The sequence below is a fragment of the Apium graveolens genome, chromosome 10 (assembly GCF_009905375.1).
Source record: "Apium graveolens cultivar Ventura chromosome 10, ASM990537v1, whole genome shotgun sequence".
NCBI lineage: Eukaryota > Viridiplantae > Streptophyta > Magnoliopsida > Apiales > Apiaceae > Apium > Apium graveolens.
Genome location: NC_133656.1, coordinates 204906396 through 204978484, shown reverse-complemented (window position 1 = coordinate 204978484; position 72089 = coordinate 204906396). Strand labels below are relative to the sequence as shown.

Sequence of the window (72089 nt, the reverse complement as noted above, 5' to 3'; positions counted from 1 at the left end):
ACAAGCTTGGCAGCATAAAAAAATGTATTCATCTAAAATCACACCAATTACCAAATCGTTTCACCTAAACTAAAAAAACTAATCAAATAACTTATCTAAACTAATCAAATTATCAAATCCAACACAACCCACATTACCAAACAAAAACACTTATTCATCCAAAATCACACTAATTAACCAAATCATTTCATCTAAACTTACAGAAACTGATCAAATCACTTACTTAAACAAAACCCACATAAAAAATCTCGAAACCAAACAAAACCCATATCCCAAAATCACAAAAAACACCAAAAATCAAAAAAAGATCTGACCTTTAAAATCAAGAAGCACCAGCGGGATTGGGAATAAGAGGAACCCCACCAGACTTCTTCAGCTCCTGATTCTGTTTAATCTTTTGCATCTGAAGCATCCTCTCCATAACAAGCTCATACTCACACTTCTCATAAGAATGACGCTCATTCTCACATTTCCAAGGAAGATAAAACTCAGATTGACGACACTTGTTGAGAGGAATGAGAAGATGGGCACACTGGTCTCTGTAAGGGATTGGGACTTTTGCATCAACCATTTCTTGTTGGGTTGCTATCATCTTCTTTGATGATCCCAGTTTTACTTCCTCCATTGTGTGTGTAGACTTTTTGTTTCTTGGGTTTGCAATGTGCCCTCAAATTGATTTTTGCCCCAAGTTGTTGGCTGATGGGTTGTGAAATGGAGTGGGGGTGCTGGTCACGAGCAAGGCACGTGATATAGATTTTTATAGTTCGATTTTATTTTTATTTTTGAGAAAGATAGTTCGGTTTTTTTGGCCTATAATGAATTTTAAACATGAAAATATAGATTTGGAATTTATTTTGTTCTTGCAATTTATTTCATTAAATTTTGGATCTAAGTTATATTATTTGGCATATTAAAGAAGAACTAGCTTAATATTTTCTAAATACACGTATTAATTAATTACTAACTTAAATCCCATGCGATGCACGGGTTCCGTTAATATTTAATTTTTTTATATATTCCATCATATTATAATTTTAAAATTATTATTTATATAATAATAAATTTATAAAAAATAATAGGATAACATGTGATCGTAATTTAGTAGGATAAATATACTACATCTAGTAGTTTAACAATTTAGTAGTTTAGCGGATATATAACACTATTTTTTTTTAATAATATGATAAGGCGTAGTTGTAATTTAGTAGGATAAGTATATATTTTAATAATTTAGTAGTACAGTGGATATATTGTTATTCCCAGTGGACTAACAATGAGATTTACAGAAGGGGGGTTGAATGTAAATCTCAAAACTTTTTCAAGTTTTGAGCAGTTTCTAAGGCTAAGTGTTTTTGAGAGCAAGTGTGTGTGAATTGCTTGAAGCTAATGCAGACAGATATATATTCAAACATAAATGTAAAGAACACAGAGAACTTAAAAACTTTTCTGGTGGATTTGTTGTTCCACCAGAGATGTGTTATTTCAGAAAATCTGTGATTCAAAGAATTAAATCACAGCTGCTTCCTAGTACAAACTAGATGATTTTCTCTCTAGATTTTTCTAAACAGCTCTGGAAAATTCATATCTAATTATCAGCCGCTACTTGGTTTATATATCACCAAGTTTACAAGTGAAGACAAAACTGTAAAATACAATTAAAAAGGCTCTTCACACGTTTCTTCTTCATTTCTCTATCCGATACAATTTAGGCTTAGCTGTTAATCTTTGAATACTTCCTTGTTTGCACCAGAATGGAAATGCTGCATTTTCTTGATTCCTCCTAGAGGCTTCCACATTCCAGTTTGTCTCTGTCAACCTATGTGCCTCTGTCAGCTTATGAATTGTCACTATCAACTGCTAATGAACTAAGCATCCGTTGAAGCTTTCATCCGTTGATGCCTTATCCGTTGAGGCTTTATCCGTTGAAGCTTTATCCGTTGATGCATTATCAGTTGAAGTCTTTATCCGTTGAAGCACTTATCCGTTGATGGATATTATCCGTTGAAGCATTAGAGACATCCGTTGAAGCTTTGTTTCTTATCCGTTGAAGGTCTTCAATATCAGTTGATACTTCTTCACTTATACAAAATTACAAGGCATGAAATATTTACAATTAGCCCTCCTATTTGCATATCCACTAGTAGTCAACATGACTGATACTTTCCTACAACATCTAAGAATTACAACTTGAATCCAGAGAATGAAATGTGCTACAATACTAAACTTATTGCTAAGTAAAGCTACTCCTTCAACGGATAGCCAAGATGGTCTTATCCGTTGAGGCTACAAACACTAGATTTCTACTTAAGTGTTTTGTTTAACTTATCATCAAACTAATACACATATTCCTAACAATCTCCCCCTATTTATGTCTACTAGAACTGTAGGCATAAATTTGGGTTTAGCTTGATGATAACAAAATACTTGACAAATATATTAACTGTAATAAAGCAGAAATTTAAAAGTGCTGCAAAAATGTGTATGCTGAGATGGAATTGAAGAATTACATTATTTCCAAGGGTGCTCCTTTAGCCTGAGCATATTAATTTCTTTTCCTTTGATCCCTTGTTTTCTTTCCTAGCCTCCTGTCATTCTCCTCTATTTGAAGTTGAAGTTGTCTGTAGAACTCAGCTTCATCTTCTTCATTGATGTCCAACTTAGATTGCATATCCTTGAGAGTTTCATTAATGGCAATCTTGAGCTGATCTTCAAGTCTGAAAAATCTTCTGACTCCTTTGTTGTCTCTGAACTCCATCAACCAATGAGGTGATTTGTGAACTGTAATTCCTCTTTCTTGAATGAGTAATGTTCTAGGCAAGGCATTGGGCTCCCACCAAGTTTTCCTTATGTTGGCAATCTTGTTGAGAATCTCAGTCTTGGCAGTCCTGGTAAAGCCAGAATCCCTTTGTATGGCTGAGTAGACTCTAACCAAGGTAGAGTAGCCTTCATTCAGAATCCTGTAGAGAGGCCAAGTTCTTTCTCCACTTCCTTTGTATTTGAACACTAGTATTTCTGGTAGCTGTCTGTAGGCAGCTATTCCCCTTACTTCCTCAAGCTCATCCAGATAGAGTTCAATGTCTGAAAATTCTTTTATGTCACAAATGTGAACATAATCATCCTTAGAGGCTTGTGGCTTAGGCTTAGGCTTCTGAGTGCATTTGATTGAGTTTTTTGAGGGTGTTGATTTGATTCTTCTTTTCTGCTTCTTTGATGGCGGAGAAGAGGTTAAGAAGGTGGGCAATTTGATGGTGTCCCAATCAATTGGTTCCTCCTTAGGAATGATTGTTTCACATTGAATGTTTATGAAGGGGTCAGGCACAATGGGTTCAGGAATAGAAGGTAGTGGTTTGGATTTTGATTGGGTTTCTTCAGTCTCATCTACCATCTTTCTCTTTGTATTGGCCTTCTTTCTGTTCCCTTTCTGCCATTCCTCTCTTTCCTTACTTCTTTCTTCCATATCATTATCAACCACGTCCCCCATACCTTCATCTTCACTTTGGTCTTCAATTTCTTTCTTTTCTTCAGCTTGACTTGACTTTAGCTGTTTTACAAGCTTTGCTTGTGCTCTTTTGTCAGCCTTTAGCTTTTTGGCTTCTTCCTTCAACCTTCTGGTTTCTTCCCTCTTGGCTATTGAGAATTTGGGATGTCCTTGCATCACACAGATGCTCTTTCCCTCTCTAAAGATAATAGCCATATTCCTCCTTACAGCCACATCCATGGTCTCTTTGTGCTTTATGATACTTCCACCCAAAACTTTGTCTTCATCAGGCTTTGGAAGAGGAAAATCCACTTCTTTAATCTGAGCAAGGCTTAGAGGATTCTTTGTAGAGTCCTTATTGGATCTGTTGTTGGGCTTGAGAACCATAGGTTTCAGATTCTTGGAAGAAGTCTCTCCTGTTGGATTTTAAACGCAGCGGGGGCATGGCAAAACACTTTTACACATATAAAATCCAAATAAAAGCATATAAATCGTGAATAAAAATTCGAGGGATCGAATCTAACCTTTTAAAATAATTCGGAGACAACGATCAGAGATCCTTAGCAGTTGCTCCTCAAGTGTGAAGCACTCCACCGGTATCCACCAAGAAAACGATGTTAAGGAGGAGGAAGGAGGTGGAGAGAATTGGGTTTTCCAAACTTTTTTGGGTTTTCGGGTTTGATGTGGGGTTAGAATAAAATTAGGGTCAATAATAGTGTATTTATAGGCAAAATTTTCAGCTGAAATTTTCCCATAAATATTATTATTATTATCCCATTTATTATTGTAATTAATAATTAAAACACCTTTTAATCATTAATTCTTTTTCTAAACACTTTAGAAATAATTTTTTCTCTTGATTTAATTTCCCAAAAATTAAATCCTTAATTAATAATATTAAGAACTTTTCTTAATTAATTTATAATCAATTAAATCTCATTTAATCAATTATTAAATTTGCCAATTAAATATTTATTTCATAAATAAATAATTATTAGCCATTATTAATTAATTCCTCCACCATTAAATCATTCTCTTTTTATGGTGTGACCCTGTAGGTTCAATATTAAGCCGGTAGTAGAAATAAATAATAATAAAACTATTTTATCATTATTTATATAAATTCTCTAATTTATTAAATATGATTAATTAATTAATCACATTTATTCTACATCGTGAGGGATACTTCTCAGCATATCGCGACTATCCGGATAATATGAATTCACTGCTTAGAATACCAAGAACCTATTCAGTGAATAGTTACCGTACAATAAACTCCTTCTACCCTACAATGTTCCGATTAAATACAAGGCATGGATCTCATGTCAAGCCTATCTAATTTAATCACTTGCTTACCATTTACTATGCGTAGTTCTATGCAAATTAGAAACTCCTTTCTAATTTCATTCACTCTGGCCAGAGATTCCTGAACTAGATAAGTGGATCAGCCTTGAACATTCACTTCCTTCACTGGAAGGGGTAGATCCTTTATTGATCATACACTATCTTCGTGTACAAATTTCTATACCCAGAAGAGCCCTAATAATTGTCCCTGGAGACTAAGAACTAAACCAAAGCATAGTTCAGTGTACACAAGATATCTATGATGACCTCAAGTCTAAGGATACTTGTACAACTATCACTATGTGAACAACTGCTAACACGTGAGTGAACTCCATCAGTTGTTCAGCTGTGCGAGTTATGTTCAGTGAACTTATTCCATAATAAGCACCTACATACTAGCTATAGTGTCACCACACAAATGTCTATGAGAACAGACATCCTTCATAATGAAGCAAACATAGTATGTACCGATCTTTGCGGATTATTAATTACCAGTTAGTAATCCTATGACCATGAACTATTTAAGTTTAGAGTTATCATCTTTTTAGGTCTCACTATTATGATCTCATCATAATCCATAAAAAGCTTTACTCTAAACTATGGTATATCTTATTTAAACACTTAAATAGATAAAGCCCGTAATAAAAACAAAACAAGTCTTTTATTAATATCAATGAAATCAAAACAGATTACATAAAGAGTTATTCCTAAATCCTAATTAATGATTGGACTTAGGACATATTCCTTTCAATCTCCCACTTGTACTAAAGCCAATCACTCTGGTATCTAATACCCATCTTGACGATCAAAGTGACTTTCATAAAGTAGCTTTGTGAGTGGATCTGCTATGTTGTTATGTGTGTCAACTCTAATTCAATACAATATAAGAAATGTTACCGCGCTCCCACTAACCCTTTTGTAGACGCATGGTTCATCTGCGTTTTTGATAAAATCAAACTCTTTGATTGTCTCATCAAAACGAATGTTCCATCTTTTGAGAAGCTCGCTTTAAACCACATATGGTTCGCAGCAGCTTACACACTAGGTTTTCATTTCCCTTGGAAAGAAAACCATCTGGCCATCTGCCAGATTTCATAGTCGTAGTAAGCAGCATTCGCAAGCAAAATTCGAACAGATTTTAACAGGGCTACAGGTAAAAGGTTTCATCAAAGTCAATCCATTGCCTTTGTTTGAATCCTTTTGCCACAAGCCTGGCCTTAAAGGTCTCCACCTGGCCATCTGCTATAATCATTCTTTTGTATCCCGTATACATAGATTTCTTTCCGGATTTCATGGCACTATGCCATTTCTCTGAGTCAACACTACTCATAGCCTCATTATAGGTCACAGGGTCGTCATCATCAATGATCGACAACTCATTGTCATTCTCAATGACAAGGCCATAATACCTCTCAGGTTGGCGAGACATTCTCCCTGATCTATGAATGGGCTGTTCCACAAAAGGTTGTTCAGTCAGAACAAGTGTTTCCACTTGATCCGTAGTAGTTTGTGCTTCTTGAACTTCATCAAGTTCAATTTTGCTCCCACTGTTTCCTTCAAGGATAAACTCCTTTTCCAAAAAGGTAGCATGTCTGGAGACAAACACCCGATGATCGGTGCAAAAGTAATACCCTAAAGTCTCTTTAGGATATCCCACAAAACTACATTTTACGGATCGATATTCCAGCTTATCTGGGTCAACTTACTTGACATAAGCTGGACATCCCCAAATCTTAACGTGTTTAAGACTCGGTTTCCTTTCTTTCCATATCTCATACGAAGTTTGAGGAACAGATTTTGGAAGGCACCTTATTTAGTAAATATGTTGAGGTTTCCGATGCATAACCCCATAGGAATACTGAAAGATTTGCATAGCTCATCATGGACCGAACTATGTCTAACAAAGTTCGATTTCTCCTTTCAGATACTAATCTGGAGGAGTCCACTGGGAGACTATACCATTTACTTTGAGATAATCCAGAAACTCTCTGTTCAAGTATTCACCACCTCGATCTAATCGAAGAGTTATAATACTATGTTTGGTTGTTTCTCCACTTCATACTTATATTCTTTGAACTTTTCAAAGGCCTCGGACTTGTGTTTCATCAAACACATATCCGAATCCAGATCTATCATCTATGAAAGTAATGAAGTATGAAAATCCACCCATGGCTTGCGTAGACATTGGTCCACATACATCTGTGTGTACCATTCCTAGCAAATTTGCAGTCCTCTCTCCATGTCTACTAAATGGAGACTGCAATGCCACTATAAAGTGAGATTTTCATCATCCCTTTTCTTTTATTAGTTTGTTCAATCTGAAATAAATTATGTCACATACATACAGACCATTATTTAAAGCACCACGTCCATAAAGAATATTATCTCTAAGAATAGAACATTCATTATTCTCAATAATAAATGAAAATTCAGCAAAGTCTAACATGGGAATAATATTCCTCACAATCGAGGGAACAAAATAACAATTAGTTCAAACAATAGTCTTGCCTGTAGGCCTATGTAAATGAAATGATTCTACATCTTCAGCAGCAACTCTTGCTCCATTTCCATCAGTAGAATCACCTCATCTTCCTCAAGAGTCCTACTTCTCCTTGGTCCCTGCAACAAATTGCAGATATGAGAACCACAGGCGGTATCGAATACCCAAGTAGAAATGACATATTCACTTCTATCATGAACATACCTGAATCAGAAGCGGTAGTCTCACTACCCTTCTTCTTCAATTCTACAAGGTAAACCTTGCAGTTCCTCTTCCAGTGCCCCGCCTTGTTACAATGAAAGCAAACAACTTTGCTCTTGGGGTCTTCAGCTTTTGGTGGAACCGGCATTTTCTCACTTACTTTCTTCTTCTTGGAAGGGTTCTTCTTCCTTTTCTTAGGATTGGAACCTTCACCAATTAGAAGAACAGAACTCTTCTTAGGGGGAAAATTTGATTCCGCAGTTTTCAACATGTGATGGAGTTCAGGCAGGCTGACATCCAACTTATTCATGTGAAAGTTCACAACAAACTGCGAGAACGAACTCAGAAGCGATTGCAAGACCAGGTCTTGGCTCAGCTCCCCATCCATGACAAAACCAAGTTGTCCAAGACGTTCAATCAAATTGATCATCTTAAGTACATGGTCATTCACAGATGATCCCTCAGACATCCTACAACCGAACAGCTCCTTCGATATCTCATATCGAGCTGTCCTCCCCGCCACATCATACAACTCTTGTAGATGCATGAGGATAGTGTGAGCATCCATATGCTCATGTTGCTTCTGTAGCTCAATGTTCATGGAAGCTAGCATGATGCATTGAGCAACATTTGCATCATCTATCCACTTACGATACACAACATGTTCATCATTATGTGCATCACTAGCAGGTTCAGTAGGCTTAGGTGAGTCAATCACGTATTCCAGCTTCTCAATCCTGAGAACAATTCTCAAGTTTCGAAGCCAGTCAGCATAATTAGGACCAGTCAATTTGTGAGCATCTAGTATGCTCCTGAGTGATAGTGCAGAAGACATAACGTACAAAGTAAATCTGTAAATGATAAACACATAACAACACTTAGCAAATATTCGATTTCATTTCAAAACACTATATGAATCGGGTCTTTATTCATAAGTGGCTCCCACTAGTTTTCCTAATTTATTCAACCCCCTACATGAAAAATTAGGCATTCATAATGCTAGTGGGAATAGGGATCCTACATTCCATTACACAACCCCGGTTGTGGCACAAAACGCCATGTAATGTTCAATAGGCAGACAACTCTTGTCAATTACATCTAATGTTATTCCCTAATCAAACTTTAGCCTCTTAAATAATTGAGTCACGGCTGTGGCACGACAAACTCAATATTCTAAGTCAAGTCTAACCCAACATTCCGTACAATTGAATCAGTCCCCAAAGGCCCACGGCTGTGGCACGTAACGACCTTTAGATTCTTATTCAATGTACACATCTCTATGTAATAAACAAGTATTTCTTATTTCGAAATCAAAGCCCTCGGCTGTGGCACGAAACGACAATGATTCAAAAATAAGAACTACTTTCTACCATGTTGGAAGGCTATGACCGACACAAGCCCGTTGTGTCATTGGCCAATTACTACTTGATATTATTTAATTTTAGAGGGATTATATTACGTTATAATCATAATCATATTATAAAGAGATTCTTCCTTTTAAATTAAATATTTCAAATCAATAATCAATAATCAGATGATTCCCAGATCGGGTGGAGCATTGTCAATAGGCGTCACTTAATAACCCTTTCTTACAGATAGAAATCTGTTGTTGACAGAATCATCCATTCTCTCATATCGAAAATTCATATTCAATTACGTGTTTCATAAACACAAGAATCTCATGATTGTATTCATAATATTATTATTAAGGTTATGAAACAATTTCACTATACTAGGTTGTCTAACAAACGCCTTATGTTTATTTAAGTTCACCTAAATCTATCATCGCATGATAAACTAAGCATGTATCACATATATTAACATGAATAAACATCAAGGTAGGCATGTTACATCATCTAGCACATTATAACAAGCAATATGCATCTCTATATATCACAAGAAGCATTTAAAATCAATTCAAACGATCAAAAACAGCTTTAAAACACTTCATGGAATATAAACAGTTCAAAACTTTTATATAAACTAAAATTGATCACTCCATTAGATTCGTCTCGGAAAAACGAATCCAACGGTATATTGCACGCCCAAAACGGAGTTACGAAACTCCCAGAAAATCAATTTTAAAATCAACAGACGGGTTGTAACGCATTACAGGAACGCGTTACAAGCCCTGTAAGGCATTCCGGTGATGCGTTACACCCCTTTTAAGCCATTAAAGGGTGTAACGCATTCCTTGAATGCGCCACAGGTGTGTAACACATTCCCGGAATGCGTTACACCCCTACCTTTTTTTTTTCAGCAGCCGCCGCCGCCTTTTCTCGGACTCCGTGCGTGTCAGACTGTACCATGTACCTTGTCTTCTTTCTCCGTGCCAACATCATCAATAGACAACACAGCAAACCACAACAGTGCAGATACATACTTATAATTCATATATATATAAGATTTATTTAATTACGAATTTTAATCGCAACAACTTCAAAAATTCATAATAAAAAATCTATACATCCTAAAATTATGAAAAAAATACCCAGACGATCTACAACACTTGTAGAACCCAGATCAACATTCAAAATTATTCTGAGAAATGATTTCTCATCAGACAATATTAATCCATAATATAACTTGTAAAAATCATAATTAATTCATACAAGCACATAAAATTCTGAAATTTTTACCACAGATCTATATGCATACAACCTATGCTCTGATACCACTGTTGGATTTTAAACGCAGCGGGGGCATGACAAAATACTTTTACACATATAAAATCCAAATAAAAGCATATAAATCGTGAATAAAAATTCGAGGGATCGAATCTAACCTTTTAAAATAATTCGGAGACAACGATCAGAGATCCTTAGCAGTTGCTCCTCAAGTGTGAAGCACTCCACCGGTATCCACCAAGAAAACGATGTTAAGGAGGAGGAAGGAGGTGGAGAGAATTGGGTTTTCCAAACTTTTTTGGGTTTTCGGGTTTGATGTGGGGTTAGAATAAAATTAGGGTCTATAATAGTGTACTTATAGGCAAAATTTTTAGCTGAAATTTTCCCATAAATATTATTATTATTATCCCATTTATTATTCTAATTAATAATTAAAACACCTTTTAATCATTAATTCTTTTTCTAAACACTTTAGAAATAATTCTCTCTCTTGATTTAATTTCCCAAAAATTAAATCCTTAATTAATAATATTAAGAACTTTTCTTAATTAATTTATAATCAATTAAATCTCATTTAATCAATTATTAAATTTGCCAATTAATTATTTATTTCATAAATAAATAATTATTAGCCATTATTAATTAATTCCTCCACCATTAAATCATTCTCTTTTTATGGTGTGACACTGTAGGTTCAATATTAAGCCGGTAGTAGAAATAAATAATAATAAAACTATTTTATCATTATTTATATAAATTCTCTAATTTATTAAATATGATTAATTAATTAATCACATTTATTCTACATCGTGAGGGATACTTCTCAGCATATCGCGACTATCCGGATAATATGAATTCACTGCTTAGAATACCAAGAACCTATTCAGTGAATAGTTACCGTACAATAAACTCCTTCTACCCTACAATGTCCCGATTAAATACAAGGCATGGATCTCATGTCAAGCCTATCTAATTTAATCACTTGCTTACCATTTACTATGTGTAGTTCTATGCAAATTAGAAACTCCTTTCTAATTTCATTCACTCTGGCCAGAGATTCCTGAACTAGCATAAGTGGATCAGCCTTGAACATTCACTTCCTTCACTGGAAGGGGTAGATCCTTTATTGATCATACACTCTCTTCGTGTACAAATTTCTATACCCAGAAGAGCCCTAATAATTGTCCCTGGAGACTAAGAACTAAACCAAAGCATAGTTCAGTGTACACAAGATGACTATGATGACCTCAAGTCTAAGGATACTTGTACAACTATCACTATGTGAACAACTGCTGACACGTGAGTGAACTCCATCAGCTGTTCAGCTGTACGAGTCATGTTCAGTGAACTTATTCCATAATAAGCACCTACATACTAGCTATAGTGTCACCACACAAATGTCTATGAGAACAGACATCCTTCATAATGAAGCAAGCATAGTATGTACCGATCTTTGCGGATTATTAATTACCAGTTAGTAATCCTATGACCAGGAACTATTTAAGTTTAGAGTTATCATCTTTTTAGGTCTCACTATTATGATCTCATCATAATCCATAAAAAGCTTTACTCTAAACTATGGTATATCTTATTTAAACACTTAAATAGATAAAGCCCGTAATAAAAACAAAACAAGTCTTTTATTAATATCAATGAAATCAAAACAGATTATATAAAGAGTTATTCCTAAATCCTAATTAATGATTGGACTTAGGACATATTCCTTTCATCTCCAACATTATTCCTCCTTACTGGCTTGAGCTCCATAATAATTGGTTCCACCTTTGTGCTATGCTTCACAGATTGTGATTTAGAAGTTGTAGAACCAAAAATTTGTTGCATCTTTTCATCAATTTTCCTCATTTGCTCTTTGACTTGCAATTGAGCTGCTGCTATCTGGATTAGATTAATTCCATCAAGCTTTCCTTTGATTTGAATAGTTGGAGAAGTGGTGATGGCAGGAACTAAAACTGGAGATATTTGAACTGTTGTTGATGGCTCTCCTTCCCCTTCCCCTTTATTCTCCCCCTTTTTGTTATCATCAAGGGTAGGGGTCAAGCCTTGTGCTTTTGCCAGCTGCATTAGTAGATTTGTCTGAGTTTGTTGATTCTGAAGAATGGTGACCATAGAGTCTTCAATGATCTGAACTCTGTCTTTCAACCTGGCCAGCCTCTTGTCAGCATCAGATGCTTTCCTCAGTCTCCCCAACAAATCTTATATAGTACCATAAGGCATGACTGAATCCATCTTCTCAGCATTGTAGGATTTCAGATCAACAATGTCCTGCTTGAGTTCATCCACACTTAGATTCTGTTTGAAATGATGCAACTGCAAGAGATGCAGAGAGTCCAGATGAGCTTGAAGAATTGCCTTGGTACCAGCATCTGTAGTCTCCTGAAGGGCCTTCTGAATAGTCATTACTTGCCTGACCAAAGTGACACCAAACTCTCCTGGTGTAGATGCCTTTGCCCATGCCCAATCAGGGAGATCTGGAACAGAACTTGGGCCTGCTTCTCCCCCTAAGTTCATGCTCTCATCCAAAGAATCAGAGTCATCATCATTAGAATTTACTCCAAATTCTTCAGATGGCTCACCAGCTTGAGAAGGCAGCCTGTTGACAGCAGCTTTGTCTCTGAGAAGAGATTCTGAAGTGTGTACAATATGCAAAGTTTGTTCTGCCTCCACATTGCCCTGAGCAGCCAATAATTGATAGGCTGGAACAGGATGAGTAAAAGTGTCAGCATCCAAGGAAATGTTATCAATTACAGCTTTGTAATGTTGCTGAAATTATCTTTCCTTTTCTGCATCATTCACTATCATTGACTCACTAGCAATGGATGGATCCACCCTTATAGCTTCTGTACCTGCCTTTCTCTCATTTTCTCTATTTTCTTGCATCAGGGGCTCCCCCTGGCTCACACACACCCTCACACCCTCACCCTCACCTTCTAAGGTGGCACTCCCCTTACTCACTTTTGCCATGCTGGAAGAAATAGCATGCATATGGTGACTCTCAACCTCTCCTTTTGCCTGGGAGCAACCCAGCCTCTCACTCAAATTATCACTCCCTTCCCTCAAACCTAAAAGTGATTGTACAGTAACCATGTCCTCTACAGTTGGAATTGTTTCTGTTATATGTGTAGAGACCATCAACGGATAGGGAGTATTCGTTGAAGTGGAAACTGATGGTATCAACGGATAACTGCTGTTAAGCTTATCCGTCGAAGAACAACCACTTGTCAACGGATGAGAGATATCCGTTGAAGAAGGAAAAGATGTAGATATAGAAAGTGACATAATTGTTGAATCTGTGTGAATTGATTTTAAGTGAGGTGACACAGATTCTTCAACTATATCTGAAAGAATTGGCTGATGATCCAACAAATCATCTAAAAGATGATGATCATCAGGTTTTGAGTGGGGCTCCTCCCTAAGTTTTAATGAGGGAGAATCAGGAATTGATGTGAATATCATATCCACATCCAGAGAGGGTGATGGAGAGTTTGATGATTGATGTGTTTTTATTATGAGAGAATGGGGCTGTGACTCCACATTTGCTGGAATCACATCAAGCTAAATTTGAGAAGGCAAAGATACAGGTGGATGTATCTGTGCTGTGTGTGCCCCTTGTGTGGAAACTAGGGTCTTGGCCTTCTTCTTTCTTGAAAAGGCTTTGATTGGTGAATGTGTGGTTTCAGTGTCCTTCCCTCTTTTGTTCTGTGTCCCTGGTTGGGGACTATTTTCAATAGTTGCACCCTTTTGGGAGGATGAAACTAGGGATGTGTTTGACTCCTTTTGAACCACTACAGTCTTTTGAGAGACTGTGGCTTGGCTGGCTGGGGTACCACTCACCTCTCCCACCTTATCCTGGGGGTTTCTTGATGTTCACCCCTCCCCTCACCACTCACACCCTGTTCACTCCCTTCAGGGTTTATGGTAGTTGTTACAACTGTTGTCTTTTGAGAGACAACAGAGGTGGTTTTCTTTGACTTGTGTTTTGAAATTTTAGTTTTGGTGGCTTTGGTAGAAACCTGTTTGGACAAAGACACAGATTCCATTGCCACACTGGAAGGCAAAGAAATAATGGGGTTGGACACAGTAGGAGTTATAGAAGTGTTTACCTCACTTACCTGTGGTGCATTCATGATTGGCAAATATACCAATGGCACCTGGCTATTGAGGTTCATTCTCAAAAGGTCTGCAAGGACCCTTTTCTCTTGTGCCCAGAATTTGGGTTTATTGTTCTCATTTGATATAACCAATCCTTCAGCAACATGGTTAGCCAATAACATAAAGAATCTAGCATAGTAGATGTTATGTGGTCTATTAGCTTTGTTACCTAATCTGGAACCTAATTCTAGCATGACACAGTTGCTAAAATTAAAGTACCTATCAGAAACTAGCATATAGAGCATATTAACAAGAGATGAAGTTATGGCATCAAAATTGCTAATCTTCCCAGAGAAAACCTTGATAAAGGCATCTCCAAGAAAACTCCATTCTTTCCTAAGGCCCTTCCTTCTAATACTACCTAAACTAGCAGAATCAAAAGTATAGGCTATGGAATCTAACATAGCAGATACATCTTTATCAGTGTGTGGTGTTATGGCATTATTCTCAGGTAACTTAAAGCAAGACTGTATATCATCACAGTTAATGCAATAATCCTTACCTTTGAGAGAGAAGGCAATAGTCATATCTGTGGAGTTGAACTCTGCAGTTGTCCAAATCTCCTCAATCACCTCACAGTAGATGGTTGGGGCTTCCAGCATTGCATAGCTTAGTTTACAGTTTTTGATAAAGTCCATCATCTTCTGATAATCAGAATGGGCTTCATTCTTTTTAACCAAGGCTACGAAATTATTCTTTTCATAAACAAATCCAGATTGAGACATAATTTTGACTACTGGTGCCATTGTTGTGAGTAGAGGTTGCAGAGAAAAACTTGAGAATTTTGGGAGAGAAGGAGAATAAAAATTGCAAGAAAGCGTAAAGTGAAAATTAGAATTCAATGGGATTTTATACTTTCTTGAATTAAAACGCAAATAAAATGATTAAATGATACTTTTAAATAAATTACAGCCATTTAAGAATAAAGAAAACTGCAGAAATTCTGAAAACTGCCTTTAATACAAATATATACAACAATGTATATCTGTATCAACGGTTAAGTAAAAGAATCAACGGCTGTGACTCACTTAAAGTAACTAATGTGACACTTCAACGGATAAGGTAAATAGTTATCCGTTGATGATCAACACTATTTTATCCGTTGAGGGATAAAATTACCAGAAATGTATTTATCTTTCAACGGATAATGAACATCCGTTGATAGAACAATTTTGGCTTTCAACGGATAGGGAATATCCGTTGATAGAATAAGTCTTACTTAAAGCCAACTTTGTTCTTGCAGCAAATTCATTTCAGGCTTCAATGCAGATTATATAGAAGACATAAATTTATAAATAATTAAGCATACCTAGCTCACTTACTAATCTTGTGAATGTTGATTCATCAAGTGGCTTGGTAAATATGTCTGCAATCTGCTTTTCACTTGGAATAAAATGAAGTTTCACTGTACCTTTCATCACATGTTCCCTAATGAAGTGGTACTTGATGTCAATGTGCTTGGTTCTTGAGTGCTGCACTGGATTTTCAGTAATGGCAATGGCACTTGTGTTGTCATAGAATATAGGTATTTTGTCAACAGTTAGTCCAAAGTCAAATAGTTGATTCCTCATCCATAATATCTGTGCACAGCAACTACCAGCAGCAATGTACTCAGCTTCAGCTGTTGATGTAGAAACAGAATTTTGCTTCTTGCTGAACCATGACACAAGCTTGTTCCCTAGAAATTGACAGGTGCCAGTTGTGCTTTTCCTGTCTATTTTGCAGCCTGCATAATCTGCATCTGAGTAGCCAATTAGATCAAAACCAGACTCTCTAGGGTACCAAATTCCTAGATTTGGAGTCCCTTTGAGATATCTGAAGATTCTTTTAATAGCCACTAAGTGAGATTCTTTAGGGTCAGCTTGAAATCTAGCACAGAGACATGTAGAAAACATTATATCAGGTCTACTAGCAGTTAAATATAAAAGTGAGCCAACCATGCCTCTATAACTTGAAATGTCCACAGACTTTTCAGCCTTGTTTAATTCAAGCTTGGTGGCAGTGGCCATGGGAGTTTTTGCAGATGAACAGTCCATTAAGTCAAACTTCTTTAAAAGATCATAAGTATATTTAGTTTGACTAATGAAAATTCCACCACTAACTTGTTTAACTTGTAAACCAAGAAAATAAGTTAGCTCTCCCATCATGCTCATTTCATATTTACTTTGCATTAACTTAGCAAACTTTTTACAAAGCTTATCATCTGTAGATCCAAATATAATATCATCTACATAAATTTGAACAAGTATTGTAGAGCCATTAACATTTCTAAAGAAAAGAGTTTTGTCAACAGTACCTCTTGTGAAGTGATTATCTAGAAGGAATTTTGACAAAGTCTCATACCAGGCTCCAGGTGCTTGCTTTAGTCCATAGAGTGCTTTTAACAGATAATACACATAGTCTGGAAAGTTTGGATCTTCAAACCCTGGAGGTTGGCTTACATAAACTTCTTCCTCCAATTCCCCATTTAGAAATGCACTCTTGACATCCATTTGATAGACTTTGAAATTGGCATGGGCTGCATAGGCTAGAAAGATTCTGATGGCCTCAAGTCTGGCAACTAGAGCAAATGTTTCATCAAAATCTATTCCCTCTTGTTGAGAATAGCCTTTAGCAACCAATCTGGCTTTATTCCTTATGACAATGCCATTTTCATCCATCTTCTTTCTGAATACCCATTTTGTGTCAATAGAACTCTTGTTCTTTGGCTTGGGTACCGGCGTCCATACTTTGTTCCTCTCAAATTGGTTTAGCTCCTCTTGCATTGCTAAAATCCAATCTGGATCCAATAGAGCTTCTTCTACTCTCTTAGGTTCCTCCTGTGATAGAAAGTTACCATACAGACATTCATCTTGAGTAGCCCTTCTAGTTTGCACTTTAGATGTAGCATCACCAATGATCAGTTCAAAAGGGTGATTCTTGGTCCATTTCCTTTGAGGTGGTAGATTAGCTCTAGATGAGGTTGCCTCAGTATTGTCATGATGTGAGATAGAATGTTGATTGGTTGACACTCCCCCTGAGTTGTTGATCCTTTGAAAGGAGTTGGGAGCTCTATCAACTGATGAAGTGAATTGATTATCCGTTGACAGACTGTGATCAACGGATGCTTCATTATGAACTTCAACGGATGATGCACTTTGTCTTTCAACGGATGCTGCATTGCCTCTTTCAACGGAAGCTGAATTATGACTTTCAACGGATGCAGCATTATGTGCATTATCCAAAGGCAGATTTTGAATTCTTCTTGAGATGCCTTCTTCATCATTCTCATCTTCACTATCATCACAATATATCTCAATATTGTCAAATTTGAGTCCTTCATGATGTCCCTCATCTATTAGTCCATCAATCTTTTTATCATCAAACACAACATGCACAGATTCCATGACAATGTTGGTTCTTAGATTGTAGACCCTATATGATTTTCCAGCAGAATAACCAACAAATATTCCTTCATCAGCCTTTGCATCAAACTTCCCTTTGTGATCAGATTGATTCCTTAAGATGTAACATTTGCAACCAAAGACATGCAGAAAGTTTAAAGTTGGTTTTCTTCTCTTAAATAATTGATAGGGAGTCATGCCTTTTGCCTGATTGATTAGAGAAATATTATGAGTGTAACATGCACAGTTAACAGCCTCAGCCCAAAAGTAAGTTGGGAGTTTTGACTCTTCAAGCATTGTCCTTGCAGCTTCAATTAGTGATCTGTTCTTCCTTTCCACTACACCATTTTGTTGTGGGGTCCTTGGAGCTGAGAACTCATGCATGATCCCTTTTTCTTCACAGAACAACTTCATGGTTGAATTCTTGAACTCAGTTCCATTGTCACTCCTAATATTCCTTACTTTGAAATCAGGATGATTGTTGACTTGCTTGATATGATTGATAATGATTTCACTAGCTTCATCCTTTGATCCAAGAAAATAAACCCATCAAAACTTTGAGAAATCATCTACAATCACTAGGCAATATCTTTTCCTTGAAATTGACAATACATTGACTGGTTCAAAAAGATCCATGTGTAGCAGTTGTAATGGTTCATCAATTGCAGATTCAAGCTTCTTACTGAATGATAATTTCTTTTGCTTTTCTTTCTGACAAGCATCACACAGTCCATCCCTTGTGAATTCTACTAGAGGCATTCCTCTAACTAAGTCCTTTTTGACTAGATCATTCATTGTCTTGAAATTCAAATGGGACAGTTTCTTGTGCCATAGCCAACTTTCAACTGGACTTGCTTTGCTGAGAAGACAAGTAATGGATTCTGCATGTGTAGAGTTGAAGTCAGCTAAGTACACATTCCCTTTTCTAACTCCAGTTAGAACCACTTTATTGTCCTTCTTACTTGTGACAATACAGGCTTCAGAATTGAAGGAAACAGTATTCCCTCTGTCACATAGTTGACTGATGCTCAATAAGTTGTGTTTGAGACCATCAACCAATGCAACTTCATCAATGATGACATTTTCTTTTGAAATCAAGTCATATCCCATAGTGAATCCTTTGCTGTCATCTCCAAAGGTTATGCTAGGGCCAGCTCTCTCCTTAAACTCTGTGAGCAGGGTGAAATCTCCTGTCATGTGCCTTGAACAGCCACTGTCCAAGTACCATAGATTCCCTCTTTTTCCCTGCACACAACAAAATCAATCAAGTTGATTTTGGTACCCAAGTTTCCTTGGGTCCAACCTTGTTAGTCTTTTTCCTAGACTTCATTCCTCCTGCATCTTGTGACTTAGGTAACTTTGGGTCAACCTTGATCTCAGATGTGGTTGGTTGAAGTGTAGGGTTAGTCACAGAATTATTTAGCACATTTGATTGAATTTGATAAGGCATAGATTGTGCAAACATGTTATTCCACATAGGCATATTATATGGCATTTGAGGCATACTAAATACAGTAAAATAAGGATTATTAATATATGGCATGTTTGCAAAATGTGCATGGGGATTCTGATGAGACATAATAGGCATGGCATGCAGAGGTGACATAGACATGTTAGGCATGGAGGGATCTGAAGCCATGGGAGCAATTTTAACAGATTTGCAATTATCAGATAGGTGATTAACACTTTTACAATGCACACAGCTTTTTCTAGGAGCATACCTATCAGGTGTGTAATTGTTATGTTTATTAATCCCTACCTTCCCATTTCTTTTAGATTTTCTTTTAGTTTCCTTCTTATCCTCAACCAACTTAAGCCTATTTTTCAGCTGATCCAAAGTCATGTGTACTATATTCACCTTACTGGCATCTTTGGATGTGCTAGCTCCTTCTTTGACAAAGTTCTTGAAAGTTGAATCATCCTTCTTATTGAGATTTTTATTTTTAAAATTACTTGCCTGTTTTAATTGATGAGCCTTCAACGGATGCTCTTTTTCTTCCTTCAACGGATAACTTTCATCATCCATTGATTCCACATCCGTTGACAATCCATCAATTAATTCTAACTCCTTTTTGTTTTTCTTCCAGGCATCCTCACAGAATGATTCAATTCCCTGAACCTTGGCAATCTGAACACTAATATCCCTAGATGTTTTCCAGGCCTTGATTACCTCTTGCTCACTTTCTAACTGTTTAGAAAGAATTTCTACTTTCTTAACAGCTTCTTCTAGTTCACTCTCAACAATCAAGCATTTAAGTTTAATCTTTTCAAGCTCAATTACCTGATCCTCTAACACAACATTCCTATCACTTAAAAACACATTATTCTCTTTGATCCTAGTGTTTTCCTTGGCTAGTGATTTAAGGGAAACTCGCAAATGATATAATTCATTTGACATATCATTTATGGCTTCATTGCATTCATTTTTAGAAAGCTGAGAGAGATCAGTAGTAATTACCTGGTTGCTTGATGAACTAGTTTCATTTTCATCAGAATTAGCCATCAGGGCTAGGTTGACATATTCCATATCATCATCTTCATTGACTCCATCTGCTGCCCAATCATCTTGAGTGAGAAAAGCTCTTTCCTTTTGTTTGAGCAAATCAAAGTACTTCTTTTTGTAATCAACTTGCTCAAATTTCTTCTTATCAGAGGTTGGCTTCCTACACTCACTTGCAAAGTGTCCACTAATGCCACAGTTATAACATTTGAACTTGGATTTGTCCACCATGTTTTTGTTTGGCTTAGTGAATTTTGTATTTTTCCTGAACTTCATCTTTGCAAACCTCCTGGACAGAAAAGCCAGATGTTCATCAACATCATCAGAGTCATTCTGACTGGAATTGTTTTCATCCTCAGCTACTTGCTCTTTACCCTTGCTTGATTCTGATTTGCTTGTGCCAATTTTGAGACTTGGCATTGTCTTCTCCTCATTCCTGGCTTCAACCTTCTCACTATCAGCTACAAGTGCAACTGATCCTCCTTTTCTCTTCCCCTTTTCCAACAGCTCATCTTGCTCCATCTCAAGTTCATATGTCTTCAAAATTCCATATAATCTTTCAAGTGTGAAGTCCTTATAATCTTGAGAATTTCTTAGAGAAATAGTCATAGGCTTCCATTCCTTTGGTAGAGACCTTAGAAATTTTAAATTGGATTCCTTGACTTGGTACACTCTCCCATACAGCTTCAATCCATTCAACAGTTTCTGAAATCTGTTGAAGGTATCATTCAATGATTCTCCTTCTTCAAAATGAAAATATTCATACTGTTGAATGAGAAGCTGCATTTTATTTTCTCTAACTTGCTCAGTGCCTTCACAGATAAGCTGCACAGTATCCCAAATTTCCTTAGCAGTTTGGCTGTTAATGACATTATCAAACATATCTTGATCTAGGCCATTAAACAGAATGTTCATGGCTTTCTTGTCCTTGTGAACCTCTTCAATATCTTCAACAGTCCATTCTGCCTTTGGCTTGGGAATAGACTGTCCAACAGCAACTGTTACAGTAGCAGGTGTGGCCACCTTGTGAGGGATGTGAGGACCATTTTCAATGCAGTTGATGTAGCTTTCATCTTGAGAGAGAAGATGTAAATGCATCTTCACTTTCCAGTGATGATAGTTATCTCTTTCCAAGATTGGAATCTTTACACCAATATCCTTCTTACTCATGATATTAGTAGAATAGATCTTTAAACTCTTTGTATGTTAAGAGCTTGCTCTGATACCAATTGTTATTCCCAGTGGACTAACAATGAGATTTACAGAAGGGGGGTTGAATGTAAATCTCAAAACTTTTTCAAGTTTTGAGCAGTTTCTAAGGCTAAGTGTTTTTGAGAGCAAGTGTGTGTGAATTGCTTAAAGCTAATGCAGATAGATATATATTCAAACACAAATGTAAAGAACACAGAGAACTTAAAAACTTTTCTGGTGGATTTGTTGTTCCACCAGAGATGTGTTATTTCAGAAAATCTGTGTTTCAAAGAATTAAATCACAGCTGCTTCCTAGTACAAACTAGATGACTTTCTCTCTGTATTTTTCTAAACAGCTCTGGAAAATTCATATCTAATTACCAACTGCTACTTGGTTTATATATCACCAAGTTTACAAGTGAAGACAAAACTGTAAAATACAATTAAAAAGGCTCTTCACATGTTTCTTCTTCATTTCTCTATCCCATGCAATTTAGGCTTAGCTGTTAATCTTTGATTACTTCCTTGTTTGCACCAGAATGGAAATGCTGCATTTTCTTGATTCCTCCTAGAGGCTTCCACATTCCAGGTTGTCTCTGTCAACCCATGTGCCTCTGTCAGCTTATGAATTGTCACTATCAACTGCTAATGAACTAAGCATCCGTTGAAGCTTTCATCCGTTGATGCCTTATCCGTTGAGGCTTTATCCGTTGAAGCTTTATCCGTTGATGCATTATCAGTTGAAGTCTTTATCCGTTGAAGCACTTATCCGTTGATGGATATTATCCGTTGAAGTATTAGAGACATCCGTTGAAGCTTTATTTCTTATCCGTTGAAGGTCTTCAATATCAGTTGATACTTCTTCACTTATACAAAATTACAAGGCATGAAATATTTACAATTAGCCCTCCTATTTGCATATCCACTAGTAGTCAACATGACTGATACTTTCCTACAATATCTGAGAATTACAACTTGAATCCAGAGAATGAAATGTGATACAATACTAAACTTATTGCTAATTAAAGCTACTCCTTCAACGGATAGCCAAGATGGTCTTATCCGTTGAGGCTACAAACACTAGATTTCTACTTAAGTGTTTTGTTTAACTTATCATCAAACTAATACACATATTCCTAACATATATAACACTATTTATTTATTTTTTAATAACCAAAATTAGGGAATAACCGTTTAACCAAATTATACCTCATTCCGGTTATTATAATATAATATAAATATATGTTGTTGCACGGTGAGATCTAATTTTGATTCGATTTTTTATTAGAAAATTGATAGATGTTGTTAATAAAAAATGTAATCAGAAGTTTTTTAATTTTTTGAATTTTATGATTGTTGAATCGTTGTCATAGAAGCATGGACATTAATTATATTTACATATTTGATCATATTTACGTCCTTTTGCATAAGTTGCTTTTATAGTCGCGTGACTAACTACAAACACTATTGTAGGGGGGAATTTCTGTAAGATCAACACAAATATGTTTTCTTATATTATAATCGTAATCGTAAACTAACAAATTCATTTAACCTAAGAGTTGATTTGACTTCGCCTAAAGAGTAAGAGAGTTAACATGTGCCTTTTTTAGCTGAAATGTCCGGTCTTCGTAAGACATCATATAACACATAATTTACCATGTCATGTCGATATTTGAAATATGGTTATTTTTAGCAATGAACGGCGTACTTTTCAAATACATCCATTTGACTTGCGCACCGGGGACATTGAGTTTCAATTGAAAATAAAGGAATAGAGAGCCTGTAACGCAAAATCATCTGATACTCTATTGGCGTCATACATTGTCCTAATCCCGTTATATAAGTGGCCAATATGAAATCCTAAGTATGTGTGGCTCTCAAGTACTGAAAAACTGTAGTTTGTCTATCCGAAGAATTAGATTATTAAATAGATCTCGCAAATACCACTAAAGTAAAAGTCTGTCAAATAGTGCATTAGTTTTGGGGAAACATGCCTTTTACGGGATAATTTAGCCAAATTTTCACCTGGAGTACATTTTGTAGCTTATGCTACAGTAAAATAATCTCTAATTGAAATCACCTCACATCCTCGTAAAATATGATCCTTCAAGTCAGTATTGGATTTGAGAAACCACAAATACAAACAGCCTAACGTTATTTGAAATGTACACACCCAGATCACCTAAACGAATAGACAAAGTCTCCAAACTCCATTGAAGGTCATCAAATCCAGACCCTTCTGAAGTTACAATATTGCCTAATGTCTATTTTAGTATGGTATCAAACTAACTGAGAGCATCTACAAAAAATTATGGTGAACAGGTGCACAAAACATTAGAGTTTACTTAGCCCCATACAAATTCTAAGTAACACAATATTACATTGAGAATCATTAAGTTATTCCAATGCCTCTACAAACTCCCGGTTCATGCATATAGAACCACCAAAAAGTATAACCCTTATTTGACTCCTATATATGAGGAGCGAAAAGTCCATCTCGAGAAATATATGGGCCAGGTACGGGCCAAAAAACCTCTGACTTCCTTATATTTAACTCTAAACCCAATTTCGGCTCTCTAACTAAATAAGAGTCAAGGCCTTAGAAACCTCAACTGCATCCTTCATTCTAGTACTGTCATCCAAGTTTTTATATTTGAACAGAAATAGTGCATACCTCATGTAATCTAAGAACTAGTGGGTGTAATATCAGTACAAATAGGAGAGGTACCAATAAATATCCTTGTTGTATATCACATGCTGAACATATAAATCCAGACCTCGAAAATAACCTAGATGGTTTCCCGTAAAGAAACTCCACTCAAGAAAATATAGACGAACACCTAGTTATGATTTTTTCGAGCATTTGTTTTCCTATCAATCATATTAAAAACATTCTTGAAGTCCACCAAAAGTATAGATAGATTAGACTTTGACACGTTTACCTCAACAAACCGACTAACGATATGTAAAATAGCCTCATCACATATTGAAATTTCTACACCAAATTGAAAATTCCCAAATAAATTGACATCTCATGACCGACCTTATCCGTGGCCACTTTGGGAACTGAACGTATTAATATGGTGCCTACTTTAATTGGCCTGACTATAACATCAGGCTTTAGTAGGGGCGTCAAGGGAGCGCTCGCGATAAACTATACTAAAGAAACATGATATATTTACCTTTTTACCACAAATTCACAACCGGTGTTAGGCTTACAAGAATCTCTTTAGCCATGACATACTAGAAATTACAAAAAAATATCAAATAAATGTTGAGCCCTTAAACCATCTTGTCTGCAAGAAGTCCCTTTAGGAAAATATTTAATACAACAAAGAACGACTTCATCATTAATCAAAAGAGAATCTTCGGTATATGGAGGGGTAGGCAATGTCGGAGTAGATGTATATGAATGCTTCTCTTCAAGTAAAAGCCTAGTTTGAAGTGTATCGGGTACAATTTTAGATGATGTCAAAACCTTAACCGCTACCGGATAATGATTATCGATTTTTTTCTCAAACAGTATTTCACATTGTCTCTTAAAAGGAGACTCATCTAATTTGAGACTAGAAGGACATGGTGTCTGTTCAAATAAAGTGTCAAATAACAAGCTCACTATAATGTCAACTTAATAAGAGTAACTCCAAAACAACACTATAACACGTAATAGGGCAAGTTTTGGTATAAAATAACTCCAAGCCAACACTATAATAGTGTATAATAGTGTAAAGTTAGGCCAAATGAATAGCATGACACTAAATTTGGTGTAATTGTTACACCAATTTGGTGTAATTCATAATGTCTATTATATCATTATTTTTATTAACAAAAATAAATTTATTGTCACCATATTCCAATTATATCCTATATTATATTCAGACAAATTATTTTCTTTTGGAAAAAAGAAGAATATCATATCCTTAATTAGACATTTAGTGTAAAATATAGTATAAATGACTTGAAATTGATTTTATAAATGGTGTAATTTTGACATTAAAATAATGTAAAGTTATATTATTTTAATTTTATGGATTGGAGATCGTCTAAGTATGCACTTCTGTTGCAAGACTTTTTTACTTTTTCAGATTTTTTTCCTTAACATCCATTTTTAATGAAAACTCGAAGTGTACGTGCCGATAGAAGGCGTATGCAAGAATCAGAATCAGGAGAGGAAAAATTGCTTACAATCGTCACCAAAACGTTATACTAGAATAATACTTTGTTTCAAAATAAAGCTTGCGGAATAGAAAAAAAATCAAAATTTTACCTTGATCACCTAAAACATCACATAGAACATAGAAAATCTTCTTTGAACTGCAAAATATTTTTCAACAAAATAATACCGAAACTCCATTTATGGCCTCCTCCTCAATAATTAAAGTGCGGAGTAATTTTTTTCAACATAGTAACACTAGAACTACACTATGTGGCCTCCTCTTTGATAAATTTTAACTAACAAAAATGTAGTTTGTATGTATCAAAACGGAAGTAGCCAAATCCTTGCCGGATCACTTCTTCCCTCAAACTTATTAAGGCGAAGTCTTCCTTACTGACCTTTTTTTAGCAAACTAATTATATACGCATATACTTGAAGTCGAATTATTGACCTTCTACCAGAGTGACAAAAACTCAATAACTACATTAACTCTATGTTAGCGGCCATTAAAACATGACTTGAAGTCTAATTATATTAGTTGTATTTTTCAGTTGAATAATTTTAAATTTGATCCTTTTTGTTAATTTTTTTCACTTTCACAAACGAGTTTATGATTAATTTTGTTTTACAGGTTCATTTATGATCTAAAAATGATATGACCGGTATCTAGGACACAGATGCATTTTTAATGACAAATATAGAATCAACTTACAGTTATGTTGTATGCGTACTTTTATGCATATTTTCATCCATATACATTAGTTGAGCTCGTGTCCCCTCACAGTAGGTCACGAGCTCGACTTTTTTCATCCAATACAAATAGCAACTATTCTAAAATTGTGCTTTTTTATTTTTGGTTTCAAACTATTATTGATAAAAACTTAGCACTGCATTAAACCAACCCAAATCAAGTCATTTCCGGTTGTTCCATTTTACATATGTACACACAACACCCAACTGTTTTCTTGGCCAGTAGCAGTTTCCAGGCAAATGAAGTAGGTTAGCTGTCAATTCAATACAGGAGATTACTAGGTTCAATTTAGACGGGACATGAAAATTTAACTCCAATATGGAGCTCACCGTTTAGAAGTGGTTGACAAAAAAATTAAAAAAGTGTGTTTTATAAAATATTAAGATAAAAAATTGCACCTTGCAAATGGCACATTCCAAAACTACCCAGCATCTTTATATTTCCCTCGTCTTTCTGATCAAGTATTCTGCCTATATATGCTAGCATACATTTATACATATAAACTTGAGATTTCAACCAGTCGAATGGATAACAAAGCACAGTGCTCATCCTGCAAAAGGTTTTTAACTTGCCTTTTATTATCTTGTCTATGATGATTGAGTTTATTGTTGCAGCCAAACATTAAACTCTATCTTTTCTAGTCCATCATTTAAACTTTTTACTGATTTTGTTTTATTAGGGTAGATGGCAAAGTTGCTATAGTAACCGGAGCTGCAAGAGGGATTGGTGGTGCAACTGCGAAGCTCTTAGCTGAACATGGAGCTCATGTAGTAATTGCAGATATACTTGATGAACTTGGATCAAGTCTAGCTAATTCTATTGGAGGTCGCTATATACATTGTGATGTCTCGAAAGAATCTGATGTTGAAGCTGCTGTCCAGTTCGCGCTAACCTGGAAAGGAAAACTAGATATTATGTTTAACAATGCAGGTATTCCGGGATATGGAGGGAGCATCGCCAACCTTAAAATGGATGAAATGGCTGCTCTGTTATCGATCAATCTGAATGGGGTCGTTCACGGAATAAAGCACGCTGCAAGAGCTATGATCGCAGGAGGGAAAGGGGGTTCCATAATATGCACTTCAAGCACAGCCGCATTTATGGGAGGGCTGGGGTCACATCCATACACAATGTCAAAAGAGGCTATTATTGGAGTAGTCAGGAGCAGTGCTTGTGACTTAGGGGTGCATGGAATTCGAGTAAACTGTATTGTGCCACATGGGGTTCCCTCGGAGATGCTGGTGAATGCATATAGATTAGCGCTGAATAGGACTGATGTTGATGCTGAGGAAGTGAGCAAGATTGTAGCAGAAAGGGCAAGCCTACTGCGCGGTAGAGGCGGAAGACTAGAGGATGCTGCATATGCTGCTCTGTTTTTGGCTAGTGATGAGTCTGGATTTATAACAGGCCACAATCTTATCATGGATGGAGGGTATACCGCTGCGAACAACCTAATGGCTTTCATATACCAAGAGTAAACTTCAATCCATAAAAAGATGACAAGCAATAAGTAAAGCAACTATATTTCTTATTTCCACAGCAATGTAAAATTTTCAAATGAATTTTATGTTTCAAGGATCCAACACTTTATAACCAATTTTCTTTCTGATTATCAATTTATCATATGCAAGTTCCTTAAATTTAAAATATATACAAAAAAAAAGAGAAGCAAATTCAAGAGCCGTCAGCTGTGCCTCGGGTTTTCAGGGGAGACCAACTTGTACACACTTGTAAGCTGTCCTTCAACCGTTTGTGATAGATACAAACAGTCTTCCCTTGGATTTGAACAATTATCTCGCCTTGGACTTGTACATTTTGGCACAGAAAATATAAATCACCATATTGGCTAAGCTGAGTCCAGCCAACAGCCAAAAGAAATAATCAAGATGTCCTTTGTTTAAGTTGTCTGGTATCCAACCTGCATTTCCCCCTTGAGTAGTTAAAGAGATTACCACAGTCAATATAAAAGAACTCAAATAATTTCCCAAGGATGTCGTCAAAAGGGACAAGGCACTGCATAGACTTCGCATTGCATCAGGGGACTGATCGTAGAAAAATTCAAGCTGCCCGATGAAAGTGAATATCTCTGCAGCCCCTAACAAGAAATACTGGGGTATCTGCCAGAAGACACTAAGAGGTACTGGAACAGCGTTGTCAACCAAGTCAAGGTCCCTTGCAATTTGAAGTCGCTTAATCTCCACCAGAGCAGCAGCTGACATGCATAACACTGAGATAAAAAGGCCAATTCCCATCCTTTGAAGTTCCGAGAAGCCTCTACCGTTACCAGTGAATTTCTTAGCAATAGGGACAAGGAAAGCATCATAAACTGGCACCCAGAAGATAACACTGATGACATCAAAACTTGAAAGAGAAGCAGCCGGGATTTCAAATGATCCAATCCTTGTGTCCATCATGAGCCCTTGTTCCACAAACATTGTAGACATTTGTGCATATACAGCGGAAAAGACGATTCCGGTAGCCCAGATAGGAAACATACGGATCAAAATCTTTAATTCTTCGACCTGTGTCACTGTGCAGAGCCTCCAAGGATTGGAATAGTCCCCTGTTTTGTTTTCGTCATCAGAGATTACAGCAGCTTTGTCAAGGCAGCTGCAGAAGGAACATTAAATTGATAATTAACAGGTGTTCTAACTGAGGATTTAGAAAATAAGAGTCGACGGTTTCCGGCGAAAGGGGTCATGATTTTAAAATTATTACTGTAACAATATACACTTCAGATAATATACCGAGGAAGGGGGGGGTGGATTTCGTGAAATGGTAAAATTATAAAAAAAATAAAAAAACTACCCCAAAAAAACACTTGTATTGACACTACAATTTAACCTACCAAACACACTTGCATTTTCAAAATAAAAAAAAATATATAAGTTGGTAAAACTGCTGCTGAGATGCCAAAGGGATACTAGTAAACAGCTTTAGATAGTATTTCAAGGAAGAGTCAAGATGATTACGTCAGCTCATCAGTATGGCAAATTTTTCTACTTCCTTCAATTGCGGATGTTTTGTCTTGTGTTTCAAACAGTAGTCTACTGTTATTGGGGACCGCTAAATCCCATTTGCGGAATGAAGCAACCAAAACTTGACACATTCTAGTAATTGGGCTTCCCCCAGGTTTCTGAAATCTATAGAGAGGCGTTCCGGCAAAAAAGCTTATAATAGCGATGCCCATGAACAGTGCAGGAATGCCAAAGCCTAAGCCCCAACCAGCATTGTCTTGGATATACACTATCACACTACTTGACACTAAAGCGCCTATATTGATAGAGAAATAAAACCAATTGAAAAAGGATCCCTTCTTTATGCTCTCATTTTCATCTGTATCATCAAACTGATCTGCACCAAAGGACGAAACACAAGGTTTGATCCCGCCGGTTCCTAGAGCAATCAGATATAGACCAAAGAACAACACTACGTACTGAATAGGAGTAGCTGGAGGACATATGCCATCAATACACTCAGCAGGCATAAAAACAGGAATTGATGCAGAGAGAGTTAGTGTGCACATTCCCTATTCAACATGGCAAAAAATGCAAGGGATTAACAAATTGATATAAGTGACAAATATAAGCTTCAACTTTGAACATATTAATTTAAAATAAGAAATAGAGTATACACTATACAACAAACGCGAGTCAATCACTTTACGCGATTGAAATTCAAGGTATCTAGAAAATATATTTTAAGATTATAAAGCCTGACTTGATTACAGCTTAGTGGAAGAACCAAGGATACCCATAAGCTTTCCTGTAAATACAATAAAACCTACTTTATGGAATATCAAATATGTGATCTGATCTGTGTAACGTATAAAAAATTTCCAAAAAATCTGGAGAAGAATAATGAATTATCAAGAAAAATTTGGTTCCTGTTGCTTAAATTCTTCTTCATGATAGCAGCAATTGAACCGTAAAAGGGTCGTGAGTACTAGTCCGAGACTATTGGGTTGACCAACTTATAAGAGTACCTATTAGTAGAAAGAGCAGTTAAGCTTAGTTTCACAGGACAGAGTGATGAAAAAACATTCGTCGTCTGTAAAAAGCGATTATATGCTTAATAATTTACCACGCAGTATCTAATTTAATCAACCACCTTACAAAGTGCTATGAGCTTTATGGCATATCTGAGGTGTATGTGAAATTTATATTATTGCACAACGACATGCAGCTACCTATTTACCGCAGTATTCTATTCTGTTGTACAGTTACATGATATACAAAATACTAACCTCAATCTTAATGGACAGCAAAACCCACCAGAACCATTAAGGTATTAAAGCAGTTTTCACAGTCACAGCATCAAAAAATGAACTTAGGTCTAGTATAAGTTTCAAACATAGTAACGGACTCGTATTTGATGAAGTATAATTAAAGCTTTACTTGCATTCCTAAGTCTTGCAGCAGCCAGCAGGGGATTGTGGTTGTGGAGTAATTTCATTACATTGTCACTAATAAAAAGTTCCAGAAAGCCAGTGAATCAGAAAAATATAACTATCTGCTGATGTAATGAACCGAAGAAACAAAGAGAAACCAACAATAATGCAGTAGACCTATATAAACATTAAACGCAGAGTCCCTACCAAGAGAACCCCAACAGATACTTTTTCTATATTAAAGTAACAAATGTATTAATATTAGTTGTTCGATGATAAATGTAATTCTCCCTAGTCAAGGAGAAGAGGTCAACAGTACCAGCATACACCAGTAGAACCTCCACAAGTATTAAGTACAATAGCAATATCCTTTATGTAATACTTACAATCAAATAGATAACAGAGAAGATAGCAATCGTCCAGTATCTTCCCCAGCATGTATCTGCTAAGATTGCTCCTACCAAGGGTGCCAAATAACAGGTTCCTTGCCAAGTAGTAACATTTCTCGCAGCAGAAGCATTTCCTTGGTGCAACTCTTTTGTTAGATAACTGACAAGATTCGTAGCAATACCATAATATGCTAACCGCTCGCAACATTCGGTACCTATTGGCCAAATCGAAATTTATTTGAAAGTAAATCGCATAGCGATAAGGTGAACTAATTACATGAGTGATGCCAACATACCAAGAATGAAAGGGCAAGCTCTCCAATTTCCAGTGTTACTTTTCAACACCGGGTTGCCTTTGATATCGACGGACCCATCACCAGTATAAAGTCCGTTGTTTTCATCCTAAGGACATTATATTTCAGGTAAATAATCATAACACAATAAATAATTTATAACACACAGACACTGATCATACGGACATATCCTCATCCAAAGATAAATCATATGTAACATAAATACAACATTTTAGAACTTTTCGCATTAAATAAGTGCTAGATCAGTTTAGAATTGTTTTATAAGGCACATCAACTGGCCACACAAGACTATGAGAAGAATAGTATAACAATCCAAGCTCCTTTCCCATCATTCAGAACGATAATTGATAACATCTCCTTAGGAGTAAAGCCCTAAAACTTGTCCCAACGAGTAATATCCTAATAATAAGAAACTAGTGGTTACAAAGAAAATCAACCTCATCTTATAACGATAATCCAGAATAATCTACTTATCTAACATAATCAAATTTTAATATATAACAATAAACTAAAGTCCTAAATAATAACACAAAAATATTCAATCTAATATTTACTCAAATTCGGCAATGTGATCTACTCCACAGTCCACAAGATGAACTTGTATATTACTCATTGATGCGAAATCAGGTCAACACTCCCGACTAATTCTGATGCACGGTTACTAATTTGTCTTTCCAGGGCTCTGCACCCTGGATTCCATATGCTTCATAAATTATCCTCCAAATCCATACACTTCAACTAGAACTATTACATGCCCATCTTAACTATATAAAACCATAATCATAAAGATAAAATTCACTAAACTAAATCAATCAACAAACTAACAAATACCCAAGATTCAAAACCAAGAAAAGAACAACAATCCAAACCCAATTCACATTCTTACACAAAAAAAGAATCTTGAACTTGATCATCTTGATCTACTAATAAAGATCATAACTTTAATACAAAACATATAAAAACACCACACGGGGTTCCAAGAAATCTCAAAATAGATACAATTATATGAGAATTAACCTGAGGAATTCCATCTTCTAAGAGCAGTCTCTCTTCTTCTTGGGTACCCATCACAGAACTAATGGATCTTACTCTATGCTATGTAGATACAGATGATGTATGTAAGTGTAGTAACGTGCAAGTATTTTATAAAGTGAAGGATAGATAGAGATGCAGATAGATACGCCAAGTCTGATGAAATACCAAGACACCCCGTCCAACCGCCGAAGACTACTGAGTTGTACCGAAAAGTGATAATTCTATACAATTTATAATTTTAGATCAATTTAATCGGTGGGGTTTTCGTAAATGTGGGGTTTGATTATTATATTTTCTTTTTATTTTTTTAATTTTAATATATAATATTAGTTAATTAAAATTATTATTTATAATTTTTTTAAACAAAAATAAATAATTTATATTTTAATTTATAAAAAAAAATAAAATTATATTTCTAACTAATAGGTCAAAACATATTAAAATATATGTAACATTAAAAATGACGAATAAAAAAATAGAGTAAGTATTATAAAAAAAACTAATTAAAATGTATTAATTAAAATATAATAAATTTATAAATTTTCGCGTTTATTATATATCTACATAATAAAAAATATATATTTTTATATTGATAATTTTTATTTTGAATTCCGTATTTTGATGAATTTATTTATTTAATATTTAATTATCTTATCTAATGCTACGAATGATAATTAAAATGAATACTAGCATAATGCATGTAAAAACAATTGTTTATGATATCAAGTTTTTTTTACTATTATGAAATCAATTATTTGTTTTAAACCTTATGATATCAAGGTATTAAAGTGCTTATTTTATTAAAAGAGGATGAGGATCCCTTAATGTACATGTTTTTTTTCTTATAATCTTATTTAGGAGTTGGGACTACACCTCTTGGTATACGACACGTAAATACGGTACGAAATAATACGAATAATTAGTGTTTGAGTTTGAAAATTTGTTACACGAACATGAAAGTACACGAATACGAAAAACCACGAATATAATTAGTGTTGAGTTTGGATTTCCAATATAGGTACACGACACGGAACGAAAATATACTGAATAAATAAATTTTTAAAAATATATAATATACATATATATAATAAATACAAATGTTAATTTTACCTATATAAATAACATATATATAATTGTAAATGCTAATATATATTTTATTGCTACTTGACTACGTGAGTGAGCACTTCACCATTTAATTATCTATTACATTATTTAACAATTAATGTTTTTCGTATATAATCCGTGTACTTTAGTGTACTAAAACGGGTAAACACGAATATATCAGTTCTGGGTTAGTGTCACCAAATTGGTACACGAATGCAAATCCGGGTCGGGTTCGGGTTTAAGGTTTGGTACACGAAAAAATAGAATTATACACGACACACAACGTTGCAAGGTCTACTTAGGAAACGTTAAAAGTATGTATATTAACATCGCTGATATTGTAATTGTTACAATACTGATATTGATAAAAAAAACACACATGTTTTGTCCTAAATAAACAGTGCAGGAGCAATAATTTTACAAAATTGATACATTATCGGTGTATTGAATTGAGATTTTTTTTAAAAAAATATTCATGAAATTTACGTGTATTTAATTAGAATTTTAAAAAATATATCACAATTTTATGGTCTTCATGGACTTGAACTTCTTCAGTGTGTAACCTAATTGTTCATCATGACTTGATTTCTGATCCTTCAGGATCTCCTACATTTGTAGTTTGATTTCATATTCGTCTTTATTTTCGGTACTCTGGTCCTTCAGGAATTTTATTCATTGGATGCTCCCTCCATTTACTACTAAGTACTAGGAACATGTCTTTCATGTCCTATACATATTAAACCTTCAGCTTCGAAACGCGCCAGGTATGAGGCACTTTGTCACCGCTCAGGGTTTCCGACTTGTAGGATCCTTGTCCTCATATTTTCTTGACCTTATACGGCCTTTCCCAGTTAGGGGTTATATTTTCTTTCTCTAACTCATGAAGCCTCAATCTTTCTTAAGATCAAGCCTCCTTGGTAAAAGAACCTTTCTTTAACCCTTTTATTAAAATAGAGGGAGGCTCTTCGTTGATGCTCTGCATTGCGGGCGCTGGCCTCATCTCTGACCTCGCCAATGGGATCGAGAGCGAGCCTCATGCCTTCTTCATTGGTTTTCGATTCATAATCTTCGATCCTAGGGGATCCATGTGTGATTTCAAGGGGCACCACTGCCTCGGCTCCGTAAGCTAGCATGAATGGGTTAGCTTCAGTTGTAACTTTGTAGGTGGTATAATATGCCCATAGTATAGGCATCAACTAATCCACCCAAGTGTTTCACGAGCATTCAACCCTCTTCTTAAGTCCATCAAGGATGATTCTATTAGCAACTTCCGCTTGCCCGTTTGCCTGAGGATATGCAACCGAGGTGAAGCGAAGTTCTATGCTGTTATCGTCTCAGTACTCTCTGAACTCTGTATTATCAAATTATTTCACATTATCCGTGACAAGGATGCGTGGGATTCCATATCGACATATCACATTCTCCCAGAAGAATTGGGCAATTTGCTTCGTGGTTATCTTGGCTAGTGCCTTAGCCTCAATCCCTTTGTAAAGTAGTCTATGGCTACCACAATGAACTTCCTTTGTCCCTATGCTACAGAAAATGGTCCAAGTATGTCAATTCCCCATATTGCGAAAGGGATGGGTGTGCTGATCGATGTAAGCCTCTCTGGGGGCTGTCGTACTATTGGAGCGTGCCTATGGCATCCGTCACATTTCATCACATAAGCCTTTGCATCGGCTAGCATAGTTGGCCAGTAGAATCCCAACCGAGTTATCTTGTGAGCGAGGGCCCTGCCCCCCAAGTGTTATCCATAAATCCCTTCATGGGCTTCTTTAAGTGTCTCATCTACTTCAAGAGATCTTAAGAACTTCAAGTACGAAATAACAAATTAACTTTTATAAATAAGGCCTTCAATCAATGAATATCTCAATGCTCTAACCGACAGCTTGCGTGCCTCCTAGGCATTGTCGGGGAGCCACCCAGTTTCTAAGTGGGTCTTGATTGGGTCTATCCGACAGCTTTCCACACCAACCGGTGCTATCAGATTTATGACATGAACAGTAGGGGTCTTCAAGACCTGGAAGTAAATAGTTCTCGGATAATTCTCGATTTCAGATGAGGCGAACTGAGACAAGGCATCCGCCGTAGTGTTCTCCTCTCTCGGAACATGTTCGCGTACCATTCATCGAACTGAGTCAGTATTCCCTTTATGACTCTCAGTTACTTGGCTATAGTATCATCCTTGGCCTCAAGCTCCCCATTAACTTGAGCAACTACATGTCTTGAGTCTCCGCAGACCTTCAGGTTTTTGGCCCTCACGGCTCTAGCTAAGCCTAAGCCAGCTATCAACGCTTCATATTCTGCTTCGTTGTTCGTAGTTGGAAAATCCAACTTCAACGCATACTCAATAATAAACCCATTAGGGCTTTACAATACTAGGCCTGCGCCACTAGATTTTGTTTTGGACGCTCCATCAAAATGGAGAACCCAGTATTCTTTCAGTATCGTTCCTTCATCCTTGTCCCCTTCTTCTGGGGTTACTATCTCTTGTCCCCCGACTTCTTGGTCATACCGACTTCTTGGTCGTTAATAGTACATTCGACCACGAAGTCTGCTAAGGCCTGAGCCTTGATGGTCGTTCGAGGCTTGTACTTGATATCAAATTCCCCTAGCTCAACTGCCCACTTGATGAGCCTTTCACTGGCCTTCGGGCTATGAAGAATGTTCCTCAGGGGTTGGTCCGTCAGGACTTCAATCTTGTGAGCCTGTAAGTATGGTCTCAACTTCCTTGAGGTTGTGATGAGAGCAAGCACGAACTTCTCCGTGGTGGAGTAATTCAACTCTGCTCCATGGAGCACCTTGCTTATATAGTATACTGGCTTCTGGAGCTTCTGCTCTTCCTTCACAAGGATTGCACTCACGGCTTTTTCAGATACCGTGAGGTACAAATAAAGAGTGTCCTTCGGACTTGGTTTAGCCAATAACGGGGCTTCAGTCATGTACTTCTTCAGCTATTCAAAGGCCTTTTGGCTCTCAACTGTCCATTCAAAGTCCTTCACCTTCTTAAGGGTTTTGAAAAATGGCAGGCATTTGTATCCTGACTTGGAGATGAACCTCCTTAGAGCTGCGATTCTTCCCGTCAGCTTCTGAACGTCCTTGATGGAGCGTGGGGGCTCCATGTCTAGGATGGCTTTGATCTTGTCGGGGTTGGCCTCTATTCCTCTCTTAGAGACCATATGACATAAAAATTTTCCAGACCCAACGCCAAAAGCACACTTGGCTGGGTTTAACATCATCGTGTGGTGCCTCAGCACTTTAAATGCCTCTCTGAGATGACTAATATGATCGGCCTTGCTTAGGCTTTTGACTAACATGTCATCAACATAGACCTCCATGGTCTTCCCAATTAGATGGGCAAATATCTTGTTTACCAGTCTTTCGTAAGTAGCTCCTGCATTCTTAAGTCCAAAAGCCATAACAAGATAACAGAATACACCAAAGTCAGTTATGAAAGATACCTTGAGGGTGTCATCCTTATGCATTCTAATCTGATTGTAACCACTGAAGCCATCCATGAAGCTTAGCTTCTCATGTCTAGCAGTGGCATCGATCAGGGTATCAATCCTTGGTAGGAGTAACAGTCCTTGGGACACTGTTAGTCCCAAAGTATCGTAGAAGGGGGGGTTGAATATGATACCTACAATCTTTTCGATTCGTTTCAAGTTCTTCGTTAAAAGTACGGAATCAAAAACAACACAAAACTATTCGAGGAATATATTGTTTTATTAATATAAACCTTGAGGTTGCTACAATCTAATCAATGTATTGATTAGCTACAATAAATTCAGCAGCATAACAGTATATTTACAAAGATATAAATGTGAAGCTTTAATGGAGCTCTCGTAAATTTTCTGTGTTTGCTGAAGAAAATAACTAACTGAATGAATTACATTCAATTGCTGCTTTGTAGTCTTTTCAAATTCAATGGACAGGTGGTCAATTCTTGTCCACTCATTTCATTAAATTTGCTGCACATTAAATCAGTGAACAACACCTCTATGGCGACAGCTCTTTGGCGACAGCATCACTTGAACCTTCTCTGTGGCGACAACTCTGTGGTGACAGAGCTGCCTTAAGCATATCCCTGTGGTGACACCTTCTGTGGTGACAGCTCTATGGCGACAGGGTTGCCTTGAGCATATCCCTGTGGTGACACCTTCTGTGACGACAGCTCTATGGTGACAAGGTTGCCTTGAGCATATCCCTGTGGTGACACCTTCTGTGGCGACAACTCTATGTTGACAGGGTTGCCTTGAGCATATCCCTTATGGTGACACCTTCTGTGGCGACAGCTCTATGGCGACAGGTAGAGATAGCTGTCAAGACTTAGAGTATTTTAGATCTGTTTCAAACCATTCTTCACTATATCAATCATTTTTCTTCTGTTAATTGAATCAAAATACTTTCTTGAATGCTGATGTTTGGTGCACTGGTCTGGTTCACAAACAGCTAGCATTGTGAGGATCTTAATTCAATTTGACTTATGTTTCTGAGTTGATACATACTGATGTTTATCCATTACTTCTTTCACTGAACCCTTGATCTGTAACACTTGAAATCAATACATGCAACTGATGTCTAAAGCCCCTTGATGTCTTATTCTTCATGGCTGCTTGAACATAAAATGAACTTCTTCTTATGATCTGTTAGAGGACTTAATGAATCAATCACATCATTTGGTTCTTTGTGTTTATCCTGTCTTCATCTGAAGGGTTCCCGGGCTTCACAGTTTAATATTGTTTATCTGTTTATGTTTTCATGTTGAGTTATAAATCCTTGATTATATATTACATTACATTATGCTTTATAATCTCCCCCTATTTGATTGTTAGAGTTCAACAAGCAAATCCCTAAAGATTACTCAACTGATAATAAGAAAAAGTACGAACTATAAAATAGATAAAGATATTAAATACATTCTGGATTACATATTTATTTCCAGATTTCTTAAGATACAAATTACAAAGAAGTGTTCCTCTAGCCTGAACATATACTCTATGTCTTCTTTGTCTTTGTCTTCTTCTGCTTCCTGCTTCCTTCTTCTTCTTGAGGCTGATCAGATTTTCTCTTAGAGACTTTCTTCTTAGGACCTTGAAGGTTTTGGAGGAGACTCTTTCAGCTATTCAATCTAGCTTGTACATAATCATGAGCTTCTATCTCAACTGCATTGACTGGAGGTGGATTATTCAGTTCATGAAGCATTATCTCAAGATACTTGACTTTAGAGCATTTAGGAACCAAATCAAACAATAGTGAGGATTTTCTGGACATAGCAAAGACTGTTATCCTTTTTGGATGTCCTCTTACTCTTTTAGTGTCATTGATTGACTCTTCTTCCATTACCTCGTTAAGTATCTTTATGATAGGGATCAAAGCAACCTTGTCTTCTCTACAAGTGGATAGTTTGACATCCGTCAAGGCTTGTTGTATTGAGCCTGATTCACTTGTCCTAGAAGTCTTTGATTCTGATTCTGCATTTATTGATTCTAAAGACTAGCTCCCCTTCACTGTCAGTGCTGATTATGGGTTCAGTATCTTTCAGAAGCTTAATTTCTGCTTCTCCATTGATGAACACCATCTCATGATATTCTCTTGTGATTGCCTTCATATCCTTCTCCGTGTCTCTAATCATCTTGTCATTGAGCCTATAAGCATATAGAACTTCAGCAGCTTTGACATCTGCTTCATATCTTTTAACACCTGGAGCTTCCAGTTTAGCTCTTTTGCTCCTTAGTTGACTTTCCAGATTGGTAAGTTGTAGATAACGAATGGTTCTTATATGTTGGTCAGACATGGTGATGTTCTGCATTCTACCACCTGCAAATAGTTTGATTACGAATGGATACATAAATGCTTGAGGAGATACATCCATCATCATTCTCCAAAGTCTGTCTCTGAAATATTCATTTTCATTCGGTTTCAACCATGGGATTTTTGAGGCTAAGACGAATAGTTCAATAATGTTCAACTTCTTCAGTACACTGGTAGACACTTTCATCTGTAGACCATCTCTGTGATTGATAGTGATCTTCCATCCATTCTTTAGAATGTTCACAGTAGTTCCAGTAATTACTTTGCTGAACTGATCATAGAACTCATGGATGTTTACATATGTCTCTCTGTAGTGCTCCACAGTTCTCAACAGATTAGAGTTTCCAGGGTCTGAATAGTGATATGTTTCTGGTTTATCCATTTTCTTCTTTATTTCTACCCATTTACTTCCTTTCCTGTTAGCTCGAAGATATGCTTCTCTCTCTACTCTGTTTCTTCTTCTTTGAATAGCTCTTTGAATTCTTGCTCTTGATCTTTCTATTTCTTCTTGAATCTCTAAATAAGAGCGATTGATTTTCTCTGTGATTCCATAAGATAGACAGTCGTTCTGAGAAAGCATCTTCGTCTTCAAATTTTTCATCCTCAGAGATGATCCTTCTTTCTTCCATAGCCACTTTCTCGAATCTTGGCTCACACCCAATCGGAACATCACTTTCATCTATTTCACCTTCTTCTAGTTCCTCTTCAGAAAATAAGGGTCTTGGAGCATATATCTGCGACAACAGATTTCTCTTAGTTGTAATGATTTGGCTCAGATGTCCTGATTGCTCCCCCTGAGATGTTGCACTCTCCTTAGAGAATCTTTCCTTGAGGAGCACCCGTTCATCAATTCTCTCTTCTAGCTCTTCCTTCATCTTATCTTTAAATTCATCATACGTACCAGTATTCTGAAAGGCATCTTGAAGTAGATTAACAACAGTGTCTACTTTTTCTTGTTCTACTACCCTTTTCTCCCCCTCAGTTGGGTTATCCTTCAGAGCTGGTGTTGATTGAGCATGTAAGGTCGAGACATGGATCTCAAGAGAAGTAGGCAGTTGCTTGCTGATTGAGGTCATTGGCCCAGTACTGGAAAGAGCTGCTTCAGATGAGACCGGGATCGGTGCCTGCTTGCTAACTGAGATCTTTGGCTCAGTGTGGGCAGTTGCTTTTCCTTTTCCTGTATGAGAGAGAGATCGCTCAATGAATTCCCGTAAACTGGCAAATGCTGCTTGCTGATGTTCAAGTTGATCGAAAAGACTGGCGATCTGATGATCTCTGATATAATACCCCATATTTTATTTGGTGCATTATTTGGTGCATTAATTAGTAGATATTTTATTAGTAAAGTTTTGAATTTTGAAATATGGATATTATTTAACTTAGATAACTGTTTATCTACAATTTGAATTTTTAAGATATATGTTAGTTTTTAAAATTTGAAAGTTACATGATAAGTTGGATAAGAAGTTATTTTACCTGGACGTGGAGAAACTAGTGGGCATTAGTTACAAGTCGTGGAGTCACTTGTTATATAAATAGATTTGCACTCTAGTGTCATGTACACAACTTATGTCATATAACTCCACAAATAAAAATGATCTATATTAGCTGTAGAACAACATACACTTATACATAGCTTACGACGGGTTGAAAATCAAGAGTGGATACCAAGAGGTTGTGGTCTAGCATAGCAGGATAATCTATCATCTTGTCTGGGGGAGATTAATCGGTCAATTTATCTCTGGATTCTTATCAAAGGTGTTGGGTTTGGCAGCTTAGCTGTGTGCATGTTATTCAATATCCAGTCCATACATTTAGTTCTGACTATATATATAAAGGTGTGCAACTACTCTTTATTTTTATTTATATTTAGACATGTATAAATAGTTAACTTTTCATATTTATTATTATATTTGTTTTAGCATGTACCAGATTAGTTAGTTGTTATCATCCTCATGTTTATAATTTATGTGTAGTTTTAGTGCATTTTAGTTAGTTTTGAATGTTTTATCAGTACATAATATAATTAATTATGGTGAGAAGGTGTGTTGATCACATGTGTTGCTAATAACATGATCTATTTTTATAAATTTGGCCATTTGTTCCTTATTGAGATTAAGTGATATATTTGATTTGATGGGTGTGTATATTGTTACTAAGTTATCATTTGTTTACGTGTAACATAGATTTTGAATGTAAAAATAAAAAATAAAATTTTAAGTTTCTATTTTAAATGTACAAAGTAAGTCATAATTTAATTATTTGAATCAATACTTATGATTTCATCAAATTTATAACAATATGAATATGTACTTCTTTTTATAAATTATTTATCCATATTAAGTAGGTGAAGTTTTAATAGTATAAATTTTAATAAATTAATGATATCAAGATTAATTGAGTATCATTCTAGTATATGATTAATTATAATTTTATTTTATCACTTAAGTTATAAGGAAATTATGTAAAAATAAATTGGTGTTAAATAATTATATTAACTGATGAAATATGAGGCATTAGTTTAATTATAATTATGCATGTGTTAAAGTACATGAGAATCTCAATTATTAATTAAGATTTATAGAATTTTTATTATTAAATAATTAGGTTAGTCATATAATTATTGTTGTAATAATTATTATTATTATGTTGCATTTTCCTTAAAAGGTAATAAGTGCATTTTAGTGTTACGTTAAAATTCTTATACTTTATTGTCACTGTTACAAAATTTACAAATATATGAAATTGTTTTTATAAACTATTTAGTTATTACTTTACATGTTTAATTAAGTATTATTAATATGTAGTCACTGTCATCACTGTCACAACAGTGAGCATACATATATAATTATATTTTTATATTGCTAAGCATTTAGAAAGATAGTGAGCATCTATTTATAAATGTATTTTTTTTATTATAGATTGATTTGGAGGTTGAATTGGAGTTGTGTCAGCATTATTAAATATTCTAGATTGATTCCAGGTACGGATATCTATTCCCTTTATTTTTATTAAATTCTGTACATTTTCCATTATACTCCTCAGTTATATTTCTATAAACTGTGACTTTTTGCTACACCTTGTATACCCCTCCGTCATATATTTTCCTTGAGATTATAGCTGACTCTTTGTTTATTTATTGGATCCATCTCATTCTGACTACTTGGAAAACAACTTTGTAACCTATTTGTTAGGGCTCTTAAACTTATCTGTGTGGGTAAATCACAGACGAGACACATGGAGTTTTTGCAGTCTTTGGTGCTCTCGGCACTAACTCGTATAAGTGCTATAAGTATACGAGCATGTCTCTGGGGTATGAGGCATGATTAAGATCATGATCATTTTGTTTGTTTGGGAAATGTTTTATACATTTCATTTTATCCTTCTTGTGGATAACCGGAGAAGGAACTGTTTGCACTGTGCTTTGCTTGGTGTTTACTAGCAAGCAAAGGTTTTATAAGATGCCCTTATTAGTACCCACCTTACTTGTTCTCAGCCATTTCTTTGATTTTGTTTGGATTAGTTTGTTCCTTGATTTTAAATAATTACTGTCATATTACTCATCTTCTTGGCTAATTGTTAAAGTCAAATATATTCTTTTACTTTACCTTTTATTGATATATTCGTACTGGGCATTTGGCTCACTCGTATTTATTTCTTTCCACAAGTAGTCGGGGGTAAAGCGGGGGTGTGATGAGTGCTGCCCAGATTTTAGCTTGTTATCTAGTTGAAAATAAAGTCAAGGACATGTTTTATTCCATATTATTTGAGATCTTGTTAGAGAACTTAATTTTGAAGATTTTGAACTTTTATTAGTTTAATAAATTATGTTTAGCTTGTTTTGCTTTCATTAATAAATAAGACTTAGCTTGTGTAGCATCTACTTGTTTAAGTGGGGTGTTACAGCGTTGGTATTCAGAGCTTAGGTTATAGTTTCTGTAGACTGTCCTTTAGGATTTGACCTGTGAGTTTTGGGTTGACTTCATACGGGTAGATTTAAGATTTTGGATATGATTTTGTGATATATGTGTCTGTGCACTCATAAAATTTTGTGCAGGATGGCAAGAGGTAGCAGTAGTCGAAATACTGGGGGGAATGATAATCAGCAGATTGTTATGGATAGGAGTACTTTTATGGAGATGTTGCGGGAAGTTCAACGTGGACAGAATCCCACTGCTAACGGGCAAGATCGAGATGGTCAAACTATGTTTGATCGTTTTATGAAGCAAAGACCCAATTGTTTTAAGGAGGCCAAGACTCCCATGGATGCTGAAGCTTGGATAGATCACATGGAGAAAATTTTCAGGGTCTTGGAGTGTTCAGAGGTGGAAAAGGCTCGATTTGCTACTTATCGTCTTGAGGGGGATGCTAATACTTGGTGGAAGTCTGTGGTAGCATCGCATGCACCTAGCTATGAAAATACTCTTACTTGGCAGGTATTCAAAACTCAGTTTGACTAGAGGTATTTTCCAGCCAGCATACGTGAGGAATATGTAAGGGAGTATCAGAGTATTACTCAAAGAGATGATGAGTCGGTGGCAGACTTTCAAGTCAGATTTCAGAGGTTAGCGGGTTATGCAAGATCTGTGGCTGGGTCAGAAGCGGATAAAATCATGAAGTTTAAGTGGGCATTGAAGAATTCAATCCGCAACCATATCATCTCTAACCGCTATACATCCATAGATACCTTGGTTAACAGTGCCAGAGATCAAGAGATTCATCAGGCTGACTTTCTCAAGAAACGAGACATGCAAAATCAGAAAAGAAAAAGGGAAGAGGAATTTTCCGATCGTCGACATGGATTTCAGAAAAATGGCGGGTCTTCAGGTGGATTCAAACCAAATGATCAGAGGTATAATACTCGGAATTTTCAGCAAAAGAATGAAAATCAAGGAAATGAGGAAAAGAGGTCTTTCAACCAAACTGGAAATAAGGAAGCATCTAAGTGTGAGCATTATGGAAAGATGCATGGAGGAAGCACTTGCTATTGGGCTATTAGAGCATGCTTCAATTGTGGAAAGAAGGGTCATTCTATTCGAGACTGTCAGATGCCACCAAAGAAGCCTTGGGATCGTAAGGATCAGGGAGAGAAGAGCAACCAGAAGACTTCTGGTCGTGTATTTTCCATCACTGCAAAAGATGCTGCAAGTACTCCAGGTACCATTTCAGGATCACTTTCTGTCGGTAATGGAAATGCTATAGTCTTATTTGATACTGGAGCTACACATTCATTTGTCTCTACATCTTATGCTAAACACTTAGACATTGCATCCACTGTACTTATATCGGATTTTTCTGTTGGCACTCCTATGGGTGTAACTATACTTGTGAATTCTCAATATTTTGATTGTGTAGTTAGAGTAGACGATAGAGAACTACTTGTAGATCTCTTACCTATTTAGATGAGGGACTTTGATACTATACTGGGGATGGATTGGCTGGAGCGACACAAAGCTACAATTGATTGTCCAGGGAAAAGAATAATTTTTGGCGACTCCAATTCGCCCGAGTTCGTGTTTCAGGGTTCTAAGCCTAGTGGTTGTGGAAAATTCATTTTGGCCATCAAGGCTAAGAAGATGATTGCTCATGGATGTGAAGGATTTTTGGCTCTGGTGATTGACACATCCAAGGTGCAGCCAGACTTAGAAGATGTTCTTGTTGTTCGTGAGTTTTCAGATATATTTCCCGACGATTTGGAGGGTCTTCCTCCAGAAAGAGAAGTGGAATTTTCTATCGATTTGTTACCAGATGCACAACCTATTTCTAAGGCACCTTATAGAATGGCTCCGTTAGAGCTACAAGAGCTGAAAGAACAGCTGGAGGAGTTACTTGATAAGGGTTTTATTAGACCCAGTGTTTCGCCTTGGGGAGCACCAGTTCTATTTGTGAAGAAGAAGGATAGTTCGATGAGACTCTGTATTGATTATCGAGAGTTGAACCAAATCACAATGAAGAATAGATATCCATTACCGAGGATCGATGACTTATTTGATCAGCTTCAAGGAGCAAAATACTTTTCGAAGATTGATCTACGGTCAGGTTACCATCAACTAAGAGTGAAGACAAGTGATATTCCGAAGACAGCATTCAGGACTCGTTACGGACACTACGAGTTTCTTGTTATGTCTTTTGGATTGACAAATGCACCTGCAGTTTTCATGGACCTAATGAACAGGGTATTCAAGGATTTTCTGGACAAGTTTGTGATTGTGTTTATTGATGATATATTGGTGTATTCAAAGTCAAGGGAGGAACATGAAGAGCATCTTCGAATTGTGTTGGAAACACTACGGAATAACAAATTGTATGCAAAATACAAGAAGTGTGAATTTTGGCTTGATCAAGTTGCATTTTTGGGACATATTGTATCAGCAGATGGAATCAGGGTGGATCCGGCCAAGGTTGAGGCTATTACCAATTGGCCAAGACCTAGCACTGCGACGGAAGTGAGGAGTTTCTTGGGACTCGCGGGCTACTATCGCCGATTTGTAGAAGGCTTTTCGACAATTGCGATGCCATTGGCACAGTTGACTCGAAAAAGCAACAAGTTCATATGGACCGATGAGTGTGAGACTAGTTTTCAAGAATTGAAGAAGAGACTTGTGACATCACCAGTATTGACACTACCATCAGGATTGGGAGGCTATGTGATTTATAGCGATGCTTCGAAGAAGGGACTTGGCTGTGTATTGATGCAACATGGAAAAGTGATTGCCTACGCTTCAAGACAATTAAAGCCTTACGAGGTGAATTATCCGACACATGACTTAGAGCTTGCAGCCATCATTTTTGCATTGAAGATATGGAGACACTATTTGTATGGTGATAAGTGTGAGATCTTTACTGACCACAAGAGTTTGAAGTACATATTCACGCAGAAGGAGCTTAATATGAGGCAAAGACGATGGATTGAATTATTGAAACACTATGATATGAGCATTCAGTATCATCCCGGCAAGGCTAATAAGGTTGCCGATGCTTTAAGCAGGAAAGATTTTGGAAATTTGGCCGCTTTGGTGACGCAATAACAACCTCTTCAATGTGAGATTGAGAAATTTGGTTTGGAGTTTTATCATCAGAATACAGTTGGTATGGTAGCAAGTTTGCATGTCGAGCCTAGTCTTATCACTAGGATTAAGGCAGCTCAGGATGGAGATGGAGAATTGTGGTCTTTTGTCCAGAATATTGATCCCGAAAAGCAACCAGGATTTCATTTTGATGATCATGGCATTCTATGGATGTATAATCGTCTATGTGTGCCTGATAACAAGGAACTCAGGGAGGAATTGATGGAAGAGGCTCATAGATCACCATTTTCTATTCATCCAGGTGAGACAAAGATGTATCGAGATTTAAAGGAACACTTTTGGTGGAGTGGCATGAAATGAGATATTGCCGATTTTGTTTCAAAGTGTTTGACTTGTTAACAGGTGAAGATTGAGCACCAGAGGCCAAGTGGCTTATTACAACCATTGGAGTTACCTACTTGGAAGTGGGAGAATATTTGCATGGATTTTATCATAGGACTGCCTAAGACTTTTAAGAAACATGATGCGATATGGGTGATTGTAGACAGACTCACTAAATCTGCTCACTTTTTGGCAATCCGTGAGAACATGGACTTGGAGAGCTTAGCGCTATTATACAGGAATGAGATTGTTAGACTACACGGGATTCCAGTTTCGATCGTGTCCGACAGAGATCCCAGATTCACTTCAAGATTTTGGAAAGGATTTCAAAAGGCATGGGGCACCAAGTTGAACTATAGCACAACTTTTCATCCACAGTCGGATGGGCAGTCAGAGAGGACAATTCAGACCTTGGAGGACATGTTGCGAGCATGTGCATTAGAGTGGTATGGAAATTGGGATGACTATTTACCTTTGGTTGAATTTGCTTATAATAACAGTTGGCAGAGCAGCATTGGTATGGCTCCTTTTGAGGCACTATATGGGCGCAAGTGTAGAACACCTATTTGTTGGAATGAAGTAGGAGAGAAGCTTTTAGAAGGTCCCGATCTAGTCCAAGTCACTACAGATAAGGTAGTAGTTGCTCGAGAAAGACTTGAACAAGCTCGATCTAGGCAGAAGAGTTATGCTGCTAAGGGTAGGCGAGAATATGAATTTAAAGCAGGAGACAAGGTCTTCCTTAAGGTATCTCCTCAGAGAGGCATTCAACGATTTGGTAAGAAGGGTAAGCTAAGTCCGAGGTATATAGGACCTTTTGAGATTCTTGAGAGGGTTGGAGTTGTGGCATATAGAGTCGCTTTACCGCCACAATTGTCACGGGTGCACAATGTGTTTCATGCATCGGTTCTGAGGAAGTATGTATATCATCCTAATCATGTTTTTCAGTATCCCTTAGACGCATTTCGTGAAGATTTGTCTCGTGAAGAAGAAGCTGAAGCTATACTGGCAAGGAAGGAGAGAGTATTGTTGTTAAAGTTTTATGGAAAAATCATGATGTTCGAGAAGCTACTTTAGAAACTGAGGATTCAGTTCGTGCAAGATATCCATACCTCTTCGAATCAGGTACATCACTAGAATTTCGAGGACGAAATTATTTTAAGGGGGGAGAATATAATACCCCATATTTTATTTGGTGCATTATTCGGTGCATTAATTAGTAGATATTTTATTAGTAAAGTTTTGAATTTTGAAATATGGATATTATTTAACTTAGATAATTGTTTATCTACAATTTGAATTTTTAAGATATATGTTAGTTTTTAAAATTTGAAAGTCACATGATAAGTTGGATAAGAAGTTATTTTACCTGGACGTGGAGAAACTAGTGGGCATTAGTTACAAGTCGTGAAGTTACTTGTTATATAAATAGATTTGCACTCTAGTGTCATGTACACAACTTATGTCATATAACTCCACAAATAAAAATGATCTATATTAGCTGTAGAACAACATACACTTATACATAGCTTACGACGGGTTGAAAATCAAGAGTGGATACCAAGAGGTTGTGGTCTAGCATAGCAGGATAATCTATCATCTTGTCTGGGGGAGATTAATCGGTCAATTTATCTCTGGATTCTTATCAAAGGTGTTGGGTTTGGCAGCTTAGCTGTGTGCATGTTATTCAATATCCAGTCCATACATTTAGTTCTGACTATATATATAAAGGTGTGCAACTACTCTTTATTTTTATTTATATTTAGACATGTATAAATAGTTAACTTTTCATATTTATTATTATATTTGTTTTAGCATGTACCAGATTAGTTAGTTGTTATCATCCTCATGTTTATAATTTATGTGTAGTTTTAGTGCATTTTAGTTAGTTTTGAATGTTTTATCAGTACATAATATAATTAATTATGGTGAGAAGGTGTGTTGATCACATGTGTTGCTAATAACATGATCTATTTTTATAAATTTGGCCATTTGTTCCTTATTGAGATTAAGTGATATATTTGATTTGATGGGTGTGTATATTGTTACTAAGTTATCATTTGTTTACGTGTAACATAGATTTTGAATGTAAAAATAAAAAATAAAATTTTAAGTTTCTATTTTAAATGTACAAAGTAAGTCATTATTTAATTATTTGAATCAATACTTATGATTTCATCAAATTTGTAACAATATGAATATGTACTTCTTTTTATAAATTATTTATTCATATTAAGTAGGTGAAGTTTTAATAGTATAAATTTTGATAAATTAATGATATCATGATTAATTGAGTATCATTCTAGTATATGATTAATTATAATTTTATTTTATCACTTAAGTTATAAGGAAATTGTGTAAAAATAAATTGGTGTTAAATAATTATATTAATTGATGAAATATGAGGCATTAGTTTAATTATAATTATGCATGTGTTAAAGTACATGAGAATCTCAATTATTAATTAAGATTTATAGAATTTTTATTATTAAATAATTAGGTTAGTCATATAATTATTGTTGTAATAATTATTATTATTATGTTGCATTTTCCTTAAAAGGTAATAAGTGCATTTTAGTGTTACGTTAAAATTCTTATACTTTATTGTCACTGTTACAAAATTTACAAATATATGAAATTGTTTTTATAAACTATTTAGTTATTACTTTACATGTTTAATTAAGTATTATTAATATGTAGTCACTGTCACAATAGTGAGCATACATATATAATTATATTTTTATATTGCTAAGCATTTAGAAAGATAGTGAACATCTATTTATAAATGTATTTTTTTTATTATAGATTAATTTGGAGGTTGAATTGGAGTTGTGTCAGCATTATTAAATATTCTAGATTGATTCCAGGTACGGATATCTATTCCCTTTCTTTTTATTAAATTCTATACATTTTCCATTATACTCCTCAGTTATATTTCTATAAACTGTGACTTTTTGCTACACCTTGTATACCCCTCCGTCATATATTTTCCTTGAGATTATAGCTGACTCTTTGTTTATTTATTGGATCCATCTCATTCTGACTACTTGGAAAACAACTTTGTAACCTATTTGTTAGGGCTCTTAAACTTATCTGTGTGGGTAAATCACAAACGAGACACATGGAGTTTTTGCAGTCTTTGGTGCTCTCGGCACTAACTCGTATAAGTGCTATGAGTATACGAGCATGTCTCTGGGGTATGAGGCATGATTAAGATCATGATCATTTTGTTTGTTTGGGAAATGTTTTATACATTTCATTTTATCCTTCTTGTGGATAACCGGAGAAGGAACTGTTTGCACTGTGCTTTGCTTGGTGTTTACTAGCAAGCAGAGGTTTTATAAGATGCCCTTATTAGTACCCACCTTACTTGTTCTCAGCCATTTCTTTGATTTTGTTTGGATTAGTTTGTTCCTTGATTCTAAATAATTACTGTCATATTACTCATCTTCTTGGCTAATTGTTAAAGTCAAGTACTTTCTTTTGCTTTACCTTTTATTGATATATTCGTACTGGGCATTTGGCTCACTCGTATTTATTTTTTTCCACAGGTAGTCGGGGGTAAAGCGGGGGTGTGATGAGTGCTGCCCAGATTTTAGCTTGTTATCTAGTTGAAAATAAAGTCAAGGACATGTTTTATTCCATATTATTTGAGATCTTGTTAGAGAACTTAATTTTGAAGATTTTGAACTTTTATTAGTTTAATAAATTATGTTTAGCTTGTTTTGCTTTCATTAATAAATAAGACTTAGCTTGTGTAGCATCTACTTGTTTAAGTGGGGTGTTACAGTCTGAGAGATAGTTCTGTCTGAAAGTGTTGATCTTTAAGAGCCAACTGTTCCTTGAGATAGTTGTCTTTGAAAGCTAGCTGCTCTTTAAGATAATCTTTAGTGACATAGTTTGATAGATCTATAGGTGTAGTGTGGATCGTAGGTGTCTCACAGGCTTCTCGCAGTGTATCGTTCAGCACTCTATCACTCGGTTTAGGGTCATGTGTATCACTCGTTCTCACAAGTTCACTCCTCTCAAAGCTCCGAGTTCCAAGTGTACCTGCAGAAGACACTGGAGCCATCCTTAAGGAGGTCAGCAGTGGTGCAATGGGAGTTCGCAATTCCTGATCCTTGTCTGAGACAAGTTGCCTGTCATCAGGAGATGACTCATCCAGAGTTAGAATCTCTGGGGGGAGCACTGGGGCCTTCATATTTGGCATCTGATCCCCAGCTTCCCCTTGTATCTGTGAAGATACATTCCCCTCAGGCTGACCAGTTAAATCTGGTTCATCGCCAATGGGTTGCCGATCCGCGCCTATGTCGGATCCACTATCCGCAGATGCATCCAGGTTTATTAGTCCTGGGGAGGTAAGTGCTGTGCTAGGTTTGGCGGCGATTACATCACTCTCTCCTAACATCTGTGAAGGCAGTTGATCCATTGAAGGACCTTGAACAGGATATTCTAACCGTAAAATGGTTGAATTCCCTGTTTTGCGTCAATACTTCCTCACCAAATAGTACTCTTCTAATCGACTTATTTAAAGCTTCAAGAGCTTGGATATTGGATAAGGTGTTTGACTCGTTACAGGATGCCGTGGCTGACGGGCGAATTTCAATAGATCTGCCTTGTTGAGAAGATAGATCTAGTAACTGTGTAGTTGCCTTTTTAGCTAGCGAATCCTTTTGAGAAGATACCTGGTGGTTTACAGTTGTCTCAAGATGTTCACTACTTTGCTTTATAGGAGACAGAGCTGCGGGTTCTCTCAAAATACCTTCCTTATTTGCTGCATTTAGTGCAGTTTCTCCCTCTAATTGCATGGGGTCCTTATACTTCAGGGTTTGAGCTAGGAGAGTTGTCGGTGTTTGGTTGGGCTCTAAAGGGTGGTTATGAATTTGTGGCATGCCAAATTTACTCCCTATCCTATTTACTTGTTCAATAAGTAGCCGTGTGTACTAAGAATCAAGGTGTAATTGATCTATGCTAATGAAATCAGAGCATGCTTCAAAAGTATGACTCATAGCAGAAGTACCCATACCTGAGAAGACTGGTCTATAGACAGATGTATTAGAATGAGTAGACTCAGCAGCTTGATGGGGTGGACTAGCAGCTTCATGTTGAGGTTGTGGAAAAATCTTCAGGTTCAGCTTCTTGTTCTTGTTCAACTTCAAACTCTGCTTGATCATCATGCTCAGGATCAGGTTGATCTACTTCTGCATTCACATTTTCTTCAGGTTCATGATCAATGTTTTCTTGTGGGTCATTTCCAGCTTGAGATTCATCTTCAGCTTCTTCTTCTTCATATTGAGCATTGATAGTGGCAAAGACATCTATCATGTGGTCTGTTAAGAAAGCAACCTCTGAATTTGGATAGTTCCCTTTCTTGTGTAACTTAGTCACTAACAGTTGAGACAAGACAGGAGGATCTTCCAAGATGTCACTGTGAGTTGATGTCTTTTGGGCTTCTAACAGTTTTCCATTGAGCACTATCTGAAGGAACCTTGCATATAGGATAAAGTTCTGACGATTTGATTGGTTCTCCAAAATATGCTTCATGAATAACCGTCCAAAGTTGATGCGAAGATTATTCGCGACAACAACCCCAACAACTTGATTGGAGATAGTTAGTCCATGGAATCCATCCGTCTTGGGAGCCAAGCAGTGGGATAGTATATTGAAGAATAGATACCATTCTTTCAGAAGATGACTTTTGTGGAAGTGCCTTGGTAAGTTATCATTCGCTGTCATTGTGCTCCTTATTGCTCTGAAGAAACTGAGTAATTCCCAATCTTCTGGAGTGTCATCAAAATTATCACGAGGTAACTGTAGATGTTCATTGAAGTCATCCTCTGTAATTCTGATTGTATCATCACCAATGTCAAAGGAAAAAGCTAACTTTGCATCTTCAGAAGAATCTGTAGCTGTTGTATGTACATGTCTGAGAAGCTTAACATTCAATTTCACATTAGTAGTTAATGCGAAACGCACAATTGAGTGTTCGTTTAAAAAAAGGATCCAAGTCTCAAAGTGTACCATTTTCACTGGATCACGTTCAATAATAGAAACAAAATTTGTTTTTGGAATCTGAATATTATTCGCCATTTAAATAAGATGAGAATAAAAATTTAGATTTAAAACAAATTTAATTATGCCCTTCGAATTATTAAAAGAAATAAATTGACTACTCTTTAACACACTTATGCTTTTAAAAGATTAACCAAACAAGGCCTTAAAGTTGAAATTAGTTTAATAATCAAATCAATTAAAACTGCCAAATAAAGCCTAAAGCACACTAGAACAAATGCAAATCGATCTCAACAAATAACCGATGGAATTGATTGAAACTGATCTTAAAATGATTCTTATGCAATGGGCTTTCAAAATCTATAAAAATTGAAAATTTTATCAGAGTACTGTTACTGATTTAATCAAGGTTAAATTTCTTCCTTCTCCCGTTTTTGTTGTTGTGCGTATATGAATGACAAAGACTGAGTTGTATGTATATATTCGCAACAGCAAAAAAAAATTGCACCAAGTGCTGTGTGGAGACACTTCTCTGTGGTGACCAAGGAGCACAGTGGTGTCTCTGTGGCGACCATAGAGAAGTATTGTGCTAAGGGTTTCTTCTGTGGCGACACAGGAGATATACTTAGAATATTTTCTAAGTTAATCTCTCTGTGGCGAAACAGAGGAGATATACTTAGAAAATTTCTAAGTTATTTTCTCTGTTGCGACCCAGCTGCTCAAATTATATTTTAAATACCTTTTTAAAATAAATCCTTTGAAAAAAAGATGTTTAAAACAAATTTAATTCACAATTATATTTCACTACTTTTCCAAATATCATCATTTTATTGATAACACTATAATTTTGTGAAAAATAATTATGCTGCAATATATTTAATATTAATTTCAATGAACCTCTTTAAATATTAATTACTTAAAGTCCACTGAAATTCAATTAAATAGCTTTATCAATATGAATGTGCTCAATCATATATATAAATTGTATGTAAGCATATAAATGATTGATTTATGAGAAATAATTAATGGCATGTAAATTTAGATGTCCTTAAGATATTAAATTTAAACAACAAGTGAATTTAACCAACAAGTGAATTTAACCAGAATAAATTGCAGTTATTGACTTCTAAAATTATTTAGAAATATTAACATCCCAAGTTCACTAACCAACTTAGAGAAAGTGTTTTCATCAAGTGGTTTGGTGAAGATGTCTGTAATTTGATCCTCTGTGGGTACAAAGTGTAACTCCACAGTGCCATTTGTGACATGCTCTCTGATAAAGTGATACCTGATATCAATGTGCTTTGTTCTCGAGTGCTGAACTGGATTGTTTGAGATTGCTATTGCACTTATATTGTCACAGAATATTGGGATCTTTGACACCAACAAACCATAATCCCGGAGTTGGTTCCTCATCCACAAGATTTGAGCACAACAGCTTCCAACAACTATGTATTCAGCTTCAGCAGTTGATGTGGATACTGAGTGTTGCTTCTTGCTATGCCAGGATACCAATCTTCTTCCAAGAAACTGACAGCTTCCTGATGTACTTTTCTGGTCAATCTTACAACCTGCAAAATCTGAATCTGTATAGCCAACTAGGTCAAAACCTGTACCTTCAGGGTACCAAATTCCAAGATTTGGAGTTCCCTTAAGGTATCTAAATATTCTTTTAACAACTATTAGATGAGATTCTTTTAATTCAGCTTGAAATCTAGCACATAAGCATGTTGCAAACATGATATCTGGTCTACTTACTGTGTTAGGTCACACTATCACTGTAGAGGGGGTGAATACAGTGTTTATTACAATCAAATCGAACTTCAAGAACTTTAAGTAACAGAAAACAAACTTTATTGAAACAATAAACTCTGTTACAATCTGGAACTGTTATCTCTCAGTGATGAACAAAATATCACGAGAGCTGCTAGGGTTAAGTAAATAATATTCTCGATAATAATAACACTTATAGTGTAAACCCTATGTCTGTGTTTATATATTACACAGTTACAAGATAATCGCTAATTGATATGGAATATAATTCTGCTTCCTAATATATATCAATCAGATATCTTTTCTTCCAAGTATTCCATTCTTTATGGAATTCCTTCTTCATGCATATCTCTTCTTATGTTTATCTTGATCTTCTTAATTTTAATCAGCTGCTGTCCTTATCTGATCGTCCTTCAGCACTTAAGTTCTGATATCTATCTCCTGATGCTTATCTCCTGATAACATAAGTACTGATATCTCTTAAGTCCTGATGTCCAGTATAAGTACTGATCAGTTAAGTACTGATTTGTCCTGTTCAAATAAGATCTAAAATCTAAACATAAAACATATTAGCCATGACATTATCAAATATATCTAACAATCTCCCCCAACTTGTAAATTAGCAAAATATACAAGTTTAACAGATATTTGATGATGTCAAAAACATTAAGTACAAATGCATGAGAATTAGACAAGATAACTACAACTTACAGTCCTTAAAGCTTTTACCAATTTCAACTTCTGATAACAACTTCAGTCTGTATAAATATCAGAATTTAAGCAGTTGTAGATCTTCGACTTGGCTTCATCATTTTCTGATCTCTCTGATGTCAGGAGTTGTTCAGAGATAATTCTTCAACAAACATTTCTCAGCATATCTGAGTTCATCAATCATTATCCGTTTGACATCTTTAAGCTCTGCAGTATCTTCACCAGTTTGAAATATTGCAGCTCTGAGATCATTAATCTTTGCTTTTCTCAACTCCTGATCTAGTCTTATGACATAGGCTTTGTCAGACTCTAGATTAAACTCAACCCCCTTAATACCAAGATATGTTCTGATCTGTGCAGTATTAGGCTTCATATCAATAATATCACCATTGTGATTTCTGTACTTTGGAACATATATGCTGTCAGACTTAACAGAATAAAGTCTTTTCTGTCTTTGAATCTGTTCTTTCAAATAGTTTGCAGCAGTCCCTGTCAATCTGTCATCCACTTGAAGTAAGAATAATACATGCTCCAATTCTTCAAAATACTTCAATGGAATGGCATTTTGTCTTATATGATATACCCTACCATCTGTCATGAAATACAACAAGATGTGTTCCTTCAAGTAGGTATGGTAAACCATTTGTATAGATTCCAGTTGATTCAATCTTTCAGGAGTTGCTCCAATACCTGGTTCACTCAAGGAAGTTGGATCATTGGTAGTGTTGTGTACTCTTCTTTCATCAGCACTTCCCAATCCAGTTTTATCTCTTGCTTCCTTTCCAGTAACTACTCTAGCTTCAAAACGACTTGCAGTAGTCTTCAAAGGTTGAGTTTGTTTTGCTTTAGTGAATCCTGGTAGGAGTGTTTTTGATCTTCCTTCTGATATCAAGTTAACTTGAGCTGTGTCAGAGGTTACTTGCTTCTTTTGAATATCAGAACTTTTAATTTCTTGACTCTGAACAACTTGAGCCATGTCAGAGGTTGTTTTAAGAACTTTTCTTGAAGTCAGAGCAATATTATCTTTGTCATCAGTAATTTCTTCATCTTCAGGAGGTACATAAACTTTAACAGGTTCACCAACCTTTTCTTTACCCTTGGATCTTGGATCTATCTTTGGTTGTGATTTAGCAAATGTTGCTTCAGTTTGTGCCTTTTCTTTAATCATAATGCCTTTCAGTTTTGGAAGTGACTTTTTACCAGAAGCTTCAGATTTAGATGTGGCTTTCTTTGATTTAAGTCTAGCTTCTTCTTCCTTTAAACTTTCCAAGTCCATTCCTGGATTTTCTTGAAGAAATAACTGTCTTGACATTTCTTCATCAAGATCTAGAAGTTCATCAGAATTTATTCTTTTACCAGTATCAGAACTTATTCTCTTCCCAGTATCAGAACTTATCCTGTGACTTGCAATTTCAGCATTTCTTGATGAGAATCTTTTACCTTGACTATGACCTCCACCCATTCCAGAGTTTCCTTGGTCATCTTTTTCATCATCCTTTCCTTGCAGTGTCTTGTCATCCTTGCATTTGGACTTAATTACTTTCTCCCCCTTTTTGGCATCAGCAGGAAGTAGAAGAGAGATAAGCAATTCCACTGAAGATTGGATTTCAGTCAATTGTGATTGCTGAGAATCTTGATTTTGCAGAATTTGATCAATCTGTGCTTGTTGACGATCTTGAGTCTTCTCAATATAAGCAATCCTGTCAATAGAAGGTTGAAAGAACTTTTTCTTATCAAGTTTCCAAACTTGTTCCTGCTTGATTAAGTTCTCCTGAATTTGGTGTATTTCTGCATGAGTGGTTGAATGAAGACCTTGTAGATGTTTAGTACTCAATGCAGTGACACGAAGCTGGGTTTTGAAATCATCAGAATTTAACATTTCATCAGCTTTAGTCAAGTGCTCAGTAAGATGTAACGCAGATGGAATACATGAAACTGAGTTCCATTCCTTAGTCCACTCCTGACCTGCAGGAGTTTCACTCCAAGGCACTGGTGGTTCCGCTGTAGCAAACTGCTTTACTAGTTCAGACTTAGAAAGAGGAATATGTCCTGAAGGACCTGCTGCTTCAGTATCTGCAGTTGGAGCAGCATCACCAGTATCTCCAGCATGTGCAGCATCAGAACTTATAGAATCAGTATCATCTGATATAATAGCAGTGTGAGTAGCAATGGAAACTTCAGCATCCTCTAATTGCTGATCTGATGCTAAGTTCTGATCAACAGCCATTTCCTGATGCTCACCTAAAGTCTGATCATCAGTGTCTAGATGCAGAGAAGGTGACTTAGATAATTCCGGAGTTTGAATAGCATCAGTAACAGGTGTTGGCAAAAGATTTGTTGCTGTTGGAGCTTCTAAGAAAATTACTCCAGGCACAACTAAGTGTTGATCAGCATTATCAGCACTTGTGCCTTGATTACCAAGAGACACAGAAGGGGAATTAGCCTTGTCAGATACTGTTTCCTGAGATGGAGTGGATGGAGAAGAAGTAACTGGAGCACATTCTTTGTGTTGTGAGATCAGAGATTCCTGATCCCCTTTCTTAGCTGCTTCCTCCTCATCATCTGAAACTGGCCTTTGTGCCCTCTGTTTCTTGTATTTCTTGTTTGATTTGGATTCTTTTGGAGTTTCAGGAACAGTCATTCGTCTAAGCCTTTTGAGAAGCTTAGAACCCCTAATATCAGAATCCTTCTGAGAAGTTGCTTTCTCAGCTTCATTTACCACAGGTTCTGAAGAAAGAATCTGTTCCTCAGAATCTGATTCATCTCTCAAAGTAATCCTCCTCTTCTTCTGAGTTGTTTGAGAAACAGTCTTTGTTCTCTTTGACTTAGAAGATGTAGGCTTCACATAGGACTTGAGATATGTTCTGAGAGATGGTTGAGAGGTTTGAGGTGGCTGAGTAGAGGTGGTAGGTGCTGATGAACCAGGTTCTGATGTTTGAACATCAGGATAAAGTGCAGTGTACTTCACAGGATCATAGGTGATTAAGGCTTGTTTGACAGATAAAGGTATTAAGAGGGGTCTTAACACAGCCTTTTTATTATCAGAAGATAATAAATCAGTAAAAGCTCTCTTAGCTATTCCGAAAGATGGAATTAGATCACCAAAATTTTGGGGCTGATTACAACAAAAACTATAAATAAGCTGACAAAATCTTACAAAATATACAGTATTGCGATCTTCTGTCATCCTATCCCCAATAAAACCTAAGACTGCTCGTGCATAATCAAAATCAGTGTGATTTAGAAGTGCATACCCGATTTGTTGGCTGAATATGGGAATTGCATCAAAATTTGAACATTTGTTGGCGAAAGCTTTGGTAATGCAATCAAAGAAGAAACTCCATTCCTTCCTTATGAAAGATCTCTTCAACTGTCCAAGCTTGGTCAATGTTCCTTCATATCCCAGACTAACCATCATGTTTTGAAGAACTGAGTCATCAACAGTAGAATAAACACAGTCCTCAGGTAGTTGTAATGCCTGTCTAACTGTAGACAAAGTCACAACATACTCATCTTCCCCTGATGAAAATATTATACTTGGGGACCCTTGAGCACCACCATTGTCATATACTCCACTCCTCCAAAACTCCAGTACTTGAACTCCAGAAATGGATGTAGGCTCAGTTAGAGCAAACCCAATATCAGAACTAGTGAGAAAGTCCTGAATGAAATGAAGTTCAGAGGGTGCCTCTGTAGTGTTTAGTATCGCAGAGAAGTTATTAGGAACAAACTTTGCTCCATTAAAGAGAATGTCCTTGGGTGCCATTATGTTTGGAAAGAAATCGGTAACCTGTAATGTATTTGAGAAAATGCCTCTTAAAAGAAAATCGTCAGTAGATGAGAGAGTTGAAAAGTAAAGAGAGAGATAAAATATAAAGTTAAATAAAAGATTTGACAATCTTTGCTCTCTTTTACTTATACACAAAAAGTAACCGTTGAGGACACATTGCAGACATGCATTTAAAAGTAGTGGTAAATACCTTGACACCTGTTATACATAGAGAAGGCAAAAAGTAATGGGCACGGTAAATAAGGAATAATTACCACCCACTTGCAGTTTTTCAAGGAAAAACCGTTCCACTTACCTAGATTCCATTAATCAAGGTGAATCAGTTTTAATTTAAAATTGAAACTGTTCCCACTAATTCAAATATTTTACTCTGCAATATCAATATTCTGAAAAAAAAACTGTGTGTGAGAATGAGTAAAATCAATCAGTTAAGTAAGTACTGATAAAACATTATCAGAATTTAAAGTCAGACATAATTTATACGATCATCAGAATATTTATCAGGATGTATTAATGCGTATCAAAATTTCTCAGAGACAAGATCATAAGACAAAAACAAATTCCATTAATATATCAAAAGAATACATTGATGAAATTGAAATTACATCAAAACTTGTACAATCTTGTCCTAAGCTTCTAAATCTAACATCAACAGCCTTAGTCCTAGCTAAGAAGCCTGACAAAGCTGAGGATGAAGAAGAACAGGAAGAAGACGAGATTAAGTCATCTTCCTCTTCCTATCTTCGACAAACAAGATAGCGAGTCGAATGATTCGCTCTTGCTGACGGATAGCTTCCCGCCTTTCCTCCTCCAATCGATCAAGATGAAGCTGGTAGTCCATCTCGAAGAACAGAAGTCGGTTCAGCACCGCCTGTGGGACAGAGCCCCATATCTCTTCAGGAATGGCAGTTACATGCCACTCCTGCTGCCAGTCGGCGCAGCTTAGCTCCATATGAAAATTTTGGTAATTCAAAAACATGTTGAATCGGACCATGATGTTTTTGAAAAAGAATATGAAGTTAAGATTGTGAGAAAAATGGATGGAAAGGGTAATGTGAAGTGGCTGTTTATATAGGCAAGAGAATGCCAGGAGACGCGAAGATATTTAATGCTGACAGATAGAGTTAAGTCTACCTCGTCTCCCTAGACTAGAAAAAAATAACAGTCATTGGAAAAGGAATTTGCACATGTAACAAGAGTGAACTGTTCAAGGACGAGTGCCATTAGTCCTAACCATAGACTATTAATCTTCCACTTCAACATATTCTAAAGTAATCTGAGACTGGTACCAAATTTTACTCACAGATAAGTCAAGTAAAGGGTTAGACTGAAAAATCAGAACTTAGACCTATACCAGAACTTAACAGTCATCAGAACATAATGTCTTAACTCGAACAAGGAATATCTATCTTAGTAAGTTTTCATACAAGTTCTGAGTTATAGTCTTCAGAACTTAATCATCAGAACATATAACTAGAACGTGTCCTCAGAATTTGTGCAAGGTGACACAGTGACTGTTTGTCTAAAAGAACATAGACCACCACAAAAATTTCATCATTCATATGGAGTGATTTGTGTGTGCATTAAGCTAAATAACTAATAAAGAGTAAAGTCTGATTTACTTCTATACATCTTAGAAATAAGTCATAATTAAAATTTTGCTAAAGAGCTGTCATTATCCTGAAACCTACTGATAAATGAGTTCATGCATGAGTCCACCTCAACTGTTTTTGTGCTAATTTTATGCATCTTTTGAAATTCTATTTTACAGTGGCTTCTCAGTGTAAGTGAGTTACGACTGCTTATCAGAATTTATGCTATTTTCAGAGTATTTCTCCAGTAATCATAGAGTGTGAAAAGTCACCAAGAAAATATTTTGCTTTTCTAATGCATATTTACTTAATACCAGCTATGCACTTGGGTCGTCCCATTCACATTTTTACTCTAGATCTCAAAGGAGTACCTGATATTATTCTTTGATCCTTTTTCTTCTTCTTTTGATAAGTGAGGTTTATCAGCACTTAGTACATTCAGCAGTTTTACTAGAATCAGAACTTAAACAGATGAGTAGCATTATTCTAATTTGGGACTTAGTAATAAGATGAATAAAGTAAACTAAACTAAGCTCAAGTATCAGAATTTGCTTGTGTCATTAGATTTCCACAGAAATAATTACTTCTTTCATGGGATCATTTGTTTATTGAAGACTAGTAGGTCAGTATCTAGCACAATTATCCTCATAGGATTGAATGATTACTTAAACAAATATATCACTTATTAGAGTTAAGAGATATATATTAGACAACAGTCAGTACTGAAAAACATTTATCAATTAAGCACAGAATACACAAAGAGATTAATTCTGTAAATACTGATCATAAAGTCTGATAACATAGAACAAGTTTAAGCAGATTTAGAGAAAGAACCTGAAATCATTCCAAGTTCATTTACCAATCTTGTAAAGGTAGCTTCACACAGTGGTTTTGTGAAGATATCTGCTACTTGTTGATCTGTGGGAACAAAATGCAATTCCACTGTACCTTCATCCACATGTTCCCTGATGAAATGGTACCTGATGCTGATGTGCTTTGTCATAGAGTGTTGAACTGGATTACCTGTCATAGCAATAGCACTTTGATTATCACAGTAAATAGGGATTTTGAAATATGTTAACCCATAATCCAGTAACTGATTCTTCATCCAAAGAATCTATGCACAGCAGCTTCCTGCAACAATATACTCTGCTTCTGCAGTTGATGTGGAAATTGACTTTTGTTTCTTGCTATATCAAGAAACCAATCTGCCTCCAAGAAATTGGCAGCTTCCACTTGTGCTTTTCCTGTCAATTTTGCAACCTGCAAAATCTGCATCTGAGTAACCTATTAATTTAAAATCTGATTCTCTAGGATACCATAATCCTAGATCAGCTGTTCCTTTAAGATACTTAAAGATTCTTTTTACAGCTGTTAAGTGAGGTTCTCTTGGATCTGCTTGAAATCTTGCACAAAGACAGGTAGCAAACATGATATCTGGTCTACTAGCAGTTAGATAGAGAAGTGAGCCAATCATACCTCTGTAATCAGTAATATCTACTGAATTACCAATATCCTTATCCAGTTTTGTTGCAGTGGCCATGGGAGTGGATGCACTTGAACATTCTTGCATTCCAAATTTCTTCAGCAAGTTTCTGGTGTACTTAGATTGACAAATAAAAGTGCCTTCTTCACTCTGCTTGACTTGAAGGCCCAGAAAATAACTAAGTTCTCCCATCATACTCATCTGATATCTTGACTACATTAGTTTGGCAAACTTGTTGCAAAGTTTGTCATTTGGAGACCCAAAAACGATATCATCAACATAAATCTGGACCAAAAGTAAGTCCTTGCCATGGTTGAGATAGAACAGTGTTTTGTCAATAGTTCCTCTGTTGAATCCACTTTCCAGAAGAAACTGAGCTAAAGTCTCATACCATGCTCTAGGAGCTTGCTTAAGTCCATAAAGTGCTTTATCAAGCCTGTAGACATAATCTGAATGTTTGAGATCTACAAAGCCTGGAGGTTGTTCAACATATACTTCCTCCTCCAATTCTCCATTGAGAAAAGCACTTTTCACATCCATTTGAAAGGCAGTAAACTTTTTGTGAGCAGCATAAGCCATGAATATCCTTATGGCTTCTAACCTAGCAACTGGTGCAAATGTTTCATCATAGTCAATTCCTTCCTGTTGAGAATATCCTTTTGCAACCAGCCTTGCCTTGTTTCTTGTAATTATGCCATCACTATCAGTTTTATTTCTGAATACCCATTTTGTACCAACAACAGATCTATTCTTAGGTCTTGGCACTAAGGTCCAGACTTTGTTTCTTTCAAATTCATTCAACTCTTCCTGCATTGCTTGCACCCAATCAGCATCTTGAAGAGCTTCTTCCACTTTCTTTGGCTCAGACTGAGAGAGAAAAGAATTGTAAAGACATTCATTAGAAGTACCTGTTCTAGTTCTGACACCTGCATCAGGATTTCCAATTATCAAATCAGGTGTATGTGATTTTGTCCACTTCCGTGCAGATGGAAGGTTTTCTCTAGAACTGGATGCTCCCCCATGATTCATGCTGTCTTCGTTTTTATTTTCTGATGCTCCCCCTGAAACTATGCTCTCTGATTTGGATTCTTCAGCATTTAGATTTTCAGCACTATCAGTACTTGGCTTATCAGAACTTGATGAATAAGAACTTGAAGAGCCAGATGTGTGTTCTGATGCTTCTTGAGATGTGATAATATCTTGAGTATGCTCCCCCTGCATTGGTGCATCTTCCGTTGACGTAGTCACCACAGTTTCAATAACATCAGAGTTTAATCCATCAGAGTTTACAGTATCAGGACTTAGACTGTCAGGACTTAAGGTATCAGAATATGAATCTTCATTTTCAAATCTCAGCTGATCATGATCAATGCAATCTTCAAGTCCAGTGATCTTCTTGTCATCAAAAGAGACATTGATAGACTCCATGACCACTTTTGTTCTCAAATTATAGACTCTGAAGGCTTTTGTGGAAAGTGGATATCCAACAAAGATTCCCTCATCAGCTTTTAGATCAAACTTGGATAGCTGTTCAGGATGAGTCTTGAGAACAAAACACTTACATCCAAATACATGAAAATATTTCAGATTTGGCTTCTTGTTCTTCACCATCTCATATGGTGTTTTTCCATGCTTGTTAATGAGTGTTGCATTTTGAGTAAAACAAGCAGTCTGCACAGCTTCAGCCCAGAAATAGGTTGGAAGCTTTGCTTCTTCAAGCATTGTTCGTGCAGCTTAAATGAGAGTTCTATTCTTCCTTTCAACAACTCCATTTTGTTGTGGAGTTCCAGGAGCAGAAAATTCCTGCTTTATTCCATGATTTTTGCAGAACTCTTCCATTATCAGATTCTTGAATTCAGTGCCATTATCACTCCTCAAAATTTTCACAGAATCTTTGATCAATTTATCCAGATGTTTGACATGATCAATCAGGATAGATGCAGTTTCATTTTTTGTGTGCAAGAAATACACCCATGTGTATCTGGTGAACTCATCTACTATGACCAACGCATATTTCTTCTTTGCAATAGACATGACATTCACTGGACCAAATAGATCAACATGAAGTAGATAATAAGGCTCAAGAATTGATGATTCAGTCTTGCTCTTGAATGAAGATTTTCTTTGTTTGGCCTTCTGACATGAGTCACAAAGACCATCAGGAGCAAACACTGATTTTGGCAGTCCTCTCACAAGATCTTTCTTGATCAGTTCATTTATCTTGTTGAAGTTTAAATGAGAGAGTTTCTTGTGCCAATTCCAGCTTTCTTCAATTGAGGCTCTACTCACTAAACAGATTGCAGAACAATCAGAACTTGTTGAAAGCTTAGCTTCATAAATGTTACCACGCCTGAATCCCTTTAGAACAACTTTTCCTTTAGATTTACTAACTATTTCACAATGTTCTGCAAAGAAATCAACATGATAACCTCTGTCACAGATTTGACTTATACTCAGTAAGTTGTGTTTAAGTCCTGAGACCAGAGCTACATCTTTAATGATGACATTCCCAAGAGTGATATTGCCATATCCCAAGGTTTTTCCAATGTTGCCATCTCCATAAGAAACACTTGGGCCAGCTTTCTCCACAAAGTCTGATAGCAGGGCCTTATTTCCAGTCATATGTCCTGAACATCCACTGTCCAGAACTAAAATATTTTTCCTGTTGCCCTGCAATCAAAAAGACCACTAATTATTAGTTTTAAGGACCCAGACTTGCTTGGATCCTTTGGCCTTTTTAAGTTTGTTAACATTTGCAGCGGATTTAGCATCAGATTTTATGTTAACAGTTTTCTTATCAGAACTTATACTACCAGACTTTGAATCAGAACTTACACTAGAAGGAACAACAGAAACTTTCTTTAAAGAAGGTTTTATTTGATAATAATCATAGTACAAACTATGATATTCCTTACAAGTATAAATGGAATGCCATAAACTACCACAATGAAAACAAGGATTTTGTGGTTTGTATCTAACAGACTGACTCTTAACTCCTGATTTTGAAGATAAGGAGTGAATATTCTTATTCTTCCTGCAAAAAGAAGCCAGATGGTTAGAACTTCCACAGTTATGACATGCTTTCCTAGGAGCATCAGGAACAGATTTATAGTTATTGCTTTTATTCACACCTTCCTTTCCATTCCTGTTTTTCCTAGGTGATTTTACCTTGTTTGCATTCTTAACATCTTTCAGCTTATGCTTAAGCTGCTTCTTTATCATTAAGCCTATGTTAACTTCAGCTGTCTTTTCCTGTTTTAGTTTGTCAGAAGCTAATTCCTTTTTAACTTCTGATTTCTCATTTTCAGATTTTTCAGTTACAAACTTAACAGGTTTTAACTTCGGCTTTTGCTTATCAACAGGCTTAATTTCTACAGTTCCTTTTTCATTTTTATTTTCTCCATAACCTAAGCCCTCTTTCCAGTTTCCACTGCTCAGCAAATTTTGAGTTGTTTTTCCAGAGTTAGTCCAAGTCCTAATAATCTCTCTCTCCTTTTCTAACTCAGTTTTTAGAGATTCATTCATTTTTAGCACTTCATCCCTAACATAAAAAGCATCATCTCTATCCTTCTGAGTTTGATGGAACATGACTAACTCTTTTTCTAAGAAATCATTTCTTTTCCTAAAAGCAAGATTTTCAGAAGTTAATCTTTCACATGTTAAAGTTTGATCTCTATAACTAACAAACATGGTTTTAAGATATCTTCTCAACTCATTAATATCATCAGTATGAAAAGCATAAGTAGTCTGAGGTACCTTTGTTTCAGCAGCTTCAGAACTGCTCTCAGAACTTGATTTATCAGCATTTGCCATCAATGCATAGTTCTCCTCACTTTCAGAGTCTGAGGTGTCTGTCCAGCTTTTCTGCTTTGTGACAAGAGCTTTGCCTTTGTCACTCTTGGTCTTCTTGCAATCAGGAGATATGTGGCCTTTCTCACCACAATTATAACATTTAACATTGGTGTAATCTCCTCTGTCAGACTTTCCTCCTCTTCCTTCAGATCTTCTGAAATTCTTCTTATCAGAACTTATGCCTTTCCTGGAAAACTTCTTTCCCTTCCTGAACTTCCTGTATGCAATCTTTGTGATTCCTTTCACCATAAGAGCACACAGCTTCATCATCTCCTCATCAGCATCAGTCTCAGGCAAGCTTTCAGAATCTGAGTCATCATCACTCTCAGAACTTGATGACTCAGTATCAGACTTTATGAAAAGAGCTTTACCCTTGTCTTTCTTTGAGGAAGGTGCTTTGGGGGATTCCTCTTCAGCCTTGAGAGCAACTGTCCTTGACTTTCCTCCTTTCCTCTTGCTTCTTTGTTCCATCTCAAGTTCATGAGTCTTGAGCATTCCATAGATTTCATCAAGAGTTGTTTCATCAAGATTGTAGTTGTCTCTTATTGTTGTAGCCTTCAAATCCCAGCATTCAGGAAGAGCTAACAGGAATTTTAGGTTGGTATCTTCAAGATCATACTCTTTATCAACCAATGACAAATCATTCAAAAGTTTGACAAATGTATCATATAAATCATTCAATGACTCATTAGATTTTGAGTCAAAATGTTCATACTCTTGAGTGAGTATTGTCTTCCTGTTCTTCTTAACTGTTTCAGTTCCTTGACACCTTGTCTCCAGTGCATCCCATATCTCCTTGGTAGTCTTGCAGTTGATTACCCTATTTGACATTACATTATCAATGGCACTATGCAGTAAGTGTCGTACCTTGGCATCCTTAGCAATAGATGCTATATCTTCAGCAGTGTAATCACTCTTTTCCTTTGGTACAGTCATTGCTGCTTCACCTGCAACTACAACAGCGAGCTTGGTAGGTTTGTGAGGCCCTTCCTTGATTCTATCAAGATATTCTGGATCTGTTGCTTCCAGAAACATGGTCATCCTTACCTTCCATATGGGATATTCAGATGGTCTCAATATGGGAACTCTAATAGTCTCATATCGACTCTGAATTGATGTCTTTGATGATTCCTCAGTTTTGGTAGGCTTAGTTGGAGTTTCTGTGTCAGACATGATTGTGTTTGGATCTTTAACTGTATGTGTGTTTACAGAAGGCTCTGATACCACTTGTTAGGTCACACTATCACTGTAGAGGGGGTGAATACAGTGTTTATTACAATCAAATCGAACTTCAAGAACTTTAAGTAACAGAAAACAAACTTTATTGAAACAATAAACTCTGTTACAATCTGGAACTGTTATCTCTCAGTGATGAACAAAATATCATGAGAGCTGCTAGGGTTAAGTAAATAATATTCTCGATAATAATAACACTTATAGTGTAAACCCTATGTCTGTGTTTATATATTACACAGTTACAAGATAATCGCTAATTGATATGGAATATAATTCTGCTTCCTAATATATATCAATCAGATATCTTTTCTTCCAAGTATTCCATTCTTTATGGAATTCCTTCTTCATGCATATCTCTTCTTATGTTTATCTTGATCTTCTTAACTTTAATCAGCTGCTGTCCTTATCTGATCGTCCTTCAGCACTTAAGTTCTGATATCTATCTCCTGATGCTTATCTCCTGATAACATAAGTACTGATATCTCTTAAGTCCTGATGTCCAGTATAAGTACTGATCAGTTAAGTACTGATTTGTCCTGTTCAAATAAGATCTGAAATCTAAACATAAAACATATTAGCCATGACATTATCAAATATATCTAACATACTGTGAGATAAAGTAATGAGCCTATCATACCTCTGTAGCTTGTGATGTCAACTTTCTTACCAGTTTTGTCCTGATCAAGCTTGGAGGCTGTTGGCATGGAGTCTTTGCTGAAGTTGAATCTTCCAGATTATACTTCTTAAGAAGTTCTCTGATATACTTGGATTGACAAATGAATATTCCATCTTTCCTTTGACTCACTTGTAGACCAAGAAAGTAGTTCAACTCTCCCATCATACTCATCTCATACTTACTCTGCATTAGCTTAGATAATCTCTTGCAAAGATCATCATTAGTAGAACCAAATATAATATCATCAACATATACTTGAACTAATATCATATCAGATTTATGCATTTTATGAAATAAAGTTTTATCTATGACACCTCTAGTAAAACCATTTTCAAGTAAAAACTCAGAGAAAGTATCATACCATGTCCTTGGAGCTTGCTTAAGACCGTATAGAGCTTTGAATATAAAGTAGACAAAATCAGCCAGATTTGGATCTTCAAAACCTGGTGGTTGTTCCACATATACTTCTTCTTCTAGCTCCCCATTCAGGAATGCACTCTTCACGTCCATTTGATAAACTTTGAATTCTGAATGTGCTGTGAATGCCAGAAACATCCTGATTGCCTCAAGTCTAGCTACTGGTGCATAGGTTTCATCATAATCTATACCCTCCTTGAGAGTAACCTTTAGCTACCGGTCTGGCTTTGTTTCTCGTTACAATACCATCTTCATCTAGCTTGTTCCTGAATACCCATTTAGTGCCTATCACTGACTTGTTCTTTGGTCGGGGTACCGGCTTCCATACCTTCTGCCTCTCAAACTGATTGAGTTCTTCTTGCATAGCAATAACCCAATCTGGATCTTCCAGTGCCTCATCCACTTTCTTAGGTTCCATTTCTGAAAGAAACCCTGAAAAGTGGCATTCATTCTGAGTGGCATGTCTAGTTTTTACTCCTATGTCAGGATCACCAATGATCAATTCAAAGGGATGGTCTCTGTTCCAAACTCTTTGACGAGGCATATAAGATCTTGATGTTTCCCCTTGTTCAGCCTGATGTTGAGTGTGAACTGTAGATCCTCTTCCTGCTCCCCCTGAGTTTCTATCACCATGACTGGATGATTCTGATATGTTTGTAGTGGTTCTTGATGGGGTTCCTGAATGATTATCATGATCATTGTTTCCACCATTATCACCACTTGATCCTGAATCAGCATTGCCCTGAACTACAGGCACAGTTCTAGCAACCTCAGGTTCTATTATATCCAAAGGATCATCTGATAGATTCTCAAATTCCAGAGATTCAGAATCCTTTTTTCTCTGTAGGCTTGCCAACTTGGTGTCGTTGAATGTTACATTAAGGCTTTTAATCACCTTCGAATCAGAAATCATATAAACCCCGTAGGCTTTAGATTCCAGAGAGTAGCCAAGAAATATACCTTCTTCTGCTTTAACATCAAACTTTCCCAGATGTACATTTCCTTCCTTTAGCACAAAACATTTAGCTCCAAACACATGAAAGTATTTCGATGTTGGTTTCTTGTCAGCCATAATCTCATAAGGAGTCTTGTCATGATCTTTGTTAATCAGGGTACGATTTTGCGTGTAACACGCTGTGTTGATAGCTTCAGCCCAGAAGTAGGTAGGAATTCTTGATTCACTTAGCATAGTCCTTGCTGCTTCAACCAAGGTACGATTCTTCCTTTTACTACCCCGTTTTGTTGTGGAGTCCTTGGAGCCGAGTACTATCTCGAAATACCTTTCTCCGTACAAAATTCATTTAGAAATGCATTCTTGAATTCTGTCCCATTATCAGATCTGATCTTTCTAACAGGTAGTTTCACTTCCAACTCAATCTTCTTTATATGATCCACCATCAGCTGAGGTGCTTCATCCTTGGATTGTAAAAATAACACCCATGTGTATTTGGAGAAATCATCGACCATCACTAAAGCATATCTTTTCCTTGATAGTGACAATACATTCACTGGACCAAATAAATCCATGTGAATCAACTGAAGAGGTTCAGTTATACTTGTCATCTCCTTGCTTCTGTGCGATGCTTTCTTTGATTTCCTTTTTTCACATGCTTCACAGAGTCCTTCTTGACAGAATTCCATCTGTGGTAGTCCTCTTACTAGTTCTCTCTTGATCAGAGAGTTCATTGTCTTGAAGTTCAAGTGCGAGAGCTTCTTGTGCCATATCCAACTTAGTTCTGATGAAGCTTTGCTGTAGAAACATCTGCTTACTCCATCACAGGTAGACTTCAAGTCAGCTACGTACAGATTACCTTTCCTTACTCCCTGTAAAGCAAGCTTCTCATCTTTCCAGTGAGAGAGCAAACATCTTTCTGTTCTGAAATCAACATTGTATCCTCTGTCACAAAACTGGCCTATGCTCAGAAGATTATGCTTTAATCCTTCCACAAGAGAGATGTTTTCAATGATGACATTGCCAATTTTCAATGATGCACACTTGAGCTTGTTCTTTAGATATTTATTTTCTTGCTTGACTGTCTCAAGCTCCACAAGCAATAGTTCAAACTTCTGTTTCTCACTCTCAAGCTTCTCATTAGCTTTTGATAACCTACTGACCTCCTCAGTAGCTGCTACCATGCTATTATGAATGTGGAACATTTCTATGCTCATATTTTCAACAGTCTCTTTATATTGACTTTCATTTAAATTAATAGTAGTAAGAGTTGGTACATGTGTTTTTGATGAGAATGACTCTCCTTGTTCCAAGGCCATGAGTGCATAGTTTCCTACTTCCTCATCATCATCATTATCTGAATCATCCCAACTTTTTCCTTCTACAGTATAAGCTTTTCCCTATTGCCTTCTTAGAAGAGCTTCATACTTTGCTTCCAATTCAAGATAAGCCTTGTCCTTTTTCACTTTCTTTGGCATCCTGCATTCTGTAGAAAAATGGCCTAATTCATCACGATTGAAGCACCTGATCTTTGACATGTCAACATATCCTGTTTTGTAATCATTTTTTCTTCCAAAGTTGTACTGTGCCTTTGCCTTCCAGTTGTTGTCCTTGTTGGATGTTTGTCCCTTGTTTTTGAAGAACTTTGGCTTCTTTACTCTAATGTTAGAGAAATTTTTTGCTAAGTAAGCCATGGATTGATCTAACTTATCCAAGGTATAAAATTCATCCTCTTCAAGTTCAAGAATAACTTGCTTCCGTGGTTCCTTGTTCTTTCGCTCGCTACTTGAAATAAATGGAGTCTAGATTTCTAGTTCATCATCAGATGACTGGTTGTCATTAACCATTAGTGTAATTGAACCATCAACAATGTGCCCTTGACCAGCTCTTAAAGATTTTCTTTGGATCATTTCCAGTTCATAGGTTTTTAAAATACCATATAGAACCTCCAGTATCATTCTGCTCAAGTCTTTCCATTCTCTTATAGCTGAAATCTTCTGTTTTAGATGGTCAGGAAGGGTGAGCAAAAACTTCAAGTTAACCTTCTCAGCTTCATAGTATTTGTCATGAAGCTGTAAGTCATTGATCAACTTGTTGAATCTTTCAACGACATCAGTTATGCTTTCTTTAGGTTTAGCCATGAAACCCTCATATTGAGATACCAGTATTCTCCTTTGGTTTGATCTAACTTCCTTTGTACCTTTACACAAAATCTCTATTTTCTCCCAGATCTGTTTAGCTGTGTAACAGTTAACAATGTTATTTTACATGACATTGTCAAGTGATTCTATCAAAATTAATTGCAAACCACTGTCAAGAGAAACTTTTTCCTTTTCATTGTTTGTGTATTTTGAAGGATCTTTAGGACCATAGTAAGCTGGGATGACCATGTCTCCTTCTGTAGACCCTTCAATCCTTTCCATAGGAATAAAAGGTCCATTTTTCAGAATCTGGATGTATAGAGGGTTGGCCATCCTTAGAAACATCATCATCTTCTTTTTCCATAATATGTAGTTAGTCTTATAAAAGACTGGTATCTTTATACTGCTAATCTTCTGTGTGTTCATTCTTCCAAGATCTTTAATCTGTTTGCTTTCAGATTTTGCTCGGATACCACTTGTTAGGTAATAAATCAACACAGAGGGGGGGGGGTTGAATGTGTTTTGGATATTTTTAAGGTTTTTTGAATGTTTGTTACTTGGTGAACAAAGCATATTAGAAATGCGGTAATATTATGCTAAATGAAATTAAAACAGTGCACACAATATTTCAAAACTCACTTAATTTTGTATTAAAATCAAGCTAGTATTTTTCTACAAATCCTAGGTTCTTTATAAGT

General features: G+C 36.2%; 4 protein-coding genes across 4 annotated transcripts in view; 1 reads left to right on the top strand and 3 right to left on the bottom strand.

The window, feature by feature from the left end:
• The window catches only part of LOC141688872 (NADH dehydrogenase [ubiquinone] 1 beta subcomplex subunit 7), a 5177-nt gene extending 4474 nt beyond the window's left edge, over positions 1-703 (bottom strand). Inside the window, exon 1 of the mRNA XM_074492996.1 lies at positions 315-703. Coding sequence (XP_074349097.1) covers positions 323-625 — 303 coding nt within the window. The 5' untranslated portion in view covers positions 626-703 and the 3' untranslated portion in view covers positions 315-322. The remainder of the gene's footprint in view (positions 1-314) is intronic.
• Positions 704-26739: 26036 nt separating this feature from the next.
• On the top strand, positions 26740-27924 carry LOC141689488 (short-chain dehydrogenase reductase ATA1). The gene is made up of 2 exons (XM_074493791.1): positions 26740-26860; positions 26981-27924. The coding sequence occupies exons 1-2, from the start codon at positions 26778-26780 to the stop codon at positions 27777-27779; spliced, it is 882 nt and encodes a 293-aa protein (XP_074349892.1). The 5' UTR covers positions 26740-26777; the 3' UTR covers positions 27780-27924.
• LOC141689487 (protein NRT1/ PTR FAMILY 8.3) lies at positions 27813-32637 on the bottom strand. The gene is made up of 5 exons (XM_074493790.1): positions 32412-32637; positions 31377-31482; positions 31078-31295; positions 29274-29830; positions 27813-28911 (listed from the first exon to the last, which is right to left on the bottom strand). The coding sequence occupies exons 1-5, from the start codon at positions 32460-32462 to the stop codon at positions 28092-28094; spliced, it is 1752 nt and encodes a 583-aa protein (XP_074349891.1). The 5' UTR covers positions 32463-32637; the 3' UTR covers positions 27813-28091.
• A 3850-nt stretch (positions 32638-36487) lies between these two features.
• On the bottom strand, positions 36488-36850 carry LOC141691694 (putative mitochondrial protein AtMg00860). The gene has a single exon (XM_074496454.1). The coding sequence runs from the start codon at positions 36848-36850 to the stop codon at positions 36488-36490; it is 363 nt and encodes a 120-aa protein (XP_074352555.1).
• Positions 36851-72089: the final 35239 nt, after the last annotated feature.

Excerpts from the sequence above, each read along its gene's own strand:
- LOC141689488 (XM_074493791.1), top strand. The coding sequence starts at position 26,778 with ATGCTAGCATACATTTATACATATAAACTTGAGATTTCAACCAGTCGA. Across the intron at positions 26,861-26,980 it reads CAGTGCTCATCCTGCAAAAG|GGTAGATGGCAAAGTTGCTA; the intron begins GTTTTTAACTTG and ends TTGTTTTATTAG.
- LOC141689487 (XM_074493790.1), bottom strand. The coding sequence starts at position 32,462 with ATGGGTACCCAAGAAGAAGAGAGACTGCTCTTAGAAGATGGAATTCCT. Across the intron at positions 29,831-31,077 it reads TCTCTGTTATCTATTTGATT|GGAATGTGCACACTAACTCT; the intron begins GTAAGTATTACA and ends CATGTTGAATAG. Across the intron at positions 28,912-29,273 it reads TGCCATACTGATGAGCTGAC|CTGCCTTGACAAAGCTGCTG; the intron begins GTAATCATCTTG and ends TTCCTTCTGCAG.
- LOC141691694 (XM_074496454.1), bottom strand. The coding sequence starts at position 36,850 with ATGTTAGTCAAAAGCCTAAGCAAGGCCGATCATATTAGTCATCTCAGA.